The sequence below is a fragment of the Hylobates moloch genome, unplaced genomic scaffold, assembly GCF_009828535.3.
Source record: "Hylobates moloch isolate HMO894 unplaced genomic scaffold, HMol_V3 SCAFFOLD_8, whole genome shotgun sequence".
NCBI lineage: Eukaryota > Metazoa > Chordata > Mammalia > Primates > Hylobatidae > Hylobates > Hylobates moloch.
The window spans coordinates 50,911,140-50,982,532 of record NW_026652283.1 but is presented as its reverse complement, the minus strand read 5'-3'; the positions used below and the strand labels follow the sequence as shown (position 1 = coordinate 50,982,532).

Genomic DNA, 71,393 nt, shown 5'->3' with positions numbered 1-71,393 from the left:
GGGGAACTCAGACCACACAGACAACATCTATTTACACATAAAGAAGGCACTGAATCATAATAGCTTCCATGTGTCAGGCCCTTGATGGCTATTTCAACCCCTATAATAACCTTTCACCCAGTGGAGAAGGGAACTAGAGCACAAGTAAGCATCTTACTGGCTCTGCTAAGAGATTTGAATTTAAGTGTTTGTATTGTATTTCCAGAGCTTAACTGCAATCCAGTTTACTCCATTGACTCGCCCTCAGACTTCTAAAAATGCAAAAATTAAAGCCTAGACAAGAAAAGTGACTCGTCCAAAGTCATCCTGCTAGAGTCAGGACTGGAACCCATATAGTCTGGTGCTTTATATCCTGATAACATTAGATAATGTACAGCCTTGGCAGTCAGCACAGAGGAATTCAGAGAGGAGAGCGTTTTCTGGAGTACATAGTCCATAACTGAAGGGGTGGATTTCCTAAAGCTTGGAGAAACTTATTTTGCTCTGTCTGTGTCTAATGTAGAGGATGAGACCTGCTTGTCCTTGACATTGGTGTAAGAGGTAAGACGAGAATGGATGAGGTTCTGGAGTTTGATCTCTGTGTGGACTCAAAGAGACTTACAGATTTTCTGCCAGCGTGGCAAAGGGTTGCTCCTGAGAGTCAGGCGATGCAGGGTCCCCTCAACTCACAGTGCTATCAGCACACAGTCTAGAGAATGAAGGTTATTGGTCACCAGAGGCAAGCAAACAAATACTAGACAAAATTTGGTAACGAGAGCTTTTCTGCCTTTAAGATGCTGGAACTTTCTCAAATGCAAATTTTACTTTAAAAGCAGGAATAGGCCGGGCGCGGTGGCTCACACCTGTAATCCCAGCACTTTGGGAGGCCGAGGCGGGCGGGTCACTAGGTCAGGAGATCGAGACCATCCTGGCTAACACGGCGAAACCCCATCTCTACTAAAAATACAAAAAATCAGCCGGGCGTGGTGGTGGGCGCCTGTAGTCCTAGCTACTCTGGAGGCTGAGGCAGGAGAATGGCATGAACCCGGGAGGCGGAGCTTGCAGTGAGCCGAGATCATGCCCCTGCACTCCAGCCTGGGCGACAGAGCGAGACTCCATCTCAAAAAAAAACAAACAAACAAACAAAAAAAACAAACAAAAAAAAAACAGGAATATGTTTTGAGAAGCTTCTGTTGGTTTATTGTTTTCCAGTTCCACATATTGAACCTGAAGCCTGTAACTCATGGAATGAGAGAGAACCCTTTTAGGCTACTTGTAAGAGGTGGGGAGTTACTATGAAAATTATTAGGGAACCAGCGGAAGGCCTGGGTTCTGGTTCTGCCTCTACCACTTACCTATGTGCTCGTAGACAAATCCAGTCTCTGGGTCTTGTTTCCTCACCTACAGAGTGGGGCTGATTTCCAAGTACTACTGCAATGCATTTCCCCCATAAACTGTTAAATGCATTAGGAACATTAAAAAGAAAAAGAAGAAAAAAATCCAACCTAACATTTTTTCTAAAAGTAAAATATTAGATCCAGACTTTCTTTTATTCAATTTCAAAATAAAAGCATTACCTCAGAAATATTAAATGTAAAAGATCTAACTTCCTCACATGATTGTGAGTTAATGTTTGTGTAAATATGTTACAAACTATGAAGAGCTTTGCAAGTATTGCTGCTGCTATTCTTTTTAGTATTACTCACCTCCTGCCCTCAGGTCGCTCCCAACCTAATAGTACAGGTTGAGTATCCCTTATCTGAAGTGCATGGGACCAGAAATGTTTTGGATTTTGGATTTTTTCAGAGTTTGGAACATTTACCTACTGGTTGAGCATCCCAGATCAGAACATCCAAAATCTGAAATGCTCCAAAGAGCATTTGTTTTGAGCATCATGTCAGCACTCAAAAAGTTTTGGATTTTGAAATATTTTGGATTTTTACATTAGTGATACTCATCCTGTAGTTTATGCTCAGGTACTAAAAAGTGAGAGGCAGAATGATGTGACTAGAAAGAGCCCCAAAACAGAAGTCAGAAACTGTGGGTATTGCATATGCAGTGCTGCATCTGCTCCTATTCAACCGTGTGACCTCGGCTAAGTCACTTGACCTCTCTAAGCCTCAGATCGCCCTTCTATGAAATGAAGGGGTTAGATAATTTGGCATTTAAGGAGCTTCCCCCCAACCCCAAACATTCCAGGATTCGCAGTGTGGCCTAGGATGAGAATCTGTCACCTGGATTCACATTTTTCTCAACAGCAGTGATAGGCTTTTTAGAAAAGGAACCGAAGCCCAGGGAAGTAATAGAAACAGTATATGAAATTTCAGTCTGCTAAGAAAATTGATCTAGAAAGGAATAGCTCTGTTTGGCAAAGAACACCTGTCCCATTTTTGTTACATAAACATGCTTCACAAAGCCAATTTGCTAAATAAGTAAGCTAATGAGAAAATATATCCATTCAGGTTTTCTAAGTACAGTGAAGAAAATGTCAAGATGGTTGACTTTCCTTTTCTAACCACAGACAAAGTCAAGCCATACCTCTTATCTGAGAATGACCCTTCTCCCCCAAGGAGTCCCAAAAGGTGGGCTTCTTTGTTGATTTAGAGAGTCAATAATTCAGTAAAGTCCCAAGTAAATGGCACAACACAAGCTCAGATTGGGTTTTTGTATTCATATTTTATAAACATTTCAGGACTTTTTTCCTGACCTTTGACCTATTGCCATTCTTAAAGTGAAGATCTTATATCCCGGAAGCTTAGTTAGAAACAACTTCAGGATCATCTCATCCAACTTCTTTCTCTATGTGGAAACTACTCTCAGCAATTCCTCTGACAATATAATGTAGCGGGTTCCAAATCTAGACTGCCTTGATTCACAGCCTGGCTCTGCCCTTAATAGCTCTGAGACCTTGGGCAAGTTACTTAATCTGCTCCAGGGCTCAATTTCTCCATTGGCTTTATGGCTTAATGGGGATAATAATTGTCCTTACTTCAATGCAAAGGCATAAAAATGATATAATGGACTTTGGGAACTCAGCGGGAAGGTTGCAGGGGATGAGGGATAAAACACTATACATTGGGTACAATATACAGTGCCTGGGTGACGGGTGCACCAAAGTCTTAGAAATTACCATTAAAGAATGAACCCATGTAACCAAAAACCACCTGTTCCCCAAAAACTATTGAAATAAAATAAAATTAATATAATTGTCCCTACCTCAGATAACCTACCTTTTATATTGAAGTGCTTGGAATATACCTGGCACAAAGTAAATGCTCAATAAACATTAGCTATTATAGTCATCATCTGCAAGTAAGCCCCTATTTGAGTGCTTCTGGGAACAGCAGAGAGTTGCCCCATCCCACCCTCCCTACCCCTCCATTTCCCCAAGGCAGCCTGTTGACATGTTAGTCAGAATCATTCATATTATCAGCTTTAGAGTCACACCTGAGTATGAAACCTTATTCTGTCTGCAGCCTTGGGCAAGATAACCTATGGTATCTTCATCCATAAAATGGAAAGAATCATACCTATTTCACTGAGCTGTTGTGAGGACTAGTTAAGGTACTCTATGAAAAGTATATAAAGTACTTAGCATGGTTCCCAGCTACATAGTAGGCACTCAATAAATGATAGTTGCTGCTATGATGATGACTGAAGAACAAGAAAATAAAGAACAGAGAGAGGAGGGAGAAAGATAAGAGGAGCAGTAGTAGCCACATCGGCAGCTGCTGTCTGTCTGTAAAAAGTTGTTTCTGACTAGCTGGGTTCTGCTTCCCTGTCATTTTATTTCACCAGCCCTAGATGTATCCACCAGAGCTGCACAGAACACATCTTCTCTGTCTTCTACTTATCAGCCCTTCAGATATTCAAAGAGGGCTGACAGCCCCCCTCCCTACCCGTATAGCAACATCAACGCCACCACTTCTCAGTGCCCCCTCTCCAGGGAGGTATCTCCCATTCTTTAGCTGTCTCTCGGAGAACATAGTTTTTAGGCTCTTCCCTAAGCAGGAGGTCCCGCCTGGCATGCTCCATGTCCTTCTTGAACGGGGCCCAGAGCACTGCAGGACAGTTTCACAGCATGGCCACCATCTTGCTGGGGAGAAACATGATGTCCTACATCCCCCTAGGTTTCTCTCAATTGGTTTGTCCAAGCCAGGCAAATGAGAATGGAAATAGAGATTGTCCTTGCTTACTTTGAAATTCTTACCTAAAATGACCTTCAAAGAAAAAAAAATTGCTTGATTTTATTTTTAGGGCACCAGAGGGAGCAGTCAGCCCAGCCGTGTTTGCTTCAAAGGAATCCAATGGTGACACAGCCTCACCGAGGCTGTAGACTAGACGGGGGTCTCCAGAGATGGAGGCATTACCTGATCAGGAAAAGGGGGGCACTCTTGCTGGGCAGTGGGGAAGAAACCAGAAAGATAGCCTAGTATAGATCAGGGTTCCAGGAGGTTTTGGTGAAAGAGCTGCAGCTTTGAAGTTAGAAAGATCAGGGCCCCTACCCAGTCAGTAATGGCTACAACCCTACTGAGTACTCATTGGCTCAGACACTGTACCAGAGGCTGCACCAACATTATTCCATTTAACTATCATCACAACAACCTATGAAGGAGAAACTATGATTCCCATTTTACAGGTGAGAAAACTAGCTCTCAGGTTATATAATTTCTTCAAGGTCTTATTGGTAGGAAGTGACAGACCTAGGATTTGACTCTAGGTTTGCTTCACTCTTTTTAACCTCTGTGCTGTATAGACACTTATTAACCATATGGCTGTAAACAAGTGGTAACCACTTTGAGCTTCAATTTAATCATCTCCACTGTCTTGCATAGTTGTTGTATGGATATGTTGTCTGGCATATAGTAGGCATTCAAGAAATTTTAGTTTCCTCTTTCTCAAATTCCAGCTCTCCCACTCAAAGTGACCAAAGAAAGCCACTTTTCTTGGACGCAACTTTCTCATATGAAAACTGGGTGTGGTTTATGAACCTCTCTAATCTTGCATATGACAACCCCAGCATGGTGCAACTCAGGCCCGATACTTCAGCTTCCCACCCTCTTTTGCTTCCTAGCACACTATTACAATGATGGTTTCTCCCAGCAAACATCATATTTACAAGCCACAAATAACAAAGTAGAAGATGCTGGAAGAGCTCTGGCATATTAATTAAGAACAATATCAGAAACAGCTGGGCAGAAAATGCCAACGAATGAGAAGCAGAAGCAGTGTAGCTCTGTTTGTTGACAGAAGCCAATGAGTATTGTACGTTAATTGGGGAAGTGGGTAAACATTTGCCAGCAGCTTGCCCCTCAGTGCATTGGAAGATAGACAGCAGGCTAGGCCCTTCCCACTCCTTGCCTGTCCATCTGCCCACAACCCAAGAGATACAAATACAGTGTGCTTTGCTCTGAGTTCCTTATAAGCAGAGAGGATTCCAGGGGCGGATGTGTCTTTTTAATGACCCTCCTGAGCATACCAGGTTTCCATCTAGATACAGCTGAAGATAGTTTCCCCTTCCCCTTGCCAGCATGCCTTTGATACTTGGCCTTGGCCCCCAGGGCCTCCGCTTCCCCATATCCCCCACCCCTCCATGGAAGAAGACACCAGAACCATCTTATTAGGAGCAGCTTGAGTTAAGCAGAAGATAAGATTGCCTGCCTCAGGTGCTGCAGTCAGGCCCAGAGCAGCAGAGCAGCAGCCTCAGCCTGACTAGAGATTGCTTGCCCTCTCATCACACACTTGGAGTTGCCCATTTATCTGTGTGTCCACCATCTTTACAGTTGCTCTCACACACAGCAGCCATTATGGAACACCTGTTCTGGGCAAGACACTTTGCTAATTATATATTTTTTCTCATTTAATTCTCACAATGAGTCCTGCAATGTTGATACTAACTCCAAAGCCACAAAGCTGATAGCCGACACAGCTGTAATTTAAACTAGAGTCTTTCTAATTCCAAAGCCTGTGTCCTTTCCACTAAACCAATATTACTCAACTTTTAAACATTATGACCTCTTTTGATAAACAGGAAAGTTTTGTTTCTTCTCTCACTCGCAGATTCAGAAGACCTTCATGTCCCATCCCTACCCCTTGCCTAGGAGGGCATAAACCTAATTTAGGATCCCTGTATGATTAACGTATCCCACTGAGCCAAGATTTTGTCTAGCTTGACTTTCAATAGTTCATATTACAAAATTATGATTTTTTTAATTTTTAAGATATAAAGTTTTATTATGACATTGACTCTTTTTTTTCCGAACTAAATATACCATCAACAAGGATATGATATGCCTCCCCTCACCAGGGGAGATATTCATCATTGGGCATGGTGGAATGGCCATTCTACAGTTTATAATGTAGTTCTAAGAGGAAGATCAGCCCCAAAGGCTTAGCTGTAGTCCCACCAAGCAGAAAAGTCCCTCCCCTCTATTAGGGGCTAACCAAGCAGAGGTCCCTAGGAATGCCAGTCAGTTGTTAACCAGCACCTTTCCCAAGGGCCCCCTGTTCTGCCGGCCAGGCGGAGCTGTGCAGGAAAGGTACCTCCCCCAAACTCAACTACGAGATTTGATTTTCCTGAGCCCTGGTTTCCTCACTTGTAAAATGAGAATAACACCTGCCTTGCAGGTTATTTTGAAGATCAACTAAGATACTGTGAGACTCTTCATGCCAGTGCATAGTTTCAGAATCAGTGTGCATAGATAAAATGAAGGCCATGTAGAGAATATAGTGCTTGTTTCACTCTTTTGAATATGTGTTCTTCATCTTTTTAGGTAACTCAACTGGACCCAAATAAATCATTATTGGAGGTAAAGTTGTTCCCTCAAGAAACCCTTTTCCTTGAAGCAAAAGAGTAAACACGGCCCAGCGGTGGAACCAGCCATTCCTTGACAAGCCAGCAGCCTGCGTCAGGAGAAGGGCTCCTCGCCAACCCACCCACACGCTCGTCTCACTCAATTCAGTGTCACACTTCTGCCTCTTGCAAAATTGCTGGAAAAAGTAATAATAAATATAGCTACTTAAGATTTCCCATCCATGAGTATATATTCCCAACCCTTATTACAGAGAATTACAACTCTGCCACCCTCCCCTACCCCCTGTACTTCACCCTCCTTCAATGACGAATGCATTGTTCAAGTGTGAGTGATCACTAAATAGAATTTTTACCTCTCCAGTGCCCATCTTTTCCCCACAGTGTCTAGGACAGTTCTGTCTGTTCTGTGACACCAGGATGCTGTATATTTGATATATGTCTCTTTATTTTCATGACTGAATTTCTACTTCATCACCTAATTTTAAGGGGCAGAGGGAAAAAAAGTCAAATGAGACATTGTCGGCATGGAGATTAAACATTGTAGGAAAAAAGTATACCATTTTTGTTAGTACTTTCTGATGGCTTTACTAAGATGGAAGGTTTTGTTTGAGGACTGAATTTGACATATATGCAAGATATTTATTTACTGCTGCTGCCTTGGGTCTCCAGATCCTACCTAGGAGGTATTTGCTGTTCCACTGCAGCATAGGGAAACTGTTCAAGCACACAGTGTGAATGTTGAGATCACGTGCAGAGAGGCCAGTACCAAAACTTCAGTATCTGGCCCAGTGGCAAGAGGCTACTGTTAGGTTTGCATTTGGGCAGTTAGAACCTCACAGATACCAGCCCCCAAGTTGCTAGTCCATCAGTGTAAACTGAACACAATTCTCTCTTGCTTGCTTTCTCTCTCTCTACTCCCTCACACATTTGGACCTTGTCACTTGGTGTTTAAGCACCTTGTCTATCAACAAAATCTGATCAGCAGCCCCATGGACTCTCCTGTAATAAGGAACTTACTCTACTATTTTATTCTTTTAATGTTTTAGTATTTGATATTGGACTCAAATGAAAGGAATCTCATTCTGTGGCTGAAAAATCAGACTTCATATGTTGAAGAGAGCAAACTTGGGGACTCAACTCAGAAGACATGTGTTGCCTGAAACCTGCATATAATAATTTTTGATTTGATTTAGTAAGTGTGGATTTTTCTTAATCTACAGATTTGGGTTTTGGGGTTTAGATCATGGGAACACCGTTTATACCTTCACAGCCAGTGATTTATTTTTAGTCTTGAAATATTTCTCCATATCTGTTTTTATGTCACCTGTGGGTTTTATCCTAGGGGTTAGGATGCTGATTTTAACATTTTGTACTTGTCCAAAAAAGAGTTCAAGTGCTGGGTTTGTTCCCCAGCCTCGGCCAAGGGGTTCTCAGAAGACTCTAACCAAAGCTGGAGATAGGCCTGCTCATTTTCCTTCTGCCCAGAAGTGGATGTTGGCTAGGAAAATTACACCTTGTGTCTTCTCTGATGCTCCAACCAGGGACCTCTCCAGATTACTATCTAGCATAGACTAGTGCTACATCTGCCTAGGTATGGGCTTTCTCTGGCACCAGGGGTCTCTCTAGGGAGGCCGAGAGACCCATGGGTCTCCCTTCGGGGGGGTGTTCAGGGGAGTTCAAACTGAACACTTCTCTCCAGCTCTATTCCTGTCTTCCTAATCTAATGGCTCTACGAGATAGTCATTTCCAGTGCTACAGATGCACCAGGGCACCACCTCTTTTTTTTCTACGTAGACCTTGCTCTGTAGCTGCTGTGAAGAAGCTGCAGCCCTGAACTCAGGTCATACTCAGGAACAGCAGCAGGGGTGTGGATGGGGCTTGAGGGAAGGTACTCTGAATTCATCTTCATGTTTAACCTGTTCCATCTGACTTGGGTTTCTTCATTATATTGTTCCCTCCCACTCACCTTCACTTCTGTATTACAACAATATAGACTATACTCTAAAGCCAATTTCATGGAAGTTATTAAATGCTACTTGAATGTGTGTGAAGTTGACACAACCTTTTTCAACCTGCCTTGGAAAGTTCTTCTGGCCTACTCAGCCCCATGATTTCCTATGCTCTAGGACTCATAACTGGGAAAGGCCTCAGCTAATTGTCACTGTTCACTCAGGACATGATGGTCTACTAAGCTTCAGACAAAAGGCCAAAGCAATTTTATACCTTTTCATACAAGCAGAGCATTAAAATGACTTCCTATCACCGCAGAAATAGCAGTGTCCTCTGCAGTTCTTCCTCCTACCATTAGGCTTCCTTGGGCTTTATATCCCAGCCTCCAGGCCCAGTAAGTGAATCAATCTGAATATTTGCTCGGCATTCTTATGCCCAACTATTGACAGTGAAGCTCCAGGACTCTGTCCTTCCCCATTCCAGTTTACTCCCTTGTGTTCTTGGACTGCTGGATGTGCAGTTGCAGCATTAGTTTGAAAGTTAAAGGAAGTGTTGCCAATTTCCCATTGCCTTTAAGAAGGTGCAGGGATTTTTTTGGAGGTTTCTGGTTTGGGATGTTGCCATTCTCTGGCACTACTAGTTTTATAGCACACACAGATGTTCATCTCTGAATTGTAAGCATCCAGAATCAACGTTGAACGAGAGCATCTTTTATGGAATCTATCTTTTTAACATAAGAGAGTAAGATTTAGGCTTTTATAGATTTTACTGGCTGCTTACATTAGAAACATATTAGTCACATAATAACATCTAAGTGTGTGGTCAGTGGAATAGGTTTTTAAGAGGTGGAGAGTTCTGGCGAATTTCCCCCAAAGTATAGACTTTTCATTTGGATGTGGGAGAGGGTCTTAATTCTCTCCACAACAGCATCACTGATTGACACATTTCTACCCATCCTTCTCTATCCCTTAGCCATCCAATCCTGGGTGCCCACAGGTGGATGGGACTTGGAGTCTTTAGTTCAGTCCAGGAGTAACTCATATAGGCATTGCACATTATAGTCTGTGTAACCCTTTCACCTGTATTTTCTCTTTTGATCCTTTTTAACATTCTTAGAGGAAGAGAGATCTTCACATACATATAACCACAGCCACATACACACACATTCCAGAGACTTCAGTGTCTTCCAAGTTGAACCTCTCTTCTGCCACTTAGTAGCTGTGTAACCTTAAGGTAAGTAACCTCTCTGAACCTCAGTGTCCTTACAACATTCTGATAGCACTTTGCAATTGACCACACCTTTCACACTCATCATAATAGTCTACCACTATGAGGGAAGCAGGGCAGAGATGATGATTCATTTCTGCACAAGGGGCTCAGAGGATAGTGGCTTGCCTAAAATCACACAGCATGTCAGTAGAAGAGTCAGGACTTAAAGTGCTAACTCTAATTTTCCACTGCTTGTCTATAAAGAATCTCTAATTTTTTTTTTTTTTTTTTTTTTTTGAGACAGAGTCTTGCTCTGTCGCTCAGGCTGGAGTGCAGTGGCACGATCTTGGCTCACTGCAACCTCCATCTCCTGGGCTCAAGCAATTCTCCTGCCTCAGCCTCTCGAGTAGCTGGGATTACAGGCATGTGCCACCATGGCCAGCTAATTTTTGTATTTTTAGTAGAGACAGGGTTTCACCATGTTGACCAGGCTGGTCTAGAACTCCTGACCTCAGGTAATCCGCCCACCTCGGCCTCCCAAAGTGCCAGGATTACAGGCGTGAGCCACCGTGCCCGGCCAAGAATCTCTAAATTTTATATTCAAGAACAGATCTTGGAATCCTCTACAGTTGTACATAAAAAGTTAAACGTCACTTTGGGAGGCAAAGGCAGGAGGATTGCTTGAGGCCAGGAGTTCAAGACCAGCCCTGACCACATACCAAGACCCTGTCTCTAAAAAATAAATAAATAATAAAACTTTTTAATTAGCCAGGCATACTGGTCCTTGCCTGTAGTCCCAGCTACTGTAGAGGCTGAGGCAGAGTGGTCACTTGAGCCCAGGAGTTCAAGGCTACAGTGAGCCATAATAGTGCAACTGCTACTCTGGCCTAGGCATCAGAGTAAGACCTCATCTCTAAAAAAAAAAAGTTAAACATGTATTTTCCTGGAAAGGGAATCTGTATTCATGAGATTCTCAGTGGGACCTATTGATAAAAAAATTTTAAGAATCACCATTTACATCATTCTATTTGGGGAGAAGAATCTGTCCATTCTTTTTATCAAGCCATATTTTTATCTAAAAGAAACCTCCAGAGGATGAAATACAATCAAGAGACTTTCTTGCCTTGAATATCTCTGCATTTAGTATTTTGTCCTTGTCTCAAATAATCTGCTTTGGAAGGTGACACTTAACCCCAACTGGCCATACAGCTCCTCACTGCTGCATTTTGAAAGAAAGTGTTAATAAAAGAGACATGATCTCCAGTCTTCAGTCTATAAACTCTTTGTACACTGTCTGTTAGTTGGGGTTCTTGGCTCTCAGAGGTGGTATGATGTGTGGTTAAGAACACAGCCTCTGGAACCATGTCGCCTGAGTCTGAGCCACTCCTCCACTTACTAGCAACGTGTCCTTAAGAAGTCATTTCGCATTCACATTCCTGTGCCTCAGCTTTTTAACTATAAATTGAAAATAACAGCACCTGGTTGATAAGGTTTTATGAAGATTAAGTGAATTAATGTGGAGCAGTTAGGAAGCTATTACCAGTTCTGTAAACTGATGGGATTATCATAGGAAGGGAGAGTGGGTGATGGCAGCAGTGAGAAGTGTCTGTTTATGGGCGAGGACACAGAAAATGTGAAAAGTAGACACAGGAAGTCCAGGAGCACTGCTCTAGGACCCATCAGAGAAGGGTCAGAGAGCCCTGCACAATGTCACTGTGTTCCGGGTGTCTACAGAAAAGCCTAGAACATGATGTGAAGAGAGAAGGAGGAGAACGAACTTGCTGAGCACTTACAGTGTGCCCGATACTGTGCTCGGAGCATTACAGACCTCTTTCCTCGTGTAACCTCACAATAACTCTGTGAGATGGTGGTCTTGGCCCTATTTTGAAGAGGGAACAGGCTCAAAGAGGTGAGATGATTTGCCTGAGTTCAACAGCTTGTAAAGAACAGAGCAGAGTTTTGGACCAAGACCTTTGACTCAAAAACGCCTGCTGTGTTTATGACAATACGGTGTCTTCAAGGAAAGTATCATATGTGACTAAGGCATTTTTTTTTTTTTTTTTTTTTTCTGTAAAGACAAGGTCTTGCTCTGTTGCTCAGGCTGGTCTTGAACTTCTAGGCTCAAGCAGTCCTCCCGCCTCAGCCTACCAGTGTTGGGATTACAGGAGTGAACCACCATACCCAGCCTAAGGCGTTGCAATTAATAATGGCAATAATAATAACATTTTTAAAGTATTGGTGGATGCTAAGAGGGGTAGAGTCATATTTTTATAGTAAACTCAGCTCTCCAAAATACTCATTCTTCAAACGGTTCTTAGTGCTACTGTTATATAGAAATGTGTCAGGAGCTAGAATTTAAGCAACACCTTTTAAGTGCATGCAGTGATTTAAGAAGGATCCTGTATATTCTACTTATTTGACATCTTCAAAATCCATTCTCTGCTCCTTCAACCTTCATCCCACTACCTTTTCTTCCCTTCAGACCTTATTGTCTGTCACTTGAGTTATAAAACTACACCCTAGGCCGGCGCGGTGGCTCATGCCTGTAATCCCAGCACTTTGGGAGGCCAAGGCAAGTGGATCGTCTGAGATCGGGAGTTCAAGACCAGCCTGACCAACATGGAGAAACCCCGTCTTTACTGAAAATACAAAATTAGCTGGGCATGATGGTGCATGCCTCAAATCCCAGCTACTCAGGAGGCTGAAGCAGAAGAGTCGCTTGAACCCGGGAGGCGGAGGTTGCGGTGAGCTGAGATCATGCCATTGCACTCCAGCCTGGGTAACAAGAGTGAAACTCCATCTTAAAAAACAAAAAAAAACAAAACAAAAAAAAGAACTGCACCCTAATTGATCTCCCTTTCTCCAGTCCCTTCTATTATAGACTGGTCACCACACAACTGCCAAAAAGAGCTTTCTAAAACACCTGCTTCACTGTGTCACACCCTGCTTTGATCCTCTCAAAGGCTTCCTGTTGCCCTCCAAATAAAATCTAAACTCTTGGCTTGGATTTAAAACTCTTGTCATCTGGCCCCTACCTCCCTCCCCATCTGTATCTCCAGCCATGCCCTCAACACACACCCTGAGCTACCTGCAGTTTCCTGAAAGTGCCAGTTCTCTGTCATCTCTGGCCTTGCACACTGTGTCCTCTGCCCTAATAGACTCCTACCATCCATCCATCCTTCACTTTCAGTTTATACTTCACTTCCTTCAAGATGCTTTCTTGACCATTGCCACACCCTCCTCACACTCCTCGGGTTAGACACAGGAGTGCTGTGAGTCTTCAGACTTCTTGCTGCCCTTTTCATAGCACTGGATCACTCTGAACTGTAACTCTCAGCTTGCATACTCTTTCTCCCCTAACCCCCAGACTGGGACCCCCGCAAAGGGCCTGAGTCACTTCATATTCCTGAAGCCTAGTAAAATGGCTAGTACATAATAAGCACACAGTAAGTTTGGATTTATTAACTGAATTTATAGAAATAAATAATGGCATCCATGTACTAATTAGATGTCCACTTCCATCTCTAGCATCCAACTCGTGGGAACATTGAGAGGGCAGAGACCAGATCTTAATCATCTGTTTATTTCCAGAGTCAGCCCAGGGTCTGGCACATAACAGTCACACACCCAATGGTTACTGAACTGTTAATTAATTGGAGCTGAAGCAAAACCAACTGGAGCTGCTGAGGAAAGAAAAAGAGTAAAGGAATTGGTTTTGAGTACCTAGGTAAGCCCAGCACCAATGCTAGGGCCTTAATATACTCTGTCCTCCCATGCCATTCTCAGAATTATTCTGTGATGTTGGTACTATTATTATCCTTACTTTACAGCTAAGAAAACATTCAGAGAGATTGTGTCACTTGTCTCAGAGACACAGGTAGTAGGGAGAGGAGCTGCGCTTCTACTCTGGATCTGTGCCCAAAGCTCATGCTTGCTCTTTTCCCTCATTTGATGAGGTCCCCGTTCCTGAGATGCTTCAGTGTTGGAACTTCTAACCCACAGAGAGTAGAGTATAATAAAAATCCTCACACACTCCCACCCCCCTTGCTTTCTAGGATACTGTACTGCCCTCATTTTCCTCTCACCCCTCTGAAAGATCCTTCTCTGTCTCTTATGTAGGGTTTTCTGCCTGCCTATTAAACGTCAGCAGCCCCTGAGTTCCTTCCTCAGTTCGCTGCTCTTCTCTTAAACTCTCCTTAGATAAGAGGCAATTTGTACTTTGATTTTGCGTAAGGTCTAAACTCCATGAGAGTAGGGTCAATCTGACTTGTCTTATCCTCATCACAGGTCTGACCCTGCATAGGTGCTTGATAAGTACCTATTGATAATATAGTGAACACTTATATCATGTTTATTGTATGCCGGTCACTATGAGATTTATTTGTTTTAACTCGTTTACTCCTCACAACAACCGTATAAAGTAGGAGCTATTATCCTCACCTTATTTGTGAGCAAGCTGAGGCACAAGAGGTAATTTGCCTACATTCACAAAGCTAGTAAACGAAGGATCCAGGATTCAAGCACAGGCAGTTTGGCTCCAGAGTTCAGGCTAGCACTATACTTCACTATTTCTCCAGGAAGGCTCCCCAACCCCCAGGACAAGTCAAAGTCCTCTTCTAGTCCCTTTCTTTGCCCCTAGCAGAGCAGTTATCACATTATTGTGATTACCTGTACACAAGTCTCCCTCTCTGGACCCTGACAGGTCCATCTTCCCAGGACCTGACACAGGGCACAGACAATAAGTGTTACATGAATGAATGAACTCCAAAACTACCCTATGAGGTGGATCATACCATACCTGTTTCATACATTGATAAACTGAGGCTTAGAGCAGTTAAGTCATTTGCCCAAAGTCTCATAACTACTATATGACATATCCATGACCCGTGATTGAGCCTGTCTATCTCCAAAGCAAATATTTTTCCCACCATGCATTTCTGGCAGACCAGCATTTGATTTAAGTACTACTTAAGTACCTTTGCCTTATGGAGAGCAGGTTAGCTTTGACTCATCCATTCATTGTTGTCTTTAAACACCAGATCATCAGCCTCTACCTTTGACCCAAAACTTCCAAGCTGGAGTGGGTTGGGGCCACCAATTTCAGGGTGGTGCTAGAAGAGTTCCAGGAGCTGTGGGAACCCAGAGGAGGTCCCCAGTCTGGGCTGTCAGAAAGGCTTCTGGGAATAGGTAAACCCCATCTGGGAGCCTGGTAGTCTGAGATCCCGGAATTAGAAAAAGGAGGCATCCTACAGGATCAGAATGGAGCTTGCCCTTCTGGGATCAGATCTCCAGGCTCCTGGAAATGTTACCTGCCTTACACACTGGTAACATTTGTATAGGACTTCTGAGGAGACAACAAGGAGAGTCTTACTGAAACTTTTCTCTGATTTGGGGGTCAGGTGGAAGCACAGGTAAGGGGAACCAGGTGGGCAGTCAGGAACTTTGGTATATTCCCAGAGATGGGCACCAAGGGCTCAGCTGAGCATCTCACACGAGAATCATAATCTTCCTAACTGTGTTTACATAGTCCTTGTCTCATTTCAGATCATTTCCAAATGCAGTAGGTCTACCTTTCCTCATTCTATAGATGGAGAAACAGGCTCAGAGCAGTGAAGTGACTTGCCACAGCCTCCATTCTGGCATGCCTTTAACCATAGCAAGCATCAATGAGGAACTAGTTTGTGCAGCTATCACTTGCATGCCTTGGTTTCTTCCAGCTGTGCATTTTATGCATCTTTTACATGTTGCAGGAGGTCACGGGCTCAGAGAGAAGAACACATTCTCTGCAATAAAAGTGTCACTGTGTCATGGGGGCATGGAGCCCAGCCCCTGCCTTTGGGGAGCCCCACTAGAAGCCAGCAGTGCTAGGGTGTGCTCCAAAGAGTGGAGGCCCTGAGAAGAGATGGGGTGAAGGGGGGCAGGTACACTTCCCATAGAGGCTTGGGGCAGGCCCGGGGCTGTGTTGCTCCCTGTTTGCTGGGGCAGCACCACTTTGTGCCTTGTGGCAAACAGGTTCTGGTTAATGGAGCTTCTGGAGAGGGTGGTAAGTGGAGTGGACGAAGTGACCTAGGGAAGGAGATGGCCCAGAATCTCTCTGGGATCTTGAGCATCCCAGGCCAGTAAAGGGTCTGGGCCATGCAAATCTGCCAGAATTCTGGTTCTGAAGGGAGTTTTAAGATTATGGTTCAAAATCAGAGGCACCTGAGAAGGCACCTCCTATTGCCGGCTCCCAGCTCCCCAGTCTTCCTTCTCATGAAGGCAGAAGGGTGCTGAGAAGGGAACTGTTCCTCTCTGGACTGAAGGCAGGGAGGGATTCACTCATTCAGTAACTGCCTAATAAATAATAGCCAGCACTTCTTGAGTGTTTGCTTTATGTCAGGCACTGAGAAGGACTTTACATGAATTGCATTATTGAATCCTCACAATGACCCAATGAAAGTTTTGCTTCTACCCCATGTTACATGTAATAAATGCAGGACTCCAGCCCAGCTCAGTTTCCACACTAGTAGCCCTGCTCAGCCCAGGCCCTGTGACCAGAGGTGCTGAGGACACTTGAAGGGGCTGTCAAACATTTGACTGGCAGTGAGAACACAGGGTAGTCCATCCTGGGGGGTAAAGGAGGCTGTAGGTGCACAGAAGGGAGTGAAGAAGCCCCTAAAGAAAGAGGCTTCTTTCAAACAGCGAAGGAAATGCTCCCTTCCTTGTGCCTCAACCCCCGGGGCCAGTTCAGGGAACTGGGAGGGAAAGGGGCCTCAATCCCACCACTTCCAAGTCTCCAACCAGCTCTCTCCTGAAGACCCAAAGAACAGTTCTCACCCCTCCCCCCACTGGCTGTACGCCTCTGGGAAAGTCACCTGCTCTCTATACCTCAGTTTCCTCTGGTATAAATCAGAGGTAAAGATGGGTAACTGTGTGGCTTCGGAGAGGGTAGAATGCAGAGGTGCTTGGAGAGTTTGCGGAGTCAGTGTGTGCCTATTGTGCCTTTGACAAGATCTCTGAGGCTGGGTCGTAAAGGGTGAGTAGAAGTTCTCCAGGTAACTGACTGGCTTGGGACTGGGAATCTGTAGGAGGCAGGCATATGTGCATCAGTGCCACAGCAAGCCTGGAGTCCTTACCGCCCAGCGCAGCAGGCTGTCTGCTTGTGAACCAGCTCCTCCACCCCGACCCTGCCAGGAAAGAGTTATGTTGGGCTGTGCACCAACTAGTATCGAGCTTCAAGTTGAAGAAGGATGGGCCAGGCAGGCCCTGAGCCAGTCAGGTAGCTAGAAACTCCCTAGTCCACACACAGCCTAGGAGACTGCATCTCAGCAGGAAATGTGAGGGGTGGGGGAAGAAGTCCGGCTTTCTCTCTTTATTTGAGGGAAAGCCGCCAACAGGGGTGTGTATGTGTGTGTGTGTATTAGGCTTCCCCCTCCCAGACCTGTTCCCCTTATCTCCAGTTTGGTGGGTGACCCAAAGGTTACAGACTGGGAATAGGCTGGGAGTACCGGTGACCCGAAGGTCACAGGCTGGGAATAGGCTGGGAGTACCTGGCTGCCGAAGGTCACTCGCCACACTACGGAGGGAGGGAGTCTGGACTCAAACCCAGGCTGACCCGGCCCAGGAACCAGCTCGAATGCCCCTCCTCTCTCCAGTCTCCTTTCTCCACATGTAGTGGCCTGGCTGCTCTGTCCTCCAGGCAGTCTGACTCCGGCGTGGCCGGGAGGCGAGCCCAGAAAGGGCTGGCGACTCGCTCACGGTCACACAGAGCGGCGGAAGCTCCGTATCTGGATAGCTCATCAGCCCCGGAGCCGATTCTCGGAATCGCTATTTCAAGGGGTCCTCTTGGGAGATGGAAACCAGGAGAAGGATGGCCCAAAGAAGACCACGTAGCCAGTGCACACCATCCGCAATGTCCCAGGAAGACCTGCAAATCACACTCTACAGCCTCATCCCTCCCTCTTCCTGGTCATTTCCGGGTCCTTCCAAACTCAGCTGGGTGGGAAAACTGTAAAAACTAACTTAAAAATTTTTAATGGGAGAGAGGTCACAAAGGCGGCGGGTTCCAAGAGAAATATACTATTATCAGTAACTTTCTTATGCTCCTGTCATAACCTGTTAGACGCTGTAGTGGGTGAAAAGATTCCATTCACAATAGCTACATAAAATATGGAAGGGAGGATATATGTTTAAGAAACAGAATTGTTGAGAAAAAATGACAGCAGTTACCAAGATACATGAAAGTCATGATAACGTCACACCAAGTCCTAGATGGAAATGTCTCACATTGTGAAGATGCATAATCTCCCTCAAATTAATTTCTAAAGGTACTTCAATTCCCCCCCCAATATTTTTTACTTTTTTGGAAGTAGCTTTAAAATTCCTAAAATATTTATTCAGAAGCCTGTATTTTGAAAATAGCCATGAGAATGTGGAAAAAAGAAAAATCAGAAGGATGACTTGCCCTCCCAGATACTACAGAACTACAATAATTAAAATAGTGAGGCTGGTGCAAGAAGAGTAAACAGCTCCCTTGAAGAGAATATGCTGAGATCAACCTACAGCCATCTGAGAATTTGGTATATAGTATATGGTCAGTAGGGGAAAGGGTTCATTGAAGAGTGCTGTGATAAATGGCTAATTATTGGGGAAAATGAAGCTGCAAACCACACCTTCCATCAAAATTAATTTCCAATAAACTAAAGATGTAAATAATGAAAAAAGAGCTAATACAAATATAGGCCAATGCTTGTAGACGGTTGGATTTGAGAAATACTTACATATACAACTGTAAATAGAATCTACAAAAAATATATAAACTTTGGTCTACATAAACGTTTTAAAACTCCAGCGTTACAACAGCAAGACAGCCAGAAAAAAGTGAGGAAATGCAGCACATGTTACAGACAGAAGATACTATTGTCCTTGATATATAAACTACTATTACAAATTAAGGAAAGTAGAAGCTCTATGATTGAAAAATAAGCAAATGATGTATATAAATAATTTTTAAAACAACTTAACTGACCGATCCATGTAGGAAAAAGTGAGGAATAGCTAAGGAAATGCAAATTATAACAATGATATAGTATTTTTCTTGTTTAAAGTGACAAAGATTTAAAAGATCAGCACGGCGTGCTTGCATTGAGTGTGTTCATTGATACCTTTCCTGTGGGCTATTTGATAGCTATCAAAAGCCTTTAAAAAATGTAAAAAGCCTCTGGCCGATCAATCTTATTTTTAGGAATTTATCCTAGGTAAATAATTAGGCAAATTCACAAAGGATGTTTGTGGTAGCAATATTTATTAGAGCAAAAACGGGAAACAAAATACCTATTAACAGGGAAATGGCCAAAGAAAGATGGATCCATGCAATGGAACATTAAACAATCATTTAAAAGGTTATATAGATAGATTAATATTAAAATCCTTATATTTGTAAACAAAAACCAAGTACTGTAAAGTATATTTTTGTCAGTGTGGGTACACAGGAAAAAAATTAGCAAAATTCACCAAATATATTTTGCTGAATTTTCTAAAATGTTTTGTAAGACTTTTATTCTATCAGAACAAACAATAACAGTGTTTCCTTTTGGGAAACCTAACCTCTCACGTCAGAGGTCCCTTTCTTGGGGAAGCTTCCCCTCATCCTCCTTCCCCTATTCCCAAGATTAGCTTCTCACTGTGAGGTCATTGATAGGTGACTGTGTCCCCAGTTGGCTAACAAGTTCTGTAAGGGCCCATTATGGTCGATTTGTCTCGGATCCGTAGAGCTTGGCACATACTAGATGCTCAACAAATGCTGTTACATAAACGAATTAATAAGTGAATGAATGAATGACTCCTACTTTCATGTTTCTGTGAATGATCAGTGAACTGAATGGAATCGAACCAAACGGAAGCCCCTAGGTCTGATCCTACCTACCCGGAACGGAAGGTGAGGAGAAAAAAACCTGAGAGTGGGAGTCGGATCTGGATTTCTGTCTTTTTCGAAGTTCGGCAGCACTCTGGCCCCAGGCAAGTTATGTCGCCTTGCTGAACTTTGGCTACCTCGTGTCTGAAACGTGGAACATCGCATCTTCCCCCAAGGACTGCGTGCCAAGCAAGACAGCACACACCAAGTGTTTAGCAGAGTGGCTGTACTCAGTAGGCGCTCACAAATAGAAACGAATAGTGGGGCGGTGAACACCACTCTCCACGCGTTTGTCTCAGGCTTAGATGCTCCCAACCAGAAAATCGTGAGAAGCCTGGCGACACTGGGCAGAGGCCTCCCTTTCGCCTGCCCCACAGACGCGAGGGCTTGATCCAAAGGAGGGCTGCAGCCGCTGGGACTCCGCCTCGGGGGCTCCTGCCGCTCACTCAGCACCAGTGCCCTCGCTCCTCCACCTTCAGTTGGCTGTTTGGCCGGCCTTTAGGTCCAGGGCCCGGGAAGAAGCTGAGCACCAGCGGGTTCCCGGCCAACGGGTGTGGAGGGGTGCACTGGGCCAGGAGCCGGTTCGCAGCGCCCGCCGCGCCAGCACTGTGCAGACAGACCTGGCTTTGGCTGAGGGTACTCCCGGGTTTTATTTTTGCACTGTTACGCACTAATTGTGATATGTGGAACAAGTCATCTCACCTCTCCAAGTCTGTTTTCTCACCTGACAAGTGGAATAATCGGACCTGCCTCGCAGAGAGTGGTGCGACTTCAGTAAGCAACTGTAGGGAAATCGCTGGGCGCCTGGCCCTTAGCTGGAAGAGGGCCTGAGAAACCCGGCGCCACCATAGGAGTTCTTTCTGTCTCCGAAATTATGCCCGGTCCCCAGTCCTGGCATAGATCCGTGGCTATGACCACGGAAAATGACCATTTTAGCGGTGTCAGAGGACGGGGACAGGAAACCAAGCTGCGCGTCTCCCTGTCCACAGAGGGTGTGAGCGGCTGAGGGTCTTAATCAGCATGACTCATGAGTTGATCTGGAGGAAAATGTCGCTACGTGTCTGTGTGTACACGTGCGTGTGTCCACATAGGAACAGGAGAGTCTGTGGTTGTGCGGGAAAACGCGTGTCGGGCAACCCGTGGAGACTCCTTCTCCCAAAGGCACGTTCCCCCTTTCCTCTGCGCCTCATTCCCGGGCGAGAGTTATCAGCCAAACTAACGGAATCCGGCATCGCCAGGGAAGGGATGGGTGCGGGAGGGGCCATTCCGTCCCGGAGCCACCGGTTTGGGGATAATTACTTTTAATGTCAGAAAGATTTAGTTTAATATCATCTCTATTAGGCTGCCGGGAGGGTAATTAAACGGGACGCGTCGCAGCCGGCAAACAGATGGCGTCTGCTTGCTCCGAGGCCGCGGGCAAACAGCGCAAAAGTCAATGCCTCCCGGGTCCTCCACAGGCGCCCCTGGCTCTTTTACTCAGCGCTACACTACTCACCCTCGGCCCCCTTCCCCACGCCGCGCCTCGAGCCGGCTCTGCGCCCTAGGCCGTCAACCCCGGCCTCACCCCAGCGCAGTCCCTTTGGACGCCACCAGTTCCTGGGCGTGGGCGTGGGGGATGGGGCCGGGGGCCAATAGGGATGGGGTGGATTTTCTTGGCTGGGCCCTCTCATCCAGGCCCCCAGCCCCTGGCACAGCAGAGGCGTCAGCAAATGATTCTGAGCTAAGAGTACGCGTGTGAATCTGTGAGGAAGACCGTCTGCTCTCAGCCGCCTGATTTGTCCCGGAAGGCTGTGGCTTTTTCTGCCCAGGGCCCAACCGTAGAAGTAAGACTGGAGCTCCGAGCATAAACCAGGGCATGCGTGCGTGAGGATGTGCTCCTGTCGGCGTGTGCTATCACCGAGGTGGAAATCTGTGGGAGTCTGGGAATGTCACACACCAAGTGGATGTCCCAGGATGCGGACATGCTTATGAGAACACTGTGAGGTCAAACTCACTGAAGGGGTCCCCTTGAACCGGAGGGTAGCATCAGAGTTGAGCCTGGGCCCGGTGGTGCTCTCTGAATGCTGGCATGAGAGTGTGTCCCAAACTTTGCAGAGAGTGGTCACACGCACGTGGGAGGGGGTGTGTCCAAGTGTGAAGCTACACTCAGGTTGGGGAGGGGGTAGACCCTGCTGCCTCAACCTGGGCGTGCTCTTCTAGTGCTGGTGGCTCAGTTGGGCCATGACCTTGCTTTCCCCTCCGACCAACCCGATCCAAATCAGGAGGAACTGGCCCTGGAGCGGCCTGGGAAGCTGGGCAGAGGATTCCTGCCCGGTCGAAGTGTGGGTGAGATGACCTTGGGTTTATTTTGCCTCCCTCCGTAACGGGTTTATTTTGCCTCTCTCCATAACACATTCACTCACATGAACACCCTAACCTCCGGGGAGTGGGAGAAAAGGCTGTGGGTCCCAGACCTGTGGGGATGTGAATGCCAGAAAAGAGGGGCGAGAGAACAGAGAGGTGCCTCCACTAGGGGTGGGCGGATTCTCTCTGGTTGGGCTGTGTTAGATGCCAGGATGCTCCTCCTCCCACTCCTGAGAAAATGAAGTTCCTCACGCATCTGCGGGGCCGCCTCGGGTTCCCGAGTCCTCGTGGCTACACCCTTGGCTTCTGCGGGATCCCCGGTCCGGAATGGGGAAATCTCACGCTGACCTGGCCTCAAGCGCGAAGAAGCATACCTGGGCCACCGCCCCCCCAAAAGCTAGACAGATTTGTATAGTTTATTTCGTTTTCGGTTTAATATAATTTCCCGAAAACTTCGTCCAAAGCAGCTCTGGGAGCAGGCACCTGGCGGCCCCTGCGCGGAATCCGGCGGTCGTGGGCGCTCTTCCCCCCACCCCATGGCTCTCCTCCCCAGCTGCAGCCGGGGCTAGACGTACTTGGCCTCGGAACCTCCAGGTGTTGGAAGGTGGGGTCTGGGTCCTGCGCTCCTAGAGGACATATTCTCCCTGAAGCACTCCCTTATCCTCACTTCACGCGGGAGACTCTCGCGGGGGTTGACACCCTTCTCTCTCCTAAACCCATTCACAGACTCCAGCAAGTGGCATTTTCTGGGAGCGAGTGACCAGGTTTTTATCGCTATCATAGACCTTGTCCGTGTCGGAGCGCCCTCGCGCCGGGGCCTGGTGAACTTTCTGGAAGCTCTCCGCCCGGTCCTCCAGCGCATCACCCCCACCCACTCCTCCCTCCAGCCTCAGCCTCCGGGTGGGCTTCTTCCAGGGCTCTCCCCGGGCGCCAGGTTCTGTGGTCTTCGGGTGGGCGCCTGTTGGTCGCACCGTCCTTCCCCCACCCCCACTCCTGGGCTCAGAAGAGGATAGACTGACAAGGTGCGGCCCAGTAGTCGTGCCAGGCGGGAGGGGCTGCGTCCTGAGGCCGCGACGCCCCGGGCCGAGTCTACGTGCCTAGATTCCCGCCGGCCTGGAGGTTCGAAAGGGCGACGCAGAGACGCACAGTCAAGAGTAGAGGGAGAACGACAGGAACGCTCATTTTCCTCATTATTTAAACGAATTTTCTTTGCTCTGAAGGAGAGAGAGAAAAGTAGAGAACAAAAACGAGAGTGACAGAACATTAGAAATTAGAGGGAAAAACAGAATGAAAAGACACAGAGATAGAATCAGAGCTACAGAAACCGAGGGCGACTCGCCCGAGGACCGCGGCATTAATTCCAGATGTTGCCTTTCAAAAAGGAAACAAAATCTGAAACCTGTTACCTCTTCTGCAGAACGAGCTGTTCCTCAGGGCCGTGACATCAGGACAGGATGAGAATAAGGCGAAAGTTAAAACTGAAAACTGTCCGAGGGGGCCTCCCAGCAGTGACTTTGTCTCTTGCCGGGAAGGTCGGACAGACCGATGCGCGTCCTGAGTTTAAGAGAATCTGCGAAGACACAGAGGCCACTTTTTACTTTCGTTTAGAAAAGAAAATAAAAGGGGGGGGGGGTCTATTTGTTCATTTACAATAACGACAAAAAGAATCCCTCCACCACGGAAAAGAAATCGAGATGCTGAAAAATGAGGAAAAAGCAAAAAGGGGCTGAGGGACGCGAAAGAGGGGCGGGGAGAGGAAAGGCTCAGGGCGCGAGGGACGCGGCAGGCACCGACAGGAAGCGCAATCTCATTTCTCTTCGCTGAGCTTCTCTTTAAACACGAAAATCTTCATAAACCACACTTACCCTCCAGGATGACTATCGTATCAGGACTTTTAAAAATAAAGTAACTGAGCTTTAAAGGAGACAGGAGGACAAAACCAAAGCAGCCCCCAACTACCCCAAACTCGTCGGATTTGGGAGCGCGCCCAAACATAGCAGGAAGAAGGCAGGAAAAATCGTCCTGGCATTTATGCCTTGAACGATTTTATGCCCTTCCCCACCCCCGCCCCCCCGTCCCTCCCCCACCCCGACCGCAGTAATTGAATTGTCACCTGCCCCCCATTCCGCCCCAGGGCTCCAGGGCCACTTGGGAAGCTCGGCTTTGCCAAGCTCTCCCGGCCAGTGAGAGCGGCGCAGCCGAGCCGGCGCCCCAGAAGCCGAGAGGTTACACAAGTCTACCCAGAGAGGCGCACCGGACACGGTAATTAGGAGCAATTCACACGCTCTCGGGCTCACGGAAACTACTTGTCACGAAATTTTCAACGCTCCTCCTCGCCCACTTTTTTCCACTCCTTTCCTGGCGCGCCCCCTCCCCTCCCGGAGGCACACAGTGGAGCTTTTGGAGTTTCGAATCTTTCGGACACTGTAGAATGCGGGGCTCCCCGGGCGCGGGCCCGGCCAATCAGAGCGCCGTGTGCCTCCCCTGGCCAATGGCAGGCGCCACATTGTTGTCCAATTCTGTCTAATGGAGCCCTAAGGAGCAACAATAGAGCGGGCGAGCGGCTCATTGAGAGTCTGGCAGCGCCGGGCAACTGGGCCCCGGCTGCGCGCAGCGTCCGGCGCGCACCGCGAGGGGACCCAGCACGGCGAGAGTCAGGTCGCGGGTTCCAATCAAGCGGCCCGCAGACGAGCCTCCGACCCGGATTTCTGAAGGGAGGGTTGTACTGCGCTGCGTTCTGAGGGGTCCAGAAGTTCGGACATGGTGACTGAAGGAGGGTGACGTGGTCAGATAAGGGGCCGGGGGCAAAGGGAAGAGGCCAAGAGCGCCAGCGTCGCCAGTGGAGCCGGGAGGCGCGTGCAGCGCCAGCGGAGGAGGAGGATCCCGGAGCCCAAGGCAGGTAGTTGAGGGCCGCAGGGAGAGCAGTGGGTGGCGACCTGGTCTGCGGCCCCTGTTGAGGAGGCCTGGGCCCCGTGGGCCTTAGGAACGGCGCCGCCCGAGGGGTCTGGGAGAGGAGGCAACGCTCATAGAGAGGAGGTCTGGGACTCTCGGACGGAGACACAAGGACTCTGTCCCGGGCTCTGGCAGGGACAGGGAACGCGGGAAGCAGAGGAGACTGCGGCAGAAGCGGGGAGCTGGGCCTGCTTGGGCCTTGTGGGGCTGCGGCGTGGGCGGGACTCTGGTGTCCGTTTATGGCCAGTTGCGAAGGCGACTCCCCTGGCCTGGTGCAGCCTGCTGGGCCATCCGTGTCCTAGGACCCCAACTCTGAGATCAGAACGCAGGAGCCTGCGCTCCAGCGGGGTCCCCTGGGACCCCAAGACGGGGAGGGCGTGTCTGACGACTCTGTCCCTAAACCCGGAGGGGAGGGGAGGGCAGTGCGAGGTGGTCTTCGAGAAAGATCCCCCTCCCGAAATGCCTAACTTTTCGCAGGATACGTCTTCCGCCCCGACTACTACTCCAGACTGCGAAGCTAAAAAATTGCACCACAGGTTTTACCCAATCCCCTCCCCCGGCATTTGCCTGTGGGTTTTTTTCTTACACATTCTCCTCTCCCAGTCGCGGCCCCTGGATCCCGGACACCGAGATCAGCTGCTTTTCACTGTTTTCCTTGCCCATGAAGCTTATCTTTGGGCTGGGTTTGCCTATACAGAAAGTTTCTTTGGCCGAGTTTTTCTCTTTAATACTACCAGACCTAAACTAAACTCCACACACATTTTCTCTCTCACTCTCTGGAGGCCCGCACCGTGGAACTTTTAGGGCTCACATTTTTATGGGTCCCAGAGCCACTGGGCCTAACTTTGCCTGAGTTGTTTCCTCGCCCCCACTCTGCTTCCTAAAGCTATTCTTTCTGTTGCTGATTTTTCTCTCCAAAGCTTCTGCCCCAAACTGCATTAAAAATAAACAAAAAGAAACAAAACTCCGGCCCAACCAGCTCAACTCTGCGCCTTCACATCTCTCTCCTCTTCACCCTTCCACCAAACTGACCGTTTTGCTCCGGGTTTTCCTGTTTTGCCCTTGGCATCAGCCTAACTTCTGGGCCAAAACTGTCGCTCTAATCCCAGTCCCGTCAAACGAACATTTCTCTCACCCGTCTCACCCCGATTAGGCTAAGCTTTGGGGTATCATCTTAACTTTTCCAAATCCTCATTACAGCCATCTGAATCAGTGACTTTCACACTTTACATGTCTCTTTATTTTTTCCAGCGGAATCACTGATTCAGACAAAATCTTACTCCCAGCGTGTAAATCAAGTCTAAGAGCAGCCGTGGCCGGACTGGGGTGAAGGCGCTAGGGCTCACAAGGAGGTTCCGACTGCACCTCCTCCCAGCAATTCTGGCCCTGCTAGCCCAGCTTCCGCGGCCCAAATTTCCCTCTCCAGCTTGGGTTCCTCAAGGCTGCGCTTTGGCCTAGCGCGCGGTGTGCTCCTCACCAGATCTCTCCCCTCTCCCACCTTCTTTCCCGTCAGGTCCTGTCATGGAGCTGCGCTCGGAGCTGCCCAGCGTGCCCGGCGCGGCGACGGCGGCGGCGGCAACAGCGACGGGGCCGCCTGTGGCGTCGGTGGCGTCGGTGGCGGCAGCCGCGGCGGCCGCCGCATCGCTACCGGTGAGCGTGGCAGGCGGCCTGCTGCGGGGGCCGCCACTGTTGCTGCGGGCAGCTGAGAAGTACCCGCGGACCCCCAAGTGCGCGCGCTGTCGCAACCATGGCGTGGTGTCGGCACTCAAGGGCCACAAACGCTACTGTCGCTGGAAGGATTGCCTGTGCGCCAAGTGCACGCTCATCGCCGAGCGCCAGCGTGTCATGGCGGCGCAGGTGGCGCTGCGCAGGCAGCAAGCGCAGGAGGAGAATGAGGCGCGCGAGCTGCAGCTGCTCTACGGCACTGCCGAGGGGCTGGCGCTGGCCGCCGCCAACGGCATCATCCCCCCGAGGCCCGCCTACGAGGTCTTCGGTTCAGTGTGCGCCGCCGACGGCGGGGGACCTGGAGCGGGAGCGCCCGCGGGGACCGGAGGCGGAGCAGCTGGCGCAGGGGGCTCAGGTGAGAGCGCGGCCAGGCCGCAGGTAGGGGCAGCAGGATCGTAGCTCTGGGGCGCGCGGCCCTGGGGCTTGTCTCGGTTCAGAAAGAGTAGAATCCCCGTGTCCAGTCGCCGCGACTGCTAGGGTTCGCCGCTCGCCCAGCCTCGGGTATGGAGGGTGGGTACGGAAACTCTCCTTTCTCCCGCTTCTGGAGCATTTGCACTTTACCCCTTTCTCCTGCATCGGGCCCAAATGTACACGCTTTAAATTTTTTACTCGCCTCTACCCAAACGCAGGCAGGTCCCTGCTTCTTTGCTTCGTCTTCTCCCCAGGTGGAAACCTGCGCATCTTCCTTCGCTCTGCGCTTCTCCACAGACCCTTTCTCTCTGCTCCTTCCCAACTCTCTTAAGGAATTCTCCTACCCCGTTTAACTGACACCCATCCCATTGCTTTCCCTAGGTTCTGAGACGCCCTAGTTTCTTTTCCCCTTCTCGCGTTCCTAATGCCCTCTGGACAACCGCTTGCTGCGCCCTCCCTCCTTCTAGCTTCTTCCGCACCCTCCCTGGTTTCTCAGGTCTGCTTTCCTATGTCTTTTCCTCTTGGCGTCGCTTCCTACTCCCTGCCTAGCCCCACCCTCTTTTTCCGGACCCCCGTGGCTTTTTGTGGGGAGGGAAGAAATTAGGCCAGGGCCGTTGAGGGAAAGGAGGGATCAGCTCTAAACTTGGGAGGGAAGAACTTCTCAGGTCTCAATTTTGGAAAGGGTGGATTTAGAAATAGGGGCTCTACTTGTGCCTGTAGAGAAGCTTGGGACCTCCTAGATAACCAAGGGTGCCTTTCCTTACAGGCTGCACTGCCAGGGCAGGCATCTTCTATACAGTGGGCTCCTGTACAGCGTGGTTAGGCAGAAGTTATGTTGTCTCTTGTTTGAACCCTGGACCTGGCCACTTCTCCAGGGCAGGGCAGGACTGGAAAGGAAGTTAAGGGTGGAGGTGTTGGGGCACAGAAGTGGGGAAAGCAGCACTGAACATCGAGTTTACAGGGCGCAGGTAGTTGGGGTTCTGAGGAGTACAGAAAGAGAGGGAGCCCTGTGGTCAGGGCTGTAGGGGCTCAGAGCGGAAGGAATGCTAGAGCAAAAAGAAAGAGGGGCACTGGGGCCTAGTGAATAAGGGCTGTGGGGCTGAGGGAGAGGAAACTGAGATCCAAAGGGCCGAGGTGCTGTGACCGCAGTCTTCTAGCTAACTGCTCCTCACGACACGTTTTCTCCCCTCCCAGAGGCCAAGTTGCAGAAGTTTGACCTGTTTCCTAAGACGCTGCTTCAGGCAGGCCGCCCGGGCAGCCCGCCGCCGCCGCCGGTGAAGCCCTTATCACCTGACGGCGCAGACTCGGGGCCCGGGACGTCGTCCCCGGAGGTGCGGCCCGGCTCAGGCTCGGAGAACGGTGATGGCGAGTCCTTTTCGGGTTCGCCCCTAGCTCGGGCCTCCAAAGAGGCAGGTGGCAGCTGCCCAGGCAGCGCTGGCCCTGGCGGCGGCGGCGGCGGCGACGAGGACAGCCCGGGCTCCGCTAGTCCTCTGGGCTCTGAATCCGGTTCAGAGGCTGACAAAGAAGAGGGTGAGGCCGCGCCGGCGCCAGGGCTGGGCGGAGGCTCGGGTCCACGGCAGCGGACGCCGCTGGACATCTTGACACGCGTGTTCCCAGGCCACCGGCGAGGCGTCCTGGAGCTGGTGTTGCAGGGCTGCGGCGGCGACGTGGTGCAGGCCATCGAGCAGGTGCTGAACCACCACCGTGGAGGCCTGGCGGCCGGCCTGGGCCCTGCGGCGCCCCCGGATAAGGCCGCCGTGGGTGCTGCAGCAGCTGCAGACGACGCGTGGCCCAGCCGCGTCGACGCCGCCGCCGCTACCGCGGGGCCTGGGCTGCCTGCGCCGCTGCAGGCCGGGCCCGCCGCACCCCCGCACCACAGACCCTTGCTGGCCGGCGCCATGGCGCCTGGGGCGCTGGGCTCGCTTAGCAGCCGCTCGGCCTTCTCGCCGCTGCAGCCCAACGCCAGTCACTTCGGTGCGGACGCGGGCGCCTACCCGCTGGGCGCGCCGCTCGGCCTCAGCCCCCTGCGCCTGGCCTACTCCGCGGCGGCGGCGCACAGCCGCGGTCTGGCCTTCATGGCGCCCTACTCCACCGCCGGCCTGGTGCCCACGCTCGGCTTCCGCCCGCCCATGGACTACGCCTTCAGCGATCTCATGCGTGACCGCTCGGCCGCCGCTGCTGCGGCGGTGCACAAGGAGCCGACCTACGGCGGCGGCCTGTACGGGCCTATGGTCAACGGCGCTCCGGAGAAGCAGTAGGGCGAGGGGCCTGGCAGCCGGCCGGTCCCCAAACAGGAACCCCAGCCCTGTCCCCGCGGGCCGTCGACCCCTCTTCGCCCAGCGCTCTCTCTGAGCCCTGGCTGGGGTCTTCTCACTCCAAGGCGGTTTTTGGGTTTTCTTTAGGAGGGTGGGTGGAGAAGGCTGAGCAAAGGGGGAGCAGCTACAGACAGGTGCAGGTTTTCTCGGAGGGGGTACGCGGCCTGGGTCCTCATCTCCTACCTCCGGATCCCTCTTCCAGCCTCGCCCGGCCCCCTTTCCAAAAGGCTGGGAATTCATGAGAATTCAGAGGCTGCGACAGCAGCGCAGGCTCCTGCGGCTCCTTAGCTGTGCTCATCCGGCTCTCAGTGGATGGCAGGATAATCCGAGAGTCTTTTCTGTGTCTCCCCAGCCCCCACTTTTAAAAAATTTAAATATTCGCTCTAACAAATATAAATATAGGATGTATAAATCTCTTGGCACTGAGTCGAGTCTTTGGGACACACATATATATCGATACAATTGTAAAAAAAAAAAGGAAACAAGTTCTAAGGTGCACTTTCCTCGTTGCGGTATTTGTCGCTCTCTTTGTTGCTTATGCCGATAAGCATGGGTTTCCTTGGTGCAGTGTGTTTTTATATATGTATAAATCTATATATAATCTATACATATATATATACAAGCCAGTGTATAATGTTATAAAATGGAATTCTAAGTTATTAATTGTAATCTGTAGGTGACCTCGGTATTAACGTGAAAAACATTCAAAAACAAGCAAAAAAAGGGACAAAATGGAAAAAAATTAGACTATGCGCGCATTGTACTTATCAGGTTTATAGATTAAATATATTGGAAACTCGGGATGAATCCTGCCCACCTGCCCCTCTTGCCTGCGGCTGGTCTGTCCCTAAGGAGCCGTCAAGGTGCGCACTGAAGCAGGAACAGAGCGACGTGTGACTGAGCCAGAACCGCCCGCTCGCGGGCCCATCCTCGCCTCCCGGGACTCGCCAAACGCCCTGACTGAAGGGCCCGCAGCGGAAAACGCTGCTGCAGAGCAGCACTTTGTGCTTTCCTTTGCATAGATATGAGCTAGAAATAAATGTTATTTTCTAAGAAAACAATGCCGAATCCCGTCCCGCTCCTCGAGAAATGGGGGGTGTGGGGAGTGGGGGGCTCTGGGGAAGGTCGTGATTTCCCGCTCAGGCCGCGGCGCTAAGGAGACGCTTGTCCGAGGTCCCATGGGACCTCCGACCCTCGGGCTACTGGGAGAGGAGACTTCCTGTGGTACCCGGAGGACCTATCCCACCAGAGTGGCGCGGGGCTCACAACTCCCGAAGGACCCGCGACCGTTGAGCAGCGGGAACCCAGTGTGTACCCCAGCTCGGGCACCCTTGCGGAGGGGTCGCCTTGCCCCGGCTCTTAGTTTTTGGATCGCCGGCCCGAGTCCTCACAGGGATCTTGCAAGGCTGGGGGCCCAGTCCCCGCTCTTTCCCGGGTGTAGATTTGGATGTAGCTCGGGCCGCACACTGCGCGCTCCCCATCCCAGGTTTGGAACCACAGGCAGCGAAGGTGACGGCTGGGCAGGGTGGCTGCTACCATTCTCCTGACAAGGGCTACAGCCTGGGAGTTATGGAGTTCTGGGGAGTTGGGGTGGCATGCTGCCTTCCTTGAAAAAGTGTAATCTGGGAGAATGGCCGTGAGCACGCGACTTCGAGCCAGACCTCATCTCTCACCCTTTTCACCTTCCCTCCTCAAGCCCAGCAGAGCAAATTAGCCGCTCCGGGGCCGACCCTCTCCCTCAACCTCCAGTCCCTCCCGCTCCCCGCAGGGTGACTCCCCCGCTCCAGGAAAAGAGTGACTCCTCTCCTCGGCTGGGTCCGGCGACATCCCAAGGTAAACTTCTGGGGCCGGCTCGAGTTCCGCCAGGCAGTGAAACTTAATAGCAGGACAAGAAAACGGTTTAATAAAGAAGGGCTTTAATGGGGAACTAATTTGATTGAGTTGCCTAATTCCACTTTAATTGGAAAGGGGGTTTGGCTGTCTGGTGATGAAGTGCGAGCGCGATGAGATGAAAGTGGGGGAGAAGGACCCAGAGAAGAAAGATGCCGGCAAGAGCGATGGACGAAAAGGGGATAAAAAAGGAGAAAAAAGAGGGCGAGAGGAGAGGGAAGAGTTAGAAAGAAAAGAGGAAGGCGGGAGAAAGCGTGCGGAAGCTTCTGGGAGTGTAAACTTTCTTGCCCTTGGCCGCTGCGCCCTCTATAGCCCCCGCGCGCTCCCCCTACCCCAGGTTTTTGGAGCCTCCCAGCCTCTCCGCAGGGCGGTTCTGGCCGCCTCATCCCCGTCCTCTGCCCCACCGCACCCAAGGTGTTGGTTTCGGGAAGGACCTGGGTCCCCCGAGGCTCCTCGGTTCCTCTCGGTGCTCTGGCCGGACCCGAGGGGGCGGCTTGTGGACCCGCGTTACTCATTCCCAAGAACATCTGGAGCGTCACAGACTTCAAGACTATTATATTAGTTCTCCCTCACAGCAAACCAGGGTGAATCCAGAGAGTTGCTTACTACCGGCCCCATTTTACAGAGGAGGAAACTGAGGGCCATCTGGTCCAGGGAATTGTCCAACTTTCCCGGACCCTGGATCACTTCGCCTCTCCACCGCCCCTAGTGGGTCTCCTTCTCCTCGCATGAGGCGGGGTCTGCTGGCCGAGAGTGGGAGGTTTGCGGAAACTCTCCTTCCGTGAACACAGGAGGCCCAGAGAGAAGCAGCGTGACCCCAAGCGCCCAGGCCTCAGCTCCAGGCTGTCAGCACCTTCCGGTAGAGCTCAGGAAGGCTTCGTGAGCGGTGGGCGTTCTAGGAGTGAGGTAGTGGGGCACCCGAGGTCCCCCGTTACAGGGCCCGGAGCGTCTCCATGGCCCAGGCCCCGCGGTGGAAGACCAGGTAAGTCAGTCACAGCCCTTAGCGCCTGGGAACGTACTGCGCCCACGGTGCGCCCCTGACCCGCTGCCCATTGCACAGTCAGGAACAGGGAGGCGCAGAGACCTGCAATGACCGGCCTGGGGTCGCACACCCAGGCCCCAGGGAGCCAGTATCTGAGCTCCAGACTCTCTGGCCTGGTGGCAGGGGCAGGGGGGCGAGTGAGTCTCCGCTTCTGGGAGCTTCCGCAGCCGGCAGGAGGGGACTGCGGCCTGAGCTCCGCTGGGATCAGCGCTAGGGAGGAGTGTGGGGTACCCCAGTCTCGGGCGGCGTTCGCACCCTGGAAAGAGAGGGCAGTGGCAGCAGCGTTACCTCTTTTGCTTCTGGGAGAAGGGGAAACGGGAATCCCCTTCCTGACCGCTACTGTCCACGTTTATTCCTGAATGCTTCCCAAAGCAAGCTGGAGCCGACTGGGTCTGGGCACTGGGAGGATGCGAACCCGGGCCACCGCGGGTAGCTCCGGCTGGTGGGGAGCTTCCCCGCCCCACCCCTCCTGCACAACAGCGGCAGCAGCGACACACTGGCACCTACTGTATGCCAAGTCCTGTATCAACCATGTTCCCCAGCAGAATCCTGCTCAGTGGGCCAGGAAGAGCCTAGAGCCAGGGTTCAGGCTCAGTCGCTGGCTGGGGTTATTCTTTCTTGAATTACTTCAGTCAGCAAATATTTGCTAAATACTTAATGTATGTCAGGCCCAGTTCTAGGACCCTGGGATACACAAGTGCACACAAGGGAGGTCTGGCCGGGGAAGGCCACTTCCTCAAGGCACTCTGCCTCAATTAAATGGTGGAATAGTGGGGTCTGTCTCTCTGGGTGCTGTGAGAAGTAAATGAAATAATATCCAAAAGCTCTCAGCTCAGTGCTTTCTCACTAGGTGTTCACTATTACCATTCTCATATCCTTTGGTGTGGATGGTGTGGCCCCATTCAACAAAGGAGTCAACGGCTCAGAGGGATCCAGTGACTGGAGCAAATGGGGCTTCTGAGCCCTCTAAAGTGTCACAGATTATGGGAGACACCCCGCCTAGGGCATGGGGCCACACAGACAGATGGGAGAGTGTGGTTCTGTAAATGCCTCAGAGGAAGTGAGCTGAGTCCTGAGGGGTTTGGTGAGGGGCAGCATTGTGATCTGTGGTAGGACATTGGGGAGGCAGTCAGGGGTCCCGCTGGACTAGCAGATGGAAAGGGAGGAGGGGGAGACAGGCTGTTGAGGTTGCACAGAGTCAGAGGTTAGATCATGGAGAAACTTGAGTGCCAGAAGCTGGGCCTGGACTTCAGTACTGGGAGCTATTGACAACAGGACCTGCTAAGATTTGCATCTGGATTTGGTAGATTATTTGGAGACAGGCCCAACCTCTCCCTCAGGGGCCGTGACAAATGGTTGTGCCAAAAAGGGATCAGTGGAAGTAGTGTGAGGGAGAGAAGAGGGCCCATTCAAGAACTGCTAGGAGCCAAACTACCCACTGTTGATCCAGTGTTGGGAGTAAGTAAGGAAGAGGCCTGATTCCCACCTGGGGCAGAGACAAGATTTGAGGGCAGGGAGAAGAAGCTTCATGTTCAACTTCAGAGTTTGAGGGACATGTAGGTCTTCTCAGCATGGATACCAAATGGTAGAAAGAGTCAGCTGTTATCTTGGAGGAATGAGGTGGCACAGCTCCCTGTCCCCCGAGGACACAGGACTCCCTTAGTGGAGGCCATGGGCCTGGGAGAGGTGTTGAGACCCTCTCACCATGTCTCTTGGTGCCAAGAGGACTGGCCCCTTAACATAACAGACCATGCCTCGTCCATGAAGGTCACCTCTGCCTGGAAAGCTCTTCTCGTTTTCCTCTCTTTAAGGATTCTCCCCACCTTCCTTAGGGTCAGTTTCACAGGTGGACTCACTGTGAACCAGTGAAGCTTAAACTTCAGGTCTCCACACCTGACATGTTCCTCTCAAGGTCTTGCACTTTGTGCATACAGTCAAGCGACTTCTATCTTAAAACTTCAGGCCCCATTAAAAAATGCAACTGCCCACTGGGCACGGTGGCTCACGCCTGTAATCCCAGCACTTTGGAAGGCCGAGGTGGGTGGATCACGAGGTCAGGAGATCAAGACCATCCTGGCTAACATGGTGAAACCTCATCTCTACTAAAAATATAAAAAATTAGCTGGGCGTGGTGGCAGGCACCTGTAGTCCAAGCTACTTGGGAGGCTGAGGCAGGAGAATGGTGTGAACCCGGGAGGTGGGGCTTGCAGTGAGCAGAGGTCATGCCACTGCACTCCAGCCTGACAACAGAGGGATACTCCATCTCAAAAACAAAAAACAAACAAAAAACAAAAAAACTGCATCTGCCACTGCCCAGTTTAGCTGCACCCTCATGGCTGCCTGTTCCTGTTAACTATTGTTGCATAACAAATGACCCTGAAATGTAGTGGTTTAAACAATAACCATTTTATTGTATCATTTATGGGTCAGAAATTTGGGCAGAGCTTTTTTTTATTGTTGACCAAGATCTCTTGGTGGTATTCAGCTGGTAGATGTGTTGGTCTGGAGACCCCAAGACAGGTTCAGTCACATGTCTGATTCCTTGGTGTGGATGGCTGGAAGGCTGGGCTCAGCTGGACGGTTAATTGGAGCACTTCCATCATGGTATCCTCAGGATATCAGACTTTTTACATGTTGACTCAGGGTTCCAAGGCAGATGTCCCAGAGAGCAAAGTGGAAGCTACAGGGCCTTTTGTGACCTAACCTCATAGGTCAGAGAATGTGACAAGAGTGTATTTGCAAGTTATTGACACTCAAGTCACACTGACTTAAAAAGAAGGAATTTTCTCCTTTTTTTCTTCTTCATAGTAATGACAATAATAATTACAGACATTTACAACTAAAATTTCCAGAGTTTATCTTAGGAAAAGTCGGAACCAGGTGCTCAAACACCATCACCTGAGCTGCTTTTCTCCATCTCTTAGATCAGCTGTACTCTAAGTTGTCTTCATGTCAGGCAGACTTTCTCCAAATGAAGTGCAAATGGCCATCGGTGACCTCAGCTTGCATTCTACTTTCTCTTTTGTAGTTAAACAAAACATCTTGGAAATGACTCATTGACTAGACTTTTGTCATCTTTCCATCCCAGAACCAAAGGGAATGGGACCTACTGGAAAATTAAGCTTTCAGGATAGCTGAATGTTTGCCCATTTCAGCCCTAAATTGTCTTTGTCTTAGCATTTTAGGGTAGGAGCTTTAGAAGGATGTTACTTGCTTTTCCATTTTCTTTTCCGAAGCCTACTGAGATGCTCCAGGTGTTCTTTGATTCAGCATCTTGTGATGTGCCGTAACAGGGTCGTGGGATCTTATTAGAGTGAGGGTTCACTGGCTTTGGCACTAAGAAATGCTTTTCCAATGTGTTTTTTATTTTAAAAACTTTTTACTATGAAAAATTTCAAGTGTATAAGAAAGTAGAGAATAGTATAATAAATCTGAATATTTGTATACTAATATCATAACTTTAATAACTATTTAACATTTTGTCATATTTATTTCACCTTAGTTTTTCTTTGATGTATTTAAAAGCAAATTACAGACATTGTGAAATGTCACTCTGAAATACCTCAATATGAATACCTCATCCCTAAAACATGAGGACATTTTCTTACAAAGCCACAGTACATTAGTATACTATCAATATTAAAAATAATCCCTTTATATAACCTAATACTCAATGTATATTAACATATATCTAATTGCCCCAGTTGGAAATACTTTTTAAATTTAACAATTGATTTGTTCAAACCAGGATTTGGTTGCCTGTAGCAGACACTGTCAGAGCCCCACCCATAGCCCTTGACCTTTCAGTCTACTGATTTCCAACATCCAAGATCAGTTTCTCTGTGCCTAAAGGCTTCCATTCTAGAACCACAAAAGGGAGAGACATACCAGGGTTGTAATGATGGGACCCATCCTTCCTAGAGAAGGCAATAAGAAGGATCATTGTTTGTAGAATATTTAAAACAATAATAATACTAAAAGTTGGTCTGCTTTTTAAGTTATTACCATTTCCCAGCAATTCTGAACAATGTCAGAGATAAAATATTTCTCACCTCAGAGAACTTTTGTTGGTGGTCTAAATTCTAAACAATCCCTGCAGTGATTGTTAAGTTTAAATTATGTGTGTGTGTATACACACAAACACACACACTATACATATTTCTTTGTTTATATATATCACAAATTGTCACAACTATTTTTTTTTGTTTACATACAGTAAAATTGACTTTTTCATAGTACATTTCTAAAAGGTTGATGAATGTATATATTTGTCTAACCACCATCACAATCAGGATTCAGAACAGCTCTGTCACCCCAGAAAGCTTCCCTGTGCTGCCCCTTTATAATCAAACCCTCTCCCCTACCCCTAATCTCTGGAAACCACTGATCTGTTCTCTGTCTTTACAGTTTCTTATTTTCCAGAATGTTACACAAATGAAACCAGACAGTATGTAGACTTTGAGACTGGCTTCTTTCACTTAGCATAATCCCTTTGCGATCCATCCAAATTGTTGCACGTGTCAATAGTCCATTCCTTTTTATTGCTGAATAATATTCAGTTGTATTGATCTATCACTATTTGTGTATTCATTCACAGTTACAGGACATTTGGGTTGTTTCTGTTTTTGGAAATTACCAATGAGGTTGCTATAAACATTCACAAACAGGCTTTTGTGTGATCACAAGTTTTCATTTCTCCAGGTAAATACCTCCCCAATCCTAGAGGAGTTTCTGCATCTAATCTACTTTCTGTCTCTATAAATTTGTTTAGTCTGGACAATTCATATAAATAGAATCATACAATATATGGCCTTTTGTGACTGGCTTCTTTCACTTAGCATAAATGTTTTCAAGGTTCATCCCTGTTGTATCATGCATCAGTTCATCATTCCTTTTCATAGCCAAACAATATTCATATATATATTCATATATATATAAATATATAAAATTTATCCGTTCATCAGTTGATGGACATTTGGGTTGTTTCCACTTTTTGGCTATTATGAATACTTCTGCTATATGTGTTCATTCTCTTGGTATATACTTAGGAGTGGAATTGCTGGGTAATTTTTCTCTATGTTAACCTTTGGAGGAACTACCAAATTTTTTTTACACAGCAGCTGCATCATTTTACATTCCCACAAGCAGTGCAATAGGGTATCAGTTTCTTCACATCCTCACCAACACCTGTTTTTGTCTGTTTTTTTTTTTTTTTTTTTTTTTTTCGAGACAGAATCTCACTCTGTCGCCCAGGCTGGAGTGCAGTGGTGCAATCATAGCTCACTGCAGCCTTGACCTCTGGGCTCAAGTGATCCTCTCACATCAGCCTCCTGAGTAGCTGGGACTGCAAATGCATGCCACCATGCCCAGCTAATTTTTAAATTTTTTGTAGACATGTGGTCTCCTTATGTTTATTTGCCCAAGCTCATCTTGAACTGCTGGACTCAAGCAATCCTTCTGCCCCTGCCTCCCAAAGTGATGGCCTTATAAGTGTGAGCTACTTTGCCTGGAAATTTTTATCTATCTTTTTAATTCTAGCCATCCTAGTGGGTGTGAAGTGGCATCTCGTTGTGGTTCTGATTTATATTTCCTGACAATTAATAATGTTGAACATCTTTTCATGTGCTTTCTGGCCATTTGTGTATCTTCTTTGGAAAAATGTTTATTCAAGTCATTTGACTACTTTGAAATTGTATTTGTTTTTTTACTACTGAATTGTAAAATTTATTTATATCTTCTAGATACAAGCCCCTTATCAGTTAGATGACTTACAAGTATTTTCTGCCATTCTGTGGTTTGTCTTTTCACTTTCTTGGTGGTGTCTTTTGTAACACAAAAGTTTTGAGTTTTGATGAAGTCCAGTTCATCTGTTTTTTTTTTTTTCTTTTGTAGTTTGCATTTTTTGTATCACATCTAAGAAGCCACTACCTAGACCAAGGTCATGAAGATTTACATCTAGATTTTCTTCTTCAAAGAGTTTTATAGTTTTAGCTCTTATATTTAAGTTTTTAATTCATTTTGAGTTAATTTTTGCATATGTATGAGATACTATCTTAATTCATTCTTTTACATGTGAATATCCAACTGTCCCAGCATTATTTGTTGAAAAGACAATACCTCAAAGGATAAATGCTTGAAGAGATAGGTACTCCATTTCCCATGATGTGATTATTACGCATTGCATGTCTATATCAAAATATCTCACATACCAAATAAATATATACCTGATATGTACCCACAAAAATTAAAAGTACAAAGATTTTAAAAAGAAAGATTATTCTTTTCCCATTGAATTTTCTTGGGACCCTTGTCAAAACTCAGTTAACCCTGAGAAGAACTTTGACAATGAAAGACAACAAAAAACCTAAATGAAAATAATCCCTCAATTAACCATAAATGTGAGGGCTTATTTCTGAACTCCCAGTTTATTCTATTGATTTATATACCTATCTTTATACCAGTACCACACTGTATCAATTACTGTATATTTGTAGTAAGTTTGAAATTGGGAAGTATGAGTCTTCCAACTTCTTTTCCAAGATTGTTTTGACTACATGGTGTCCCTTGAATTTCCATATACATTTTAGAATCAGCCTGTCAATTTCTACAAAGTAGTTAGCTGGAAACTGATGTGAATAGCATTAAATTTGTAGATAAACTTGAGAAGTATTACCGTCTTAACAATGTTAAGTCTTTCATCCATGAACATGGGATGTCTTTCTATTTATTAGGGTCTTCTTTAATTTCTTTCAACAATACTTTGTAGTTTTCAGAGTATAAGTTTTGCATTTCTTTTGCTAAATATATTCCTAAGTATTTTACTGTTTTTGATATTGCTGTAAATTGAATTGTTTCCTTAATTTCATATTTGGATTGTTCTTTGCAAATGTATAGAAATATGATTGATTTATGAATATTGACCTAGTATCCTGCATCCTTACCAAACTAATTTGTTAGTTCTAATTGTTTTAAGTGGGTTCCTTACGATATTCCTTTTACAAGATTATGTCTTTTGAAAACAGATAGTTTCACTTATTCATTTCAAATCTGGATGCCTTTTATTTCATTTTCTTGCCTAATTTTCCTGGCTAGAACCTTCAGTAAAATGTTAAATATAAGCAGCAAGACTGGATATCCTTGTTTTGTTCCTGTTCTTCAGGTGAAAGCATTTCATCTTTCCCCATTAAATATCACGTTAGTTATTATTTTTTGTAGATGTCCTTTATCAGGTTGAAGAAGTTTCCTTCTATTCTAGTTTACTGAATGTTTTTATTATAATGAGGTGTTAAATTTTATAAAATGTTTTTTTCCTGCATCAGTTGAGAAAATCATATGGCTTTTATCATTTACTCTATTGATATGGTATATATATATATACATATATATATATATACACACATATATATATATATATACATATATATATATATTAAATTTTTTTTTTTTTTTTTTTGAGATGGAGTCTTGCTCTGTTGTCCAGGCTGGAGTGAAGTGATGTGATCTCGGCTCACTGCAACCTCCACCTTCTGGGTTCGAGTGATGATTCTGCCTCAGCCTCCCAAGTAGTTGGGACTACAGGCACATGCCAGCATGCCTGCCTAATTTTTGTACTTTTACTAGAGATGGGGTTTCACCATGTTGGCCAGGTGGTCTCAGACTCCTGACCTCAGGTGATCTGCCTGCCTCAGCCTCCTAAAGTACTGAGATTACAGGCATGAGCCACTGCACCCTGCCATGATATGGTATATTCTATTAATTGGTTTTCAAATTTTAAAGCAACTTCATAATCTTGGGTTAAATCCCACTTGCTCATGGTGTATAATACTTTCTGTATGTTGCTGAATTTAGCCTGTTAGTATTTTGCTGAGAATTTTTAAGTCTATATTCATAAAAGATATCGGTCTATAGTTTTCTTTTCTTGTGATGTCTTTGGTTTTAGTACCAAAATAATCTGGTCTCATAGAATTAGTTAGGAAATGGTCCCTCCTCTTTGATTTTTTGGAAAAGTTTGTGAAGAATTAGTATTAATTCTTTAAGTGTTTGGTAGAATTCGCCAATAAAACCATCTGGGTCTGGGTTTTTCTTTATGGGTAGGTTTTAATTACTAATTCAATCTCTTGTTATAGATCTGTTCAGATCTATAACATATATCTATAATAAGGAATTTGTTCATTATTATTTCTGTAAGGTCAGTAGTAATGTCCCTTCTTTCACTCCTGCTTTTAGCTTTTTTAATTCTATTTTTATTTATTTTTTTTGTGAGACAGAGTCTTGCCCTGTCACCCAGGCTGGAGTGCAGTGGCACAATCTCGGCTTACTGCAACTTCCACCTCCTAGGTTCAAGTGATTCTCCTGCCTCAGCCTCCCAAGAAGCTGGGATTAGAGACATGTGCCACCACACCTGGCTAATTTTTGTATTTTTAGTAGAGATGGGTTTTCACCATATTGGCCAGGCTGGTCTTGAACTACTGACCTCAATTTGATCTGCCCACCTCGGCCTCCCTCCCAAAGTGCTGGGATTACAGCCATAAGCCACCATGCCTGGCCCCCCTATTTCTTTTTTTTTTTTTAAAGATTTATACCGATTTGGTCTCCAATTGTTCATTACTATTATATAGATGAACATTTCATATTTGAATGCTGACATTGTATCAAGCAACTTTGCTGCATTCACTTATTATTTATAGGAGCTTTGCTTGTATATTCCTTGGAATTTCCTACATGGATAATCATGTCATCTGTAAGTACGGATAGTTTTACTACAATATTGAATAGGAGTGATGAGAATAGAGATTCTTGCTTTGTCCCATTTTGGAGTGCAAACATTCAGTCTTTCCCCATTAAATATAGTATTAGTACTGGGTGTGGTGTTCTGGGATTCAGGCTGTCTCTAAGTCCAGGCTGGGAGATATTGGAGGAATAAAAACCAAGAAAACTCACCACTATAGTAATGATTCTTCAAGTTTTGGTTTCCTTTCCCAATCCTCTTGTTACTATTTACCTTTCAGAGTCCTCAGATCGCTGCTTCATGCATTCTTTCCAGGATTTTTTGTTGCATTCAATGTGAGAGACAGGGTGGAATGTGCTTACTTCATCTTAACTGGAACCAGAACCAAATGATCACTTTTAAATTACATATTCTTCACTATGCACTGTATTCTACATGGAAGTTAATTCAGAGGAATCCCAGTTAAACAGTCCGTCCCAACATATGTAGACTCAGCATATGAGCCACATTTATTTCAAGAGTAAGTTTGTAAAGGTTTGGAACTGTGGGCACTTGCTTAGGGTGCCATTTGTTTCTCCAAACTCTGTTGTACTACATATTCCTATTTAAATGGTAGATACGAAATAAATGATAGTTTAGTGAGTTGAAGGTGAAGAATCAGAACCTGAGTTATTTAAATCTGTTACTTTATGTGCCTTCTTAGAGATTTTATTTGTGTTAAAAATTTAAAATAGTAAAACAAAGTGTGAATTCTGAGGCACAATATTTTTGTTTGGTATGCATGGTGCAGTTCACATAAAAATGGGAGATATTAATCCCAAATCTTTACTTGTCTCTTTTATAATCATTCTCTGAATCTTTATGGTGTTCACACTTTCAGAAGTGTTTTTAATGTGTGACATTTGTTCAAACTTTGTTTAAAAAATTATCCATTCGGTTGGTGATTATGGAAGAAACAGAAGTGTGGTGTGACCATAGGGAAGCAAAATAAAACCAGGAAATGTTTTTTTTTTGTTTTCATGCAACCATGAAGCGAATGCTTAGTCTCAGAGATCAGAGGCTTAAAGAAAAGGATAGATTAAAACCTAAAAAGAAAGAAAAGAAGGATCCCAGCACATTAAAGGAAAGAGAAGTTCCCCAACACCCTTCCCACTTATTTTTCCAATATAATACACAGCTCGGCCCACCTTACCACATCCTCGTTGATACCAACTTTATCAACTTTTCCATAAAAGCCAAACTGGACTTAGTGCAGTCAATGATGGACTGTCTGTATGCCAAGTGTATCCCTTGTGTAACTGATTGTGTAATGGCTGAAATTGAGAAATTGGGGCAGAAGTATCAAGTGGCTCTAAGGATCACCAAGGATCCAAGATTTGAACTATTACCATGTACACACCAAGGAACCTATGCAGATGACTGCTTAGTACAGAAATAACTCAGCGTAAGTGTTACATTATGGCCACAGTTGACTGGGACCTTAAAAGAAAAATCTGTAAGATTCCTGGAGTCCCTATCATGTACATTTCTAACCATAGATACAACACTGAATGGATGTCAGATGATTATGGGGCCCCTTGATTCTAATTCTTACAAGACACAGTTCCTCTGCCTTTCCTTCCACCAACTTTCTCTTGTTGCCAGTTCATTATTCATGCAACAGCATGAATTATTATTCTGTTGACCTATTTGCTCTATTATGAAATGAGTGGTTAAATACGCTCACTCTTTTTTTTTTTTGAGATGAAGTTTCGCTCTTGTTGCCCAGGCTGGGGTGCAGTGGCGTGATCTTGGCTCGCTGCAGCCTCTGCCTCCTGGGTTCAGGTGGTTCTCCTGCCTCAGCCTCCCAAGTGGCTGGGATTGCAGGCATGCACCACCATGCCCGGTGGGTTTTTTTTCTTTTTTTGGTATTTTTTAGTAGAGACAAATATTTTTGTATTTTTAGTACAGAAAAATATGCCTTGGCCTCCTAGGGTGCTGGGATTGCAGGCGTGGCCACCATGCCTGGCCTCCTCACTTTTTGATGCTGTTTTGAAATTGATATTTTGCCTCATAAAAATTTTAGGCCAGGCACAGTGGCTTGCACCTGTGGTCCCAGCACTTTGGGAGGCCGAGGTGGGCGGACCACCTGAGGTCAGGAGTTCGAGACCAGCCTAGACAACATGGCGAAACCCCATCTCTACTAAAAATACAGAAAAAGTTGGCCAGGTGTGGTGTCGCGTGCCTGTGGTCCTGGCTGCTGGGGAGGCTGAGGCAGAAGAGTCACTTGAACCCAGGAGGTAGAGGTTGTGGTGGGCCGGGATTGTGCCATTGCATTCCAGCCTGGGTGACAGAGTGAGAATGTCTCCAAAAAAAAAAAAAAAACTTAATGATGGTCAAAGGGTGCAAAATCTCAGACAGGAAAAATATGTTTTATACTCTTTTTGAGTTCTATTGTACACTTCTGTTATACTTTTTTTGAGTGGTGCATATACTTAATAGTGGAGTATTATACATTTCAAAATTAATGTTCTCATCACAGAAATGTGTTTGAACTGTGGTGGCTCACGCCTGTAATCCTGGCACTTTGGGAGGCCGAGGCAGGAGATCACCTGAGGTCAGGAGTTCGAGACCAGCCTGACCAACATGAAGAAACCATGTCTCTACTAAAAACACAGAATTAGCTGGACGTGATGGCGCATGCCTGTAATCCCAGCTACTTGGGAGGCTGAGGCAGGAAAATTGCTTGAACCCGGGAGGCAGAGGCTGCGGTGAGCTGAGATCTTACGATTACACTCCAGCCTAGGCAACAAGAGCGAAACTCTATCTCAAAAAAAAAAAAAAAAGAAATGTATTTGAAGTATTGGGTATGTTAACTAGCTTGATTTAATTATTCTACATTGTATCCACAATTTATGTCATCACTTTGTAACCCATAAATTTATACAAATATAAATTGTCAATTTACAATAAAAAATTTTTGTTGCATCTTTTTAGAAAAAAACATTATCCATTCTTTTCAATCTCTCCTCATCTATAAAAAATGCTGCCAAATGTAGTTATAACAGTGAAACAGATTATACCAGGCAAATTAAGTTGTGTGCACAGTAAGGACAATTTATTTTTATTTTTTTATTTAACTTTTAAGTTCAGGGATACAGGTGTGCAGGTTTTTATATAGGTAAACTCATGGCACAGGGGTTTGATGTACAGATTATTTCATCACCCAGGTACTCAGCCTACTACCCAATAGTTATTTTTTCTGCTCCTCTCCCTCCTCCTAACCTCCACCCTCTGGTAAGCCCCAGTGTCTGTTGTTTCCCTCTTTGTGTCCATGTGGCCTCATCATTTAGCTCCTACTTATAAGTGAGAACATGCGGTATTTGGTTTTCTGTTCCTGAGTTAGTTTGCTAAGGATAATGGCCTCCAGCTCCATCTATGTTCCTGCAAAGGACATGATCTCACTCTTTTTATGACTGCATAGTATTCCATGGCATATATGTACCACATTTTCTTTGCCCAGTCTTCTGTTGATGGGCATTTAGGTTGATTCCATGTATTTGCTATTGTGAATAGTGTTGCAATGAACCTATGCATGCATGCATGTCTTTATGATAGAATGACTTATATTCTTTTGGGTCGATACCCAGTCATGGGATTGCTGGGTCGAATGGTATTTCTGTCTTTAGGTCTTTGAGAAATTGCTACACTGTCTTCCACAATGAACTAATTTACACTCCCACCAATATGTAGATGTGTTCCCTTTTCTCCACAACCATGCCAGCATCTGTTGTTTTTTGACTTTTTAATACTAGCCATTCTGACTGGTGTGAGATAGTATCTCACTGTGGTTTTGATTTGCATTTCTCTAATTATCAGTGATGTTGAGCTTTTTTTCATATGATTGTTGGCCTCATGTATGTCTTCTTTTGTAAAGTGTTTATGTCATTTGCCCACTTTAATGGAGTTGTTTGTTGTTATTTGTAAATTTATTTAAGTTCCTGATAGACGCTATTGTGGATAGCATTATTGTGGATTGCATTATTGTGGATATTAGACCTTTGTCAGATGCATAGCTTGCAAAAATTTTCTCCCATTTTATAGGTTGTCTGTTCACTCTGTTGATAGTTTCCTTTGCTGTCCAGAAGCTTGTTAGTATAAATAGATCCCATTTGCCAATTTTTGCTTTTGTTGCCATTGCTTTTGGTGTCTTCATCATGAAATCTAAGTCCAGAATGGTATTACCTAGGTTTTCTTCCAGGGATTTTATAGTTTTAGGTTTTCCATTTAAGTATTTAATTCATCGTGAGTTAATTTTTGCATATGGTATAAGGAAGGGGTCCAATCTCAATCTTCTGCATATGGGCAGACAGTTATCCCAGCACCATTCATTGAACAGGGAATCCTTTCCCCATTGCTTATTTTTGTCAGCTTTGTTGAAGATCAGATACTTTTAGCTGTGTGGCCTTATTTCTGGGCTTTCTGTTCTGTTCCATTACTCTATGTGTCTGTTTTTGTACCAGTGCCATGCTGTTTTGATTACTGTAGCCCTGTAGTATACTTTGAGTGGAGTTGGATTGCCTTAGCTCTTCAGGCTTTTTTTTTTTTTTTTTTTTTTGGTTCCATATGAATTTTAAAATAGTTTTTTTCTAGTTCTGTGAAAAATATCAATGATAGTTTAATACCAATAGCATTGAATCTATGGGTTGCTTTGGGCAGTATGAGCATTTTAATGATATTTATTCTTTCTATTTGTGAGCATGGAATGTTTTTCCATTTGTTTGTGTCATCTCTAATTTTTTGAGCAGTGTTTTATAGTTCTCATTGTAAAGATTGTTCACCTCCCTGGTTAGCTGTATTCCTAGGTATTTTATAATTTTTTGTGGCAATTGTGAATGGGATTGTGTTCCTGATTTGGCTCTTGGTTTGGCTGTTGTTGGTGTATAGGAATGTTAGTGATTTTTGCACATTGATTTTGGATTGTGAGACTTTGCTGAAGTCGTTTATCAGCTTAAGGAGCTTTTGGACTGAGACTATGGGGTTTTCTAGATATAGGATTATGTCATCTGCAAACAGGGATAGTTTGAGTTCTTCTCTTCTTATTTGGGTGCCCTTTATTTCTTTCTCTTGTCTGATTGCCCTGCCCAGGACTTCCAATACTATGTTGAATAGGAGTGGTGAGAGAGGGCATCCTTGTCTTGTGCTGATTTTCAAGGAGAATGCTTCCAGCTTTTGCCCATTCAGTATGATGTTGGCTGTGGGTTTGTCATAGATGGCTCTCATTATTTTGAGATATATTCCTTCAATATCTAGTTTATTGAGAGTTTTTAACATGAAGCGGTGTTGAATTTTATTGAAAACATTGTCTGCATCTATTGAGATAATCATGTGGTTTTTGTCTTTAGTTGTATTTATGTGATGAATCACATTTATTGATTTGCATATGTTGAACCAAACTTGCATCCCAGAGATGAAGCCTACTTGATTGTGGCAGATAAGCTTTTTGATGTGCTGTTGGATTCAGTTTGCCAGTACTTTGTTGAGGATTTTTGCATCAATGTTCACCAAGGATATTACTGGCCTGAAGTGGGTTTTTTGTTTTGTTTTGTTTTGTTTCTTGTTTTTATGTCTCTACCAGATTTTCATATCAGGATGATGCTGAACTCATAGCATGAGTTAGGGAGGATTCTCTCCCCAATTTTTTTTGATAGTTTTAGCAGGAATGGTACCAGCTCTTCTTTGTACATGAGGTAGCATTCGGCTGTGAATCCATCTGGTCTTGGGCTTTTTTTGGTTGGTAAGCTATTACTGACAATTTCAGAGCTCGTTAATTGGTCTGTGCAGGGATTCATTTTCTTCCTGCTTCAGTCTTGGGAGAGTATATGTGTCCAGGAATTTATCAATTTCTTCTAGATTTTCTAGTTTATGTGCACAGAGATGTTTGTACTATCCTGACAGTTGTTTGGATAGGATAGTACAGTTGTTTGGACAGTTTCTATGGGGTCAGTGTTAATATCCCCTTTGTTGTTTCTGATTGTGTTTATTTGAATCTTCTCTCTTTCTTCTTAGTCTAGCTAGTGTTCTATTTTATTAATTTTTTTCAAAAGACCAGCTCCGGGGTTTGTTGATCTTTTGAATGATTTCTTGTGTCTCGATTTCTTTCATTTCAGCCCTGATTTTGGTTATTTCCTGTCTTCTGCCAGCTTTGGGATTTGTTTGCTCTTGGCTCTCTAGTTCTTTTAGTTGTGATGTTAGGTTAATGTTGACTTTCGAAATACAGTCATATCTTCAAGATATTATGGATCCAGTTTCAGATGACTGCAATAAAGTGAATATCATAATAAAGCAAGTCACACAGATTTTGGTTTCTTGGTGTGTATAAAAGTTATGTTTATACTATACCATAGTCTATTAAATGTGCACTAGCATTATATCTAAAGAAACAATGTACATGCCTTAATTGAAAATACTTTATTGCTAAAACACGCTGGTGATCAGCTAAGGCTTCAGCAAGTCATAATTTTTTTTGCTAGTGGAGGTCTTTCTTCAGTGTTGATGGCTGCTGACTTATCAGCTTGGTGATTGCTGAAAGTTGAGGTGGTTGTGGCCATTTATTAAAATAAGACAAAAATTTTTGTGAAGAGCCAGAATCAGCCTTGAATAATGTACAGTAAATCTCAGTCTTGAACACTGGCACATAAAAAATGTGGAGAAGACTTTTGGCTATGCCACACAAAAAGAATGGATATTTACAAGGAAAAAAAAGAATCAAATTTTGAAGAAGAATCCCAGGAGAAGTGACAAAAGATGCCAGAATAAATAAAAAGACTGTGCTTGAATGACTTGATCATTTCTACCAAGAGCTATATACTCATTTTAAAGCAATGACTCAAATAATGCCAATATTTGCTATCACTCAGCCATATTATCGGATTTTCAAAATAAAATGGGGGGGGTTTGTTTGTTTGTTTGTTTTTGTGTTGAAATTGTGAAAATCCTCTAGTGGAAATTTTCAATTCTGGAGACCATTGAAATCCACTAGAATTCATCCCCCTAAAACAAAGTAATGTACAGTATTATCATTTTTGGAACTTGTGAAATTGGTTTTTAGGAATTTTTGACAAACCATTTATATATGGGTTGCTTCATGTAAAAGAAATTTTCACAGAGTGGAGTGAGGAGGCCTGCTCTGACAGCTGTTACAGTACATTGAGCTCCACAGAGATAGCGCCAGGGCAAGCCAGATGAGCACTGGGTGACTCTGTGCCTCACTGAGGAAAAAAATAACTAAACATGGGCAAAGGAGATCCTAAGAAGCCGAGAGGCAAAATGTTATCATATGCATTTCTTGTGAAAACTTGTCAGAAGGAGCATAAGAAGCTTCAGTCAACTTCTCAGAGTTTTCTAAGAAGTGCTCAGAGAGAGGCCAGGTGCGGTGGCTCATGCCTGTAATCCCAGCACTTTGGGAGGCCGAGGCAGGCGGATCACTTGATGTCAGGAGTTCAAGACTAGCCTGGTCAACATAGTGAAACCTCATCTCTTCTAAAAATCCAAATATTAGCCAGATGTGGTGGCGGGTGCCTGTAATCCCAGCTCCTCGAGAGGGTGAGGCAAGAGAATCTCTTGAACCCGGGAGGCAGAGGCTGCAGTGAGCCAAGACCTAACCACTGGACTCCACCCTGGGCGACAGAGAGACTCTGTTTCAGGAAAAAAAAAAAAAAAAAAAAAGTGCTCAGCGAGGTGGTAGACCATATCTGCTAAAGAGAAAGGAAAATTTGAAGATATGGCAAAGGCAAACAAGGCCCGTTATGAAAGAGAAATGAAAATCTATATCCCCCCCGAAAGGGGAGACAAAAAAGTTCAAGTCCAATGCACCCAAGTGGCCTCCTGCAGCCTGTTTTGTGTTCTGTTCTGAGTGTTGCCCCAAAATCAAAGAACATCTTGGCCTGTCCATTGGTGATGTTGCAAAGAAACTGGGAGACATGTGGAATAGCACTGCTGCAGGTGACAAGCAGCCTTATGAAAAGACAGCTGTGAAGCTGAAGGAAAAATACAAAAATACAAAATGTTGCATATTGAACTAAAGGAAGCCTGATGCAGCAAAAAAGGGAGTCATCAAGGCTGAAAAAAGCAAGAGGAAGAAGGAAGGGGAGGAAGATGAAGAGGATCAGCAGGAGGAGGAAGATGAAGGTGAAGAAGATGATGATGAATAAGTTGATTCTAGTGCAGTTTTTTTTTCTTGTCTAGAAAGCATTTAACCCCCCTGTACACAACTCACTCATTTTAAAGAAAAAAAATTGAAATATAAGGCTTTAACGTAATGTAAGGTTTTAATTATCTTTCAAGTGTTTAAGTTTTCCTTTTTGATCTTGTAATTTTTATTTAATTATTTATTTTATTAATAATTATTATAATAATTAATAAAATAATAATTAATTTATTAATTATTATTTTATTAATAATTATTTAATATTATTTTATAATGTCATACTTACACATACAGAGTTCAACAAAAAACTGTCACTGTCTGCATTTCTTTTCTATCTATGTGATTTTTCCCACTACTTTCATTTCATAATAATTTATGAACCTAATTTTTCATATAGAGAAAGGGACTTCAATTGCAATGGCCCACAGGTGTGAAATATTTGGGGCACACCACTGGTAAAAGACAGCTTTCCCTGCTTTCCACAGGCCCAAGGTGCCAAATTAACACACCCAAGGACCAGTTCTCTACAAATTACTTTTGTGAGTCAGTGTATAAATACTTCAGCTGCCTTGCCCTTTGTGAATCTGGTGTTTTGTGTCACTGTGAGTTTCTCCTGGGACTGAGGTCCGGCTGCTCACTGTGGTGGCCGGTTCAACAACAAACCCATCATGGACTCTCTTCTTTTTCTATTTTACTGCCTCACTTCTCTACTGGTATCTCTAGTACCTCCCAAATAAACTTGGATCCATGTATCAGGGTCTGCTCCTGGAGGAACCAGTATCATTTAATCCAGAGCAGTCCCCACCTTTTTTTTGTTTTGTTTTGTTTTTGAGATGGAGTCTTGCTCTGTCACCAGGCTGGAGTGCAGTGGCGTGATCTCGGTTCACTGCAACCTCCGCCTCCTGGGTTCACGCCATTCTCCTACCTCAGCCTCCCCAGTAGCTGGGACTACAGGGGCCCACCACTATGTCTGGCTAATTTTTTGTATTTTTAACAGAGACGGGGTTTCACCGTGTTAGCCAGGATGGTCTCGATCTCCTGACCTCGTGATTCGCCCACCTCGGCCTCCCAAAGTGCTGGGATTACAGGTGTGAGCCACCACACCCGACCCCCAACTGTTTTTTTTAATGCCAGTGATTTACTAAGGAAATAGAGGCAGCTTTCCACTAGAATGACCCATCTTCAGGATTTGTCTGATTGTTTTTTCATGGTATCATTTAACTTTTTCTACTATTCCCTGTATTTCTGGTAAACTGAAAGACCCAAAAGGTTGCTTAAAGTAAAATAAAGCTTTCTTGGTAAGAATATTTCATAGGCAATGTTATTTATATTACATAACATTAGAATGCATGCCATGTTTGATGGTTCCACGTCTAGAAGTGTTAAGATCTACCAGTGGGTTCAGGTGGGGATAGTCTGACTCCTTCATTGTTAAGGTGTGTTTTCCACGTTATAACCAACCTCTAATCTGTGAGTTGATAACTTGACGCCTCATAAGTCTCCAGTTCCCCATTGTGGCAGGCAAAATAATGCCCTCTCCTAGACATGTTTATGCCCTAATCTCCAGGACCTGTGAATATGTTGTTACATGGCAAGAGAAAATAAAGGTTGCGGATGGAATTAAAGTTGCTAATCAGCTGACCTTAAAAAGATTATCATGGGAGTATCATGGATAACGCAGGTGAACCCAATTAATCACAAGATCCTTTAAAGTGGAAAAGGGAGGCTTAGAGGGGGTCAGAGTCAGAGAGAGGTTTGAAGCTGTTCCACTGCTGGCATTGAAGAAAGAGGAAGGGGCAACTAGCCAAGGAATGCAGGCAGCTTCTAGAACCTGGAAAAGGCAAATAATTTGATTCTTTCCTAGGGCCTGGCTATGGTTTGAATCTTTATCTTCCCCAAGACTCATGTTGAAATTTAATTGCCATTGTAATTAAATCACCTTTAAGGGGTGATTAGGCCATGAGGACTCTGCCCTAATGGGTGAGATTAATGCCATTATAAGAGGGCAAGTTTGGCCCTCTCCTGCCTCTCTTTGCCCTTCCACCCTGTGATGCCTTCTGCCATGCCATGATGCAGCAAGAAGGCCCTTACCAGGTGCTGGCACCTTGATATTGGACGTCCCAGCCTCCAGAACTGTGAGGCAATAAATTTTTATTCATTATAAATTAGCCAATCTGTGGTATTCTGTTATAACAGCATAAAACAGACTAGGACAGGCCTGCATTAGGAACACAGCCTGTGTGAACCTTGATTTCAGCTCATTGAAATGCATTTTAGACTTCAAACCTTCAGAACTATAAGATAATACGCTTACTTTATTATTGTTTTAAGCCACTTACTTTCTGGTAATTTGTTACAATAGCAATAGGAAACATATCCACTGAACTTTCATCAAATGTATTTTGTATCCATTGTTCATTATTATCTAGAATATTATTCCATGAGGGGTTACAAAAAAGTGTTTTTCTAATTTCATCAACACTTTCTAGGTGGAATTCTTTTGTAAGAAATAAATATTTCCTCATCAGCCAAGGCTTTATGGTTATATATAATTTGACATGCAGTTTAAATAGGAAAGTCAGGATCAATGCTTAATAATTTCCATTAATTGCCAAATTCAGAGTTAAGAATGGACACAATAGCTATCTCCAATAGTGATAAATGCATTTTTAAAAATTATCATTATGAGCCAGGCATAGTGGCTCATGCCTGTAATCCCAGCACATTGGGAAGGTAAGGTGAGAGGATCACTGGAGGCCAGAAGTTTGAAACCAACCTGGGCAACATAGCAAGACCTAATCTCTTTAAAAAAAATTATTATCATAAGTGTTGACCTCAGGTAAGATACGTCTTTTCTCTGTATATTATTTTCCTCATATACAAAATGGGAATGAAAATGGTCTTACTTTGGCCAGGCACAGTGGCTCATGCTTATAATCCCAGCACTTTGGGAGGTCGAGGCGCGCAGATCACAAGGTCAGGAGTTTGAGACCATCCTGGCCAATACGGTGACACCACGTCTCTACTAAAAATACAAAAATTAACTGGGTATAGTGGCCCGTGCCTGTAGTCCCAGCTACTTGGGAGGCCGAGGCAGAAGAATCACTTGAACCCAGGAAGAGGAAGTTGCAGTGAGCTGAGATCCTGCCACTGCACTCCAGCCTGGGTGCAGAGCGAGACTCCATCTCAAAAAAAATTATTAATCATCAAGATTAATAACAATGATGATAATGATTACTACATTTATAAACCTAATAACAGACCCTCAAAATATATGAAGGAAAAGTTGACAAAATTGAAGATAGTAGAATGTTCTACAATAATAGTCATAGTATTCAGTAACCCACTTTCAATAATGGATAGAACAACCAGGCAGAAAATAAGCAAGGCAGCCTTAAAAAGGGATGAGGTTCTAATACATACTACAACATAGATGAACCTTGAAGATACTATGCTAAGTGAAATAAGCCAGACAAAAAGGACAAATAATGTATTATTACACTCATATGAGGTATTTAGAATAGTCAAATTTATAGACAAATAAAGTAGAACAGTGGCTGTCAGGGGCTGGAGGGAGGGGAAAAGAGGAATTAGTGTTTCATGGGTACAGGGTTTTAGTATGGATGATTAAAGTTCAGGAGATGAATGGTGGTAATGGTTGCACAACAAGGTGAGGGTAATTAATGCTACTGAATTGTACACTTAAAAATGGTCAAAATGGTAGATTTTATGTTGTGACTATTTTACCACAATAAAAATAAATTTTAAAAATATAATACAAATACAGTGCTCACTCTGTTCTATGCACTGTTCTAAGTACTTTACATAACATAACCATACTTAGTATGTAAGTAATGCACTTAGCATAAAGCCTAGAATTTAGAAGGTGTTTAATGAACAGTAGTTAATAATAACAATTATTATTGATGATAACAATCTCCATTTAAAAAATAAGAAACAGAGGCTTGGACATCTTAAGGGACTTGTCCAAGATCACTCAGCCTGAAGGTGTTGGTACAGGGTCAATACAGACCCCAAAAGCCTCACTGTCTCACTTTGCTGCTTCCCATGAATTATTGTATCTTACAGCCAGCAACTAATAGCAGTGGAAAAGATATAGGGAAATAAATCCATTAATGCAAACAAACAGCTGTTAGCAACCATAATTTTCAGTGCAAAAGAAAATTATAAAATTATAATTTTAGTGCAAGAGAAAATTATAAAATTGAGTTGCATAAGAAAAGATGTTCAATATCACCAATCAGCAGGGAAATGCAAATGAAAACTATAATGGGATACCATTACCCAATCACTAGAATCATTAAAGTGAAAAAGTCTGATAATACAAGTGATGACAAGCTTGTGGCATAATTAGAACTTTCATACATGCTGATGAGAATGCAAAATTGTTCGACTACTTTGAAAAGCAGCTTGGCATATCTAATAAAATTAAACATGCACTGATATTTTCCAACAATTCTATTCTTAGGTGTTTTTTTCAAGAGAAAAAGAAAACACATGTCCACACAAAGACTTGTAGTGGAATGTTTACAGCAGCTTTATTAATAATAGTCAAAAGCTGGGGACAACGCAAATGTCCATCATGGATAAAGAAACTGTTGTATACTCATACAACGGAATTATATTTTCAGCAATAAAAACTGACATAATATTAATATATGCAGAAATGTACGAATCTCAAAAGCATTAAGAGGTCAGACACAAAAAACTACATATCATATTATCAAAAAAAGTTGCAACAAATTTAGTTTAAAGGTCTCAGTTGGCTTTATCAAGATTCTAGAATTGGGCAACACTTATTCCATAAACTAGAATAATTGTTCCCATGGCTCAAACAGAGGATGTTGGCTTTATAGACAGTAAAAGGGCTGAAGAAAGCAAAACAAATAACAAAAAGTGGATTGGTCATTTCAAAGTTACTTTCTTTGTAAGTCACGGACAGGAAGACAGAACAATGGGAAGATAACTGATGGGTTAACAACAGGTTACTCCAAGTTACTTTGTTGTAAGGATTAAAACAGAGGAAATTTCATTCTCATGCTGATAGAAGGTTGAAATTAGCCTGTTTGGGAAATTAGGCTCTTTCTCACTTCTGTTTTCTCAAAAGGCCGGATAACAGCTCAGTTTTGGTTTGGTGAGCCTGGGTAACTCCATTTTGAGTTTTAGTCTCGTCCGTTGTGGCCCAGTGTAGGAGTTTAGTCCAAAACAATGGCATCCTGGCTGGGCATGGGCTCACACCTGTAATTCCAGCACTTTAGGAGGTCAAGGTGGGAAGATTGCTTGAGCCCAAGAATTCAAGACCAGCCTGGGCAACACAGCAAGACCACGTCTGTACAAAAAATAAAAATAAGAAAATTAGCCCAATGTGGTGGTGCACACCTGTAGTCCTAGCTACTGGAGAGGTTGAAGCAGATGGATCACTTGTATCCGGGAGGTCAAGGCTATAGTGACCTGTGACATGCCATTGCACTCCAGCCTGGGTGACAGAGTGAGACCCCATTTCCCCCCCAAAAAAGGCCCCCTATAATTTTTGTTTAACAGTGTGATACCATTTATGTAAAATTCTAGAAAAGGTAAACTAAAGTGACAGAGGTAGATCAGTAGTTGCCAGGGATTGAGGGTCAGGAGAGGGAATCAACTGCAAAGGGGCATGAGAAAATATTTTAGGGTGTTGATGTTACACAATTGTATACCTAAAAATGAGTGAATTTCGGCTGGGCGCAGTGGCTCATGCCTGTAATCCCAGCACTTTGGGAGGCCGAGGCGGGTGAATCACAAGGTTAGGAGATCAAGACCATCCTGGCCAACATGGTGAAACCCCGTCTCTACTAAAAATACAAAAAAATTAGCCAGACTTGGCGGCGCATGCCTGTAGTCCCAGCTACTTGGGAGGCTGAGGCAGGAGAATTGTTTGATCGCGGGAGGCAGAGACTGCAGTGAGCCAAGATCGTGCCACTGCACTCTTGCTCTGGTGACAGAGCAAGACTGTGTCAAAAAAAAAAAAAAAAAAAAGAGTGAATTTCATTGTGTCTAAATGATGCATCCATAAAGCTATTAAGAAATCAAAGGAATTAACTAAGACTCCTATAATGTTAATTTTGAATTAGAAATATTAAATTAAATTCACTATTTAAAATATTAACATATTTCTATTTCTTCACTGTGTTCAATGAAAAAGCTTAGAAGCATCCCAGGAGAAATGAGTACTCCTATCACCCAGAACTTGGTCCTAAATATTCCCTCATCATGGTACTGTGGGGAACCAGGGCTCTTTGGAAAAATGACTGATTCCAGGTCACAAGCTGGTAATGTACAAGATGAGTCTGGGACACCTTCTCTTACTGGAAAGTAATGATGCTGTCAAAAAAGTTAGTGGAGCTGGGTCAAAAGCACATAGAAGCCAGCATTGGCTCTCCTTGGCCAAAGATGAAATAATTGCAGTATAAAAGTTAATAACGACCTCACTTGATTAAGCACAGATGTGTTTCCGCCCTCATAAGCATATAATCTAGTAGGGAGACATACAGTAACAGTGCAAATAAGCATACTGAATTAGGCAGGCTAAGCCAGGCTGTACCTTAGTAACAACCCTGAATCTGCTTAACGTAATGAAAGCACAAGACACTATGAAATAGAAAAAAGAAGTCTTGGAAAATAATCAGATAGAACTCCTGGAATGAAAAATATAATCATTAAAATTAAAAACTCCATGAATGACTAAATATGAGATTAAACACAGCTTAGGAGAGAATTAGTGACCTGGTAGATAGAACTGAGAAAATTACCCAGGATGTATGCATAGATACAGAGATGGAAAATGTAAAAGATGGGTTCAGAAACATAGGGGATGAAAGAGAAAGTTTAGCATTCATCTAATAAAATTCCCAGAAGATGAGAATAAAGAGAATGGAGGGAGAGACAATATTCAAAGCAATTTCAAATAAGGATTATCCAGACTTCACGAAAGACATAAATCTTCAGATGTAGAAAGGCTAAAATATCTTAAGCAAGATAAAAAAAATCTATACATATACACACTGAAGTGAAAATGAAAAACCCTTAAATCAAATAGAATATCTTGAAATAACTGGAGAGAATGAAGATATTAGCCACAGATAATAAAAATTAGAGTAATTTTAGACTTATTAATAGCAACAGTAGAAGCTGGTATTCAGTTGTTCAGCAGTATTATATTGTCAAAGTAGCTAGAGAAAATAAGTATCTACCTAGAAGTTTATCCCCAAATAAAGAAACATTCAAGTAAGGGGGGAAATTTTTTAGATAAAGACTTAAATATTTACCAGTAATTGACCTATGGTTAAAGAACAACTAAAGGATATACTTATAAAAGAAGGAAATCTAACTCAGGAATAAATGTACAATACAATGATAATTTAAAAATTATATATAGATTTAATTATACATAAATTTGGGCTTACTAAATAAGCGTTTATTAAATAAAGTGATAATAAAGGTTAATTTTTAGTGGTATAAACAGAAGGTTGGAACAAAAATATTATAAAATGATAACATGTATATGAGGAAGTGATTGGAGTGAAAGATTTAAGTCACTGTATAATATAAATGAGGGTAGAGTTCTTCTTTAACTTTAGATCTTAAGTCAAGTACGTGTATTAAAAATTGTAGATGCAGAAAAGGCTTTTGATAAAATTCAACATCCCATCATGTTAACAACTCTCAATAAACTAAGTATTGAAGGAATATACCTCAAAATAATAAGAGCCATCTATGACAGACACACAACCAACATCATACTGAATGGGCAAAAGTTAGAAGCATTCCCCTTGAAAACTGGCAAAAGACAAAAATGTCCTCTCTCACCACTTATATTCAACATAGTATTGGAAGTCCTGGCCAGGGCAGTCAGGCAAGAGAAAGAAAGTGCATCCAAATAGAAAGTTGGGGGGATTGTAAATTAGTATAGCCATTATGGAACACAGTGTGGAGGTCCCTCAAAAAATTAAAACTAGAACTACTCTATGATCCAGCAACCCCATTATTGGGCATATATCCGAAGGAAATGAAATCAGCACATCAAAGAGATATTTGTACTCCCATATTTATTGCAGCACTATTTACAATAGCCAAGATATGGGATCAACCTAAGTGTCTAACGATGGATGAATGGGTAAAGAAAATATGTTATATATACACAATGGAATATTATTCAGCTATAAAAAGAATGAAATACTGTCAATTGCGAGAACATGGAAGACTCTGAAGGACATCATGTTAAGGTAAATAAGCCAGGCACAGAAAGACAAATAGTGCTTAATCTCACTCATATGTAGAATCTTAAAACTAAATCATGGAAGTAGAGGGTAGAACAGTTGTTGCCAGAGACTGGGGAGGAGGGAAGGCTGAGAGGTTGGGAGACAAGTACAAAGTTATAGTAAGATAGGAGTGTTCTACTACGCAGTAGGGTTACAATGGTTAATAGTAAGGTATTGTATATTACAAAATAGCCAGAAGGCCAGTCTTTTGAATGTTCTCACCTCAAAGAAATGATAAATACATGGGTGATGGATATGATCACTACCCTGATTCGATCATTACATAATGTATATATGTATTGGAATATCAAATTGTATCCCATAAATATGCACAATTACATGTGTCAATTAAAAAATAAAAAATAAGCCAGGTGGGTGGCACGTATACCTGTAGTCCCAGCTACTTGGGAAGCTGAGACAGCAGGATCACTTGAGCCCAGGAGTTCAAGTTCAGCACAGGCAACATAGCGAGAACCCATCTGTAAAAAATCAATCAATCAATCAATCAATAATTAAAAAGAGGTTAGTGATTAAAAAAAGAAATAGGCCTTCAAATCAGAAAAGAAGCACAATTATCTGTTTGCAGATGACATGATCATATATGTAGAAAACCCTAAAGACTCAACAAAAAACTGTTAGACTTAAATGAATTTAGCAAAATGGCAGGATAAAAAAATCAACATACAAAAATCTGTTGTGATTGAGTACACATGGAAACAAAGATGGGAACAATAGGGACCTACTTCAGTGGGGAGGATGAGAGGAGGTAAGGGTTGAAAAACTACCTATTGGGTACTATGCTTGCTTCCTGGGTGATGAAATCATTTGGATACCCAACCCAGCAACACACAATTTACCCATGTAACAAACCTGTACATGTAACCCCTGAACCTAAAACAGAAGTTGAGAAAAGAAAAAAAAAACCTGTTGTGTTTCTATGCACAATAAACTATTCAAAATTAAGAAAGAAATCCCAGGCCAGGCACAGTGGCTCACACCTGTAATCCCAGCACTTCGGGATGCTGAGGCAGGTGGATTACCTGAGGTCAAGAGTTCAAGACCAGCCTGGCCAACATGGTGAAACCCTGTCTCTACTAAAAATACAAAAAAATTGGCCAGGTGTAATGTAATCCCAGCTACTTGGGAGGCTGAGGGAGGAGAATCGCCTGAACCCGGAAGGTGGAGGTTGCAGTGAGCCGAGACGGCACCACTGCACTCCAGCCTGGGTGACAGAGTGAGACTCCGTCTCAAAAAAAAAAAAAAAGAAAGAAAGAAAGAAAGAAAGTAATCCCATTCTCAATAACAACAAAAGGAATAAAATACTTTGGAATAGGCTTAACCAAAGAGGTGAAAGACTTGTACACTAAAAATTATGAAACATTGATGAAGGAAATTAAAGAAGATAAAGATGAAAAGACATCTCATGTCCATGAATTGAAAGAACTAATATTGGTAAAATGTCCATACTACCCAAAGTGATCTACAGATTCAGTTCAATCCCTATCAAAATCCCAATGGCATTCTTTACAGAAATAGAAAAACAATGTCTTAAAATTCTTACCAAACCCCAAATAGCCGAAGCAATCTTGAGCCTAAAGAACAAAGCTGGAGGGCATTACACTTCTGATTTCAAAATGTATTACAAAGCTACAGTAATCACAATAGTATGGTACTGACATAAAAACAGACATATAACCAATGGAATAAAATGGAGAGTCCAGAAATAAACCCATGTATCTATAGTCAACTGATCTTTGACAAAGGTGTCAAGAACACACAATGGGTCAAGAATGGTCTCTATACTTTTAAATTTGGTTTTATTTTATTCTTTGCCTACTCACATCAGCAGCAATAGAAAGATAGTCTCTTCAATACATGATTTTGGGGAAATTGGGTATCCACATGCAGAAGAATGAAACTGGACCCTTAACTCACACCTCACAGAAAAATCAGTTCAAATGGATTAAATATTTAAATGTAAGCCTGAAATCATAAAATACTAGAAGAAAACGTAGAAATAAAGCACCCTTACATTGGTCTGGGCAATGTTTTCTTGGCTATGACACCAAAAGCAAAGGTAACAAATGCAAAAGGATTTGCATAGGATTGTATCAAACTAAAAAGCTCTGCACAGCAAAGGAAATAATCAGCAGAGTCAAAAGGCAACCTACAGAATGGTGAAAATATATTTGCAAGCCATACATCTGATAAGGAGTTAATATCCAAAATATGTGAGAAATCCAAACAACTCAATAGCAAAAAAAAAAGAGACCCCCTCTCAAAATGGGTTAAGGAATTGAATAGACATTTCTTAAAAGACATACAAATGGCCAAAAGATACATGAAAAGGTGTGCAACATCACTAATCATCATGGAAGTGCAAATCAAAAGCACAAGATATAATCTCACACTTGTTAAAATGGCATTGTCAAAAGAAAACAAGTGTTGGTGAGGATGTTGGTGAGGCTATACACAGTTGAAGGGATTGTAAATTGGTATAGTCATTATGGAAAATAGTATGGAGGTTCCTCAAAAAATTAAAATAGAGCTAGCATATGTTCCAGCAGTCCCACTTCTGGGCACATATATGCTCAAAAGAAATGAAAGTAGTATCTTGAAGATATATCGGCACCCCATGTTCATTGCAACATTATTTACAATAGCCAAGATATGAAAAAAATCTAAGTTGATGAATGAATGGATAAAGAAAATGTGAGAGATATATACAATGGAATATTATTCAGCCTTTAAAAAGGAGATCCTGCCCTTTGGGACAGCATGGATGAGCTTGGAGGACATCCTCCTAAGTGAAATCAGCCAGAAACAGATTCACAGCATGATCTCACTCATATGTGGAATCTAAAAAACGTTGAACTCATAAAAGCAGAGTAGAATGGTGATTGCCAGGGGCTGAGGAATGGGGGAAATGAGACGGTATTGGTCAAAGGGTACTAAGGTTCGGTTATTTGGGATGAATACGCTCTGGAGATCTAATGTACAACACTATAGTTAATAATGCTGTTTTGTATACTTGAAGTTTACTAACAGAGTTGACCTTAAGTGTTTCACCAAATACATATACACACAAATCATAACTATGTAAGGTAATGGATATGTTAATTAGCTTGAATGTGGTAATTGTTTCACAATATATACATATGCCAAAACATCACATACTTTAAATATATACAGGCCAGGTGTGGTGGCTCATATCTGTAATCCCAGCACTTTGGGAGCTGGAGGATCACTTGAACCCAGGAGTTTGAGACCAGCCTTGGCAACATGGTGAGACCTTGTCTCAAAAAAAAAAAAAAAAAAGAGCTGGGCATAGTGGTGCACACCTGTGGTCCCAGCTACTTGGGAGGTAGCTGGGACCACAAAACTAAATTCCAGTTTTGCTGCCTATAACACACACCTTGCCTCTGATGTTTAAGTGTCACTTCCTGGACCCTGACAGTAAGAATCTATCTTCCTATTTACACTAGATAGCTCAATTCCACAGTTACATCTTTACCATCAACTTGGCTTACAGAGGAAAGCCACCACTGAGTTTCTCATAGTGCATTCTTTATTCCACAGTGCACACTCATTTAGCTAGCTGAGTGTTCTCTAGCCCTCTTACACAACTTAGTGGCTGTTTGGTCTTATGCCATAAATCCATTCTAGCATGCCCACTTCTCTGAGCCTTCTGATCTCTTCCGTAATACTCTGCCAACATAGTTACGGCATTTCTACCTAATTTACTGTAGGCCTGTACAGTACTCCAAGCTTTAAAGTACTTCAAGCTTTAGGGAACTATTCTAGCTATGTGTTAAGACTGGCTTTGCGCATTCTTGTTAGGATGTGAAATCTTGAGTTACAGCAGCGACTTACAGGAGCACCCACTTCAATAAACTGTCTCCTACCTAGCCTTTATAGTCTCCCTCCACCATGATGGAGTGCAGCGGTGCAATCTCAGCTGATTGCAACGTCCACCTCCAGGGTTCAGATTCTCCTGCCTCAGCCTCCCAAGTAGCTGGGACTACAGGCATGTGCCGCCATGCCCAGCTAATTTTTGTATTTTTAGTAGAGACGGGGTTTCACTATGTTGGCCTGGCATGAAGTGGAGCTAGACACATATAGCTGAATAAATGGATGAATAATGAGTACTCTTTATGATGTGTTCATTAATTGTGCTGTGTTCTGTGGATGGGGAGATGAATATGGCAAACAGGCCCTGTTTCTGTCCTCCAATTTGGTTTTCTCCAGAAGCCCACCTTGAGAGAAGGGCTTATGTGCAAATAGCTTATTAGAGAGGGGATCCCAGGAAGCACTTCTCCAGGAGAGAGGGAAATGAGAGAGGGCAGGTAGTGAGCCAACAGAGGGTATGGTACAGAAACAAGTTGCCACTGTGAGTAGGTGGAGCTTCACCCTGCGGGGGGACTCTGAGCACTCCAGTGTAGAACTCATGCCTTAGAATGATTCCACCTGAGGGGTGAGGGAGCTGGTGTATTGATACACCAACTTTTGTCAATCCGTGCTTAAGGGATGGCCCATGGGTAGGAAGAAGGGGCTCTGGTAGCCAGAGGAAGCCCTTAGGTAAAGTAACATAGATGATGGAAGTTGGAAGGTGAGTAGACAGGCTGAGGAATGGTAAATAAGGACAAGGGGATATGGGTGGGGTATGGACAGAGTCATCGAGTGAGTGAGAGTCTCATGAACATGCCATTGTTGTACAGCCGTGCTCCAGATGAAAATTCCTACAGGGGCAAGGCAGATAACGTAAATGAGACAAGTGCTTGGGGTGATAGCAGGTTCTTCTTGAAAAGTTGCACACAACTCTCCCCTTTGCCACTTTCTCTTACTCTGACAGAAAGTTACTACTAGTTTCCAGGGGGCTAAGTTTGGGATATTTCTTTAATACTTTCCTGCCATTGCAGTTGTTGGACCCCTTGTGGAAGGGTGCCCGGTGCAAATGGGACTGAGGAGGCTGCTTCTCAGCTCTAGCAACTATGCAAGAATCTGAGATGCAGGATGTGGAGCCAAATCCAATTTTTTAAAAGAGAAGTGGTAATCTGGATATTTATTTGAAATTTCCTTATTTTAAATGTATTGAGTTGAAGGTGGGTGTCATGGCTCATGCCTGTAACTCCAGCACTTTGGAAAGCTGAAATGGGAGGATGTCTTGAGGCCAAGAGTTTGAGACCAGCCTGGGCAACATAGGGAGACACCTCATCACTTAAAGAAAAAAAGTGTTGAGTTGAATAGTTTCCCTCCAAAATTTATGTCTCCCTGGAACCTCAGAATATGACTTTATTTGAAAATAGTTTTTTTGCAGATGTGAGATGGAGTCATAGGGATTAGGGTGGGTCCTAATCCAATGTGTCTTTATCTAAGAAGAGAAAGCAGGAACAGAGACACAGAGGGAAGATGACCATGTGAAGACAGAGACAGAGATTGGAGTGATGCTGCCACCGCTGAGGAATGCCAAGTATTGCTGGCATCTACCAGAAGCTAGAAGAAGCAAGAAAGCATTTTCCCCTAGAGCCGTTGGAGGGAGCATGCTTAACTGACACCTTGATTTCAGGCTCCTAGCCTCTAGAACTGTGACAGGATAAATTTCTGTTGCTTTAAGTCAGCCAGTTATGTTACGCAGCTCTAGGCAACAGTTGGCAGTGACTTGTTTTTAAAAGCTGTGCTGGCCTTCATAGTGAAGGAAAACACTACACATCTGAAGGCTGGCTGTGGTCCTTGAGTGGCCAGTTCACAACCTGTGGTGTACAGAGGGCAGGGTCTCCAAGAAGGGAGCCCCTAATGGTGCCTGGGGCAAGCATGGAAGACTTCCCAGAGCAGGTGGACTGGAGGAATGTAGTCTTGAGTGTTCCCTGGGCTGACTGGAGGAAGGTGGACCCAAGGGAGTTTTGGAGAGCAGAGTTGACAGGACATGAAGGTTGATTGGCCATGGGGATAAGAACAAGAGAAGCACTGGGTCTGGCGGAGTTTTTGGTCTTGGTTGGCTGAGGGCATGGAGATGGCAAAGTCTGAGGAGGGGAGAAGGAAGTCAGCTCAGTTGTTGACACTTTGGATCAAAGGTTTCTGTGGGACATGCAAGTGGAGATGGAGAGGAGTCAGCTGGGCATGTGAGTCTGTGCTCAGGTGAAAGATTTGGGCTGAAGACAGAGATTTAGGGAATTGTCAGCAGGGAAAAAGAGGAGTCTACTGAGGAATCAAAGGAGATGTGGTCAGAGAGGTAGGAGGAAAACCTGGAGCGCTGGCATCAAAGGAGCATAGGGGGTTTTTAAGGAGGGAGGGTTGACACTGCTTCAGGCTGCTAAAGGGCTGCTTTGGTAAATAGAGAGGTTTCCTTCTATTGCTTGTTTGGAAAATTCACTAAGCCTCTTCAGAGAGGGTGAGAAACTTTCAAGAGGCGACAAGGGGCCTTTGTTTCAGAGGAGTGGGGTGGAGGTGGAAGCCAGGGGAGAGGAGAGGAGCATTTGGGCAGAAGAGGAGAAAGCGAAGACTGTGGCGGTGATCTGCTGGTGTGTGGAGCCAGCTTCACTGCTGGCGGGAAGCTGCCAGGAGAGAGGAACTGGTGGATGAAGAGGTGAATGGGCAGAAGGTAGCTTTGGGCCGGAGAAAGGACTCTGCTTTTCTGAGGGGCAGAAGGACAGGGGCAAGGATTGTGGAGGTTGCTGGCCACTGTTGAAGAGAAAGCTGGTAGGGGTTGTTTTGGGGCCACAGTTGGCTCTGTGAATCAGTCTGGGGTCACCCGCTATGAGTGAGTGAGGGCCAAGGAATGAGGGGATGCATCAGGAGAGAGGACCATACGGTCACCAGTGGACACGGCAGGGGCTGACCCAGGGCTCCTTGAAGGAGGTCCTGAAGCTCACTCTGCTTTGAAGTGTTCACCGTCCCATGCACACATTCTTCTTGAGGTACGTGGTTGAGAGGTGCAAAGGCATTGTTCCCAAGTTATTGTTGTTGGCTGAAAAGGCCAACCTGTATTGGGACGTTGCATCCCTGTGAGGGCCTCCAATGCTATGAAGCATGGCAGCAGATCTGATTTAAGGCAGCAGAGCTGATTGAATTCTGCTGTGTCTCAGGCACTGGAACATCAATAATTTCTCTCACTCTATGAAATAACCCAGTGAGAATATTATCATTCTGCTTTTCCAGATAACAGAACTCCCTGCTTGTAGAATCCTGTGTGCCAGGCTGACCCTTTGCATTAATCGCATCATTTCATCTTCTCACCCTGCCTTGTGAGGAAGAAAGGATCACTATTATTCTTGTTTTGCAGATGAAGAGGTAGGGGCAGAGGAGGATGTTTAAGTACTTGACCTAGGGGCACCCAGCTGCAATTGGAGGTCAGGCTTTGCAGACCAGGTGCAGCCTTCCTCCCATAGCAACATGCTCCCTCTCCTGGTGCCATCTATTTGGCATGCTCACTATCCAGATATTTGTCCCTGACAGGTCAGAAATTGGACATGTGGGACACGAGCAGGACCGGATCCTCTTCTCTTTGTCCACGACAGGGATGGTGAGCACATCCAACAGACCTCCCACCTGCTCTTCAGCTCTGACCTTTCATTCCCAAGAGTAAGCTGCTTGAGAGCAAAACATGGTGTCAGCCCTGGGCCTGGCATCGGGCTGCACTCAGCAGATAAGTGTGGCACATATTTTAGCAATTGGGATGAACAGGCACTTTCTGTCCTGTGCTCAGGTAGAGGGTGAGGTGGAAAGGGTCAAATGACCTGATTTTGAATCCTGGCCCTTGTATTGCATGGCTCTAGGTCCCTGTGCTGTCATGCAATCTTACTGGGATTCAGTTTCCCCATCTGTAATATGGGAGAAGTTTTTTTTTTTTTTTTTTTTTCGAGAAGGAGTCTCGCGCTGTCGCCCAGGCTGGAGTTCAGTGGCGCAATCTTGGCTCACTGCAAGCTCTGCCTCCTGGGCTCACGCCATTCTCCTGCCTCAGCCTCTCGAGTAGCTGGGACTACAGGCGCCCGCCACCACGCCCGGCTAATTTTTTTTTTTTGTATTTTTAGTAGAGACGGGGTTTCACTGTGGTCTCGATCTCCTGACCTCGTGATCCGCCCGCCTCGGCCTCCCAAAGTGCTGGGATTACAGGTGTGAGCCACCGCGCCCGGTCTGGAAGATTTTTTTTAACAGCACTCTACAAACCTGGAAACCAAGGGTCCTCCTCCATGTAGGGATTCAACAATATCATTATCACCATCATCATCATCACCATCATCATCATCATAATCACCATCATCATCGCCACCACTATTATCACCATCACCATCACAACTGTCATCACTATCACCACCATCATCATCACCACCACCATCTTCATCATCACCACCATCATCATCACCACTACCATCACCATCATCATCACCACCACTATTATCACCATCACCATCATCACCACCACCATCATCACCATTATCATCATGATCACCATTACCATCATCACCACCATCATCATCATCACCACCATCATCACCGTCATCATTACTACCATCATCATCATCACCATCATCATCACCAACATCATTATACCATCACCATCATCACCATCATTATCATTATCACTACCATCATCATTACTACCATCATCATCATCACCATCACCACCACCATCATCACCCCCACCATTACCATCATCATCACCATCATCACAATCATCATTATACCACCATCATCATCATCATCATCACCACCACCACCACCATCATCATCGTTGGCGTTTGTTGAATGTTAACCATGTGCCAGGTGCTGTTCTGGAGCTTTACACGTGTTATCTCATTTCATCCTCACAACCTTGTGAGGTAGATAAGAAAAGCAAGGCACAGAGAAGTTAAATAACCCTGCCAGTAAGTGCTGGTGCCCATGCTGTGACTGAAGACTGGCCACGCCACCTCCCATCCTGTTTCTTCAACTATGAAATGAGCTCCTGTATTCCATGACACAGTGAGTGCCCAGCACCTTGCAGATAGTAACTGTCCATATGTACGGGATCACTACCTTAGTAGTGCTTCCTCACTTTATCGCCCCGAGTCTGTCTCCCGCGCCCTTCTTTTTTCTGCCATCTCTTTTTAGTGTATTTTCTGTCCCTTTATAGTCTCTCCCAGTCTCCTACCTTCTCCCACCCCATTCCCAAGACCCTCTCGGTTTTCTCCGCCTGTCCTCTGCTGCCCCCGTGTGGTATAATATGGAAAGTCAGTTCCTCGCGTGCCCCACTTTTACCACGGCCGCCGCGCACCTGGGTTTGCCAAGCTGGAGGTGAGCGCTGGTAGATACAGGTGTGGACCGCCCTATGCATCCATCGGGCCGGGGGTGTGGGTTTGGCGCCCAGCCCCTGACTTGACCCACTCTCTGGATTTATTTTTACCTTGTTCTTGGTGCGGGAGACAGAGGCCTGGCTGCAGCCTCAGTTCCGAGTTAACTGCGGGTACTGACGTGCTCTTTCCTGAGCCTCAGCGCCAAAGGAGGGCTTTGGCCTGGGTGCAAGAGCTCCTTTTTTGCCTCTAGAATTCAGCGAGATTTGAACTCTCAAGCCTTGTGCAGTTCACCTTACAGACGCTTCCCCTCATATGGCAACCGAGGGTTAAAATGCGTTCACAGAGGATTGTATTCTCCTTCATGTCACAATGCCAATGAGAGGCAGCATTGGGATGTGAGCCCAAGGTATCTTCAAGTTCTTTCACATCACCCAGCCGCTTTTCAGAGCTTAATTATCCTCCCGTCAGAAGCCCAATGAACATCCTATTTCTAAACTGTTTTATATGGTTTCACAACATTTAGTTCTTTTATGTGCTTAAATATATTTTAAAATTGCACAAGCAATGCATGTCATTGTAGAAGATTAGAAAACATGGCAAAGGACTTCCAATTGATGATGACAGGTTGGACATGTGGTTTTTCCTGAAACTCTACTAAAATGACAGCAAAAAGATTTTATTAAAATATTAAAACCCACAAGGACAAAGAGAACAACAGCGAAGACAGTAGCATTAAAATCTTCTTCTAGCTGTATTAAGGTATAATTGACAAAAATTGTATATATTTAAGGTGTACAACATGATGTTTTGATATAGGCATACATTGTGAAATGATTCCACAACTAAGCTAATTAACGTATCTGTCACCTCACATAGTTACCTTTTTTTTTCTTTTTTGGTGTAGTGAGAATACTTAAGGCTTACTCTCCTAGCAAATTTCAAGCAGCATTTTGGAAGCTGGAGCAGAGAGCAACATTTGACTCAATAGACCTCAGAAAGCTGCATCTTACACCCTAACAGGTCTACATGAGCAACTGGATTTACACTGGGAACCCCCAAAATACTCAGGCACTTCTAGAAGTAGGTTAGGCTGAAAACAGAAAGTAGTTAGAGCCCTTGATTCTTCTTCCTGCAGTCAGATGACACTCTCCCCCTCTAGTCCGGAAGACTAGAGGTTTATTTAGAGAGGATAAAACAGAGGGTCTGTGGCCTGGGAGGGGAGGTGCTTGGGGGTGGGAACCCCGTACTGAACACAGATTAGGTGAATGTTTATGTCCTGCATGTTCAGCACAGCACCCTTTTGCTGCCTCACTGGGCTCCTAGCACCTCCTTCCAGGCAGGAGACTGGAAGATGGTACTGAGTTGGTGTGGGGAGACACCCAATGAAATGGCCCAGTCAGAACACCCCCACTCCAGGGATGCCTACTGTCAACAAACCAGACCCATGTGCACACAGTTCCTGACCAGCTTGTAAATTTTCTCTTTTAAAAAACTTTTCTCCCTTAATTTCAGACAGGGAAAAAATTATAAGAATTCCTATCTACTCTTCACACCAGATTGCCCTAATATTTGCATTTTAAAAAATATAAGGATGCCCCTTTATCCCTTTACATGCTTTTAAACTTTGAAATGGGCTGTAGGCTGGGTGCTGTGGCTTATGCTGTAATCCCAGTACTTTGGGAGGTCAAGATAGGAGGATGGTTTGAGCTGAGAGTTCAAGACCAGCCTGGGCAACATGGTGAAACCCCATCTCTACAAAAAAAAAAATATATATATATATTAGCCAGGTGTGGAGATGGGCACCTGGAGTCCCAGCTACTTAGGAGGCTGAGGTGGGAGGATTGCTTGATTCCAGGAGGCAGAGATTGCTGTGAGGCAAGATCATGCCACTTGCACTACAGTCTGGGTGACAGAGTCAGAATCTGTTAAAGAAAAAGAAAGAAAGAAAGAGAGAAAGAAAGGTGGAGGGAAGGGAAGGAGGGAGGGAGGAAGGGAGGAAGGAAGGAGAAGGAAAGGGAAGGGAAAGAAGGAAGGAAGGAAGGAAGGAAGGGACTTTGATTCAGGGCTATTATTTTATCTACCGAACTTACTTAAGTTTTGCCAATTGTGCCTATAACGTCCTTTAGAGCAGAAAAATTCCAGATTTTGTACTGCATTTAGTTGTCATGTCTCTTTAGTCTCTTTTAATCTGCAGCAGTTCCTTAGTTTTCCTTTGCCTTCATGACACTAACATTTTTTTCAAGGGTACAGGACACGTATTTTGCAGGATGTCCCTCAGTTTGAGTTTGTTTAATGTTTCCTACAAGCTACATTTAGGTTGTGCACTGTTGGCAGGAGCATCACAGAAGTGATGCTGTGTTTTTCTCGGTGCATCATATCAGGAGGCACATGGTATCTATTACCGTTGCTGGTGAAGTTAACTTTAATCACATGTTTAAGGAGGTGCCTGCCAGGTTTCTCCAGTGTAGTTATTGTTTTTCATTTGTAATTAATAAGCACCTATCTCTTACTAGTTTTAGCATCTCTGATGATTCTTGCTTGAATCAACTGTTATAATGATGCTATCTGGTGGTAATTTTCTAATTCCACTATTTTTTCTATATTTATCAGTTTGTTTTCAACTATCAGGAAGAGCTTTCCCTTGTGTAGTGAATTCTTAGAAATTATGTTGCCTCTGCATTTTTTTTTTTTTTTTTTTGAGACAGAGTCTCTGTTACCCAGGCTGGAGTGCAGTGATGTGATCTTGGCTCACTGCAACCTCCACCTTTTGGGTTCAAGCAATTCTCCTGCCTCAGCCTCCCAAGTAGCTGGAATTACAGGCATGTGCCTGTAATTTTTGTTGGTTTATTTGCTTTTTAGAATGTGAGGTTTTCATTTATTCACTTATTTATTTATTTACTTTTTAAAATTTTATTTTAAGTTCCAGAATACATGTGCAGAACATGCAGGTTTGTTACATAGGTAAACATGTGACATGGTGGTTTGCTGCACCTACCAACCCATCCCCTAGGTATTAAGCCCCACATGCATTAGCTATTTGTCCTGATGCTCTCCCTCCCCTCGCCTCACTGAGAGTCCCCAGTGTGTGTTGTTTCCTTCCCTGTGTCTATGTTTCTCATTGTTCAACTCTCACTCATGCGTGAGAACACATGGTGTTTGGTTTTCTGCTCCTGTGTTAGTTTGCTGAGGATGATGGAGTCTAGCTTCTTCCGTGTCCCTGCAAAGGACATGATCTCATCCCTTTTTGGCTGCATAGTATTCCATGGTGTATATGTACCTTATCCAGTCTATCATTGATGGGCATTTTGTTCCATGTCTTTGCTATTGTGAATAGTGCTGCAATAAACATACGTGTGCATGTATCTTTATAATAGAATGATTTATATTCCTTTGGGTATATATCCAGTAATGGTGTTGCTGGGTTCAAATGGTATTTCTGGTTCTAGATAGTTGAGGGATCACCACACTGTCTTCCACAATGGTTGAACTAATTTACATTCCCACCAACAGTGTAAAAGTGTTCCTATTTCTCCACAGACTTGCCAGCATATGTTGTTTCTTGACTTTCTAATAATTACCATTCTGACTAGCATGAGATGATATTTCATTGTGGTTTTGATTTGAATTTCTCTAATGATCAGTGATGTTGAGCTTTTTAAAATACATTTGTTGGCTGCATGAATGTCTTCTTTTGAGAAGTGTCTTTTCATGTCCTTTGCCCACTTTTTGAAGGGATTGTTTTTCTTTTTTCTTCTAAATTTGTTTAAGTTCACTGTAAATTCTGGATATTAGACCTTTGTCAGATGGGTAGATTGCAAAAATTTTCTCCCATTTTGTAGGTTGCCTGTTTGCTCTGAAGATAGTTTCTTTTGCTGTGCAGAAGCTCTTTGGTTTAATTAGATCCCATTTGTTAATTTTAGCTTTTGTTGCAATTGCTTTTGGTGATTTCATCATAAAGTCTTTGCCCATGCCTACGTACTGAATAGTATTGTCTAGATTTTCTTCTAGGGTTTTTATGGTTTGGGGTTTTACATTTAAGTCTTTAATCCATCTTGAGTTAATTTTTGTATAAGGTGTAAGGAAGGGATCCAATTTGTTTTCTGCATATGGCTAGCCAGTTTTCCCAGCACCATTTATTAAATAGGGAATCCTTTCTCATTGCTTATTTTTGTCAGGTTTGTCGAAGATCAGGTAGTTGTAGATGTGTGGTCTTATTTCTGAGGTCTCTATTCTGTTTCATTGGTCTATGTGTCTGTTTTGGTACCAGTACCTTGTTGTTTTGGTTACTGTAGCCTTATAGTATAGTTTGAAGTCAGGTACTGTGATGCCTCCAGTTTTGTTCTTTTTGCTTAGGATTGTCTTGGCTATATG

The 71,393-nt window shown here is 44.5% G+C and overlaps 2 protein-coding genes, 1 long non-coding RNA gene and 2 pseudogenes across 9 annotated transcripts in view; 4 read left to right on the top strand and 1 right to left on the bottom strand.

Annotated features, from left to right (window-relative positions):
- The window catches only part of FAF1 (Fas associated factor 1), a 523,525-nt gene extending 510,341 nt beyond the window's left edge, over positions 1-13,184 (top strand). For 2 of the 4 annotated variants that reach the window (XM_032160807.2, XM_058443288.1), the window contains exon 19: positions 6,753-7,011. In XM_032160807.2, the coding sequence (XP_032016698.1) occupies positions 6,753-6,836 (84 nt within the window). In that variant the 3' untranslated portion in view covers positions 6,837-7,011. Of the gene's footprint in view, positions 1-6,752; positions 7,012-7,839; positions 9,159-9,859; positions 9,977-12,434 lie in introns of those variants that run through there. The other 2 variants (XR_009214639.1, XR_009214638.1) reach the window with 2 other exon arrangements.
- Positions 1-24,571, bottom strand: part of LOC131384111 (uncharacterized) — a 48,173-nt gene extending 23,602 nt beyond the window's left edge. For 3 of the 4 annotated variants that reach the window (XR_009214643.1, XR_009214640.1, XR_009214642.1), the window contains exons 1-2: positions 24,442-24,571; positions 23,594-23,757 (exon numbers count right to left, since the gene is read on the bottom strand). This is a non-coding gene — a long non-coding RNA (uncharacterized LOC131384111). Of the gene's footprint in view, positions 1-7,146; positions 7,269-23,593; positions 23,758-24,441 lie in introns of all 4 variants that reach the window. The other variant, XR_009214641.1, reaches the window with a different exon arrangement.
- Positions 24,572-24,753: 182 nt separating this feature from the next.
- DMRTA2 (DMRT like family A2) lies at positions 24,754-30,651 on the top strand. The gene is made up of 3 exons (XM_032159076.2): positions 24,754-25,086; positions 26,653-27,219; positions 28,470-30,651. Exons 2-3 carry the CDS (start codon positions 26,661-26,663, stop codon positions 29,531-29,533), a joined length of 1,623 nt encoding a protein of 540 aa, XP_032014967.1. The 5' UTR covers positions 24,754-25,086; positions 26,653-26,660; the 3' UTR covers positions 29,534-30,651.
- An 11,623-nt stretch (positions 30,652-42,274) lies between these two features.
- LOC116472284 (rRNA-processing protein FCF1 homolog) lies at positions 42,275-42,831 on the top strand (annotated as a pseudogene).
- Positions 42,832-48,522: 5,691 nt separating this feature from the next.
- Positions 48,523-49,442, top strand: LOC116472283 (high mobility group protein B1-like; annotated as a pseudogene).
- Positions 49,443-71,393: the final 21,951 nt, after the last annotated feature.

Bases quoted from the DNA above. Each gene is read 5' to 3' on its own strand.
- DMRTA2 (XM_032159076.2), top strand. From the start codon at position 26,661: ATGGAGCTGCGCTCGGAGCTGCCCAGCGTGCCCGGCGCGGCGACGGCG. The intron at 27,220-28,469 runs GTGAGAGCGCGG...CTCCCCTCCCAG, and splicing joins AGCTGGCGCAGGGGGCTCAG to AGGCCAAGTTGCAGAAGTTT.